Genomic DNA, 72,089 nt, shown 5'->3' with positions numbered 1-72,089 from the left:
GAGTAATAGGGATTAGATTCTGAGATCCCTTCTTCCCTAACAGGACATGATCCCTCCATCCCTGCCCTCACCCTTAGCACCTGGCATAGTGTCTGGGCCCCAGCAGGAGCTCCATGGATGTGTGGGAAGTAACTCATTGATGCCAAAAACCATCCCCAAAGTCCTGCCCACAAGGCCACTGTAGGGGAAGAGGCAGGAGCAGGAGGAAAAGAGGGCACAACAGGGTGCTGCCAATCTCTGTCTCTCTAGCTATTTTAGGAATCTGAGGGACAGGAAAATGGGACTTAGGGGAGCTAGAAGCAGCTTGAGTCACTTATTCCGTGAACACAGCCTGTTGTCTCTGATTTGCCTTCCTCCTCAGAAATCCTATCCCATCACCTGTGCCCAGGGTTTGCCGTACTCATCCAACTTGACCCAACTTTACCTCCTGCCATTCTGTTGACTATTCCCTCCTTGAAATACTGTCTTCCTTCAGTGTGTACAAGCCACCGCTCCTGGATTTCCCTCAATCCTATTCCCTGCTCCTCACCTACTCAGCCACCCCTCTTCCTCAAGTTGTTGTTTAATGATAGAAACTCCTCAGAGCTCTGCCCTTACATGTTTACACTGTTCCCTGAGTGAGCTTGTCATACTATTATAGTGTAGTGGCTTACAAGTCAGCTGCAATCCCTCCCTCTCTTCCCTGCACACATGCCTCTTTGCAATGTAACTGCCATTCCTCTTATCATAAGGTAGAATCCATTTCTCAGTCTTTAGAACTGGGCTTGCTTTGGTCAATGGGTAATTTTTAAAAGTGATGAAAACAAAGACTTGAAAAGCATTTGTACGTTGGTGATTGCCCTCTCTTGCTGTGCTTTTGGACGCTAAAACTGTCTTGTAAATGAGCCTAAGCTAGCCCATAGGAATGGTCATGTGGAGGATAGCCAAGATGCTCTAGCCAACAGCCTAACGAACTTATGAGTGAGGCTATTGCAGAGCATTCTCACCCAAGAGAGATCAGCAGATGAACCACCCAGCTAATCCCAGACGAAACTGCCAACTTACAGAATTGTGAGCTAGTAAATAACTGTTGTTTTGTGTCACTAAATTTTTGGGTAGTTTGTTATACACCAAAGGCTACTTGATACTCATGGCTTTAAATAATATCTTTATACCGAGAATTTCTAAAATTTGCATCTCTATTCCAGACTACTGCCTGAGCTCAAGATGTATACTATCTACTTACAACCATGTGAATATCTCATAGGCATTTCTAATTTAACATATCCAAAAGAGAGCTCTTGATCTTTTCTCAGAAGGAACCTGCCCTTCCTCTGGTTACTCTCATCTGTACATGGCACTTTAACCACATAGTTACTCAAACTGGGAACCTGGGAGTCATTCTTGACACCTCATTATTCTTCACCACCACCCCACATCTAGTTTGTCACTTAGTACTTTCAACCAACCCTACTTTGACAATTCTTCTTTAATTTGCCTTCCTGCCTATCTCCACTGTCACCATCTTGGTTCAAAGCAAGTGATGATTCTCTTGCCTGGACAACTCCAATAGCCTCCTAACTAATCACCCACTTCCATTCTTGCCCTTTGCAATCCACTCTCAGCCCAACAGCCAGCATGAACAGATCATGTCACCCCACCCCCAGCTCACTTGCACCTTCCAGTTTTTTCCCATTGCATGTAGGAGCAAGTTCAAACTCCTCTCCACATTCTCTGAGACCTGCAAGAGTGTGGTTCAACTCTGTGGACTCATCTCCCACTGTGTTCCCATTTGCTCACCCTTTCTTTTCAGCCATGTCAGACTTCTTTCATTTCTTTGAACTCTTCAAATTTTTCAAGACCTTCAGCCTGCCTATATGCTGTCCCTTTTCCTGAAATTCTTTCCCCTCCTTTCTCAGCCTGGCTAATTTTACTCTTGCTTTGGTTGTCATCTCAAATACTACTTCTTTAAAGAAGACATATATATTTTTCTGACTAGACTGTATGTTCCTTGAAGAGAAGGATCTTGTCTGTTATGTGCACTATGGAATACATAGCACCTAGCCCAGAGTCTGACACATAGTAGGCCCTCAATAAAATTTTTGTTGCATAAATATATGAATAAATAAGTAGTTGCTGAATGCCCTCATTCACTTATTTGCTTGATATATATTTCTTGAGTACCTGCTGGGGACCAAGCCCCATGCTAGCTTCCAGAAGTACACTGATGAGCATCAGCAGGAATATCCAACTTCATAAAGCTCACAGTTTACCAACGGAGGCAACCTGTGATCACATAATCCCCATGCAGAATGTATAATAGTGAAGGGAGAGATGCGGTCTGAAAAAAATAGTTATCTGGGAACCTAGAAGGAAGGAGCCACTCGAGACTGAGAAATCCTGAAAGGCTTTTTCTTAAGGAAGCTGTGCAGAGATCTGAAAGGTGAGTAGGAGTGGATGGTGGGGGAAGTATATAGTCCAAGGTGAGGGAGGGAGAATGTGCCCTGCAAGGAGCCAAAAGAAGGCCAGTGTGGAGGGATGCAGAGCATGGTGGAGGGAGGAAGAATTGAGGCTTGAAAGCTGGGGAACAGCGAAGGATGCCCTTTGTCCTAAAAGCCAAGTAAAGCCTTTGAAGGGTTTGAATCTGGGAGGGGTTGGGGATTTGACAGGATTATATTAGCAGTTTGAAAACATCACTCTGGGCCGGTTGTGGTGGCTCACACCTGCAATCCCAGCACTTTGGGAGGCCAAGGTGGGTGGATCACCTGAGGTCAGGAGTTTGAAACCAGCCTGACCAATATGGTGAAACCCCATCTCTACTAAAAATACAAAAATTAGCTGGGCATGGTGGCATGCAACTGTAATCCCAGCTACTTGGGAGGCTGAGACAGGTGAATTGCTTGAACCTGGGAGGTGGAGATTGCAGTGAGCCAAGATCATGCCACTGCACTTCAGCCTGGGAGACAAAGTGAGACTCCGTCTCAAAAGAAAAAAAAAAAGAAAATGTCATTCTGCCTACTGTGTGGAAGATGAATGGAAAGGGTCAGGAAGAGATGGAGGAGGCTCTTGTAGACCCTCCAGCCAGAGAGAATGGTACTGTGAGTTAGGGGCAACAGGAAGAATGGAGAGAAGTGGTGGGAAGGGGATAATGAGAAAGAGAAATGAATTATTTTTATGAAAATAGGTATGACTACCAGGGCCGGGTGCGGTGGCTCATGCCTGTAATCCGAGCACTTTGGGAGGCCGAGGCAGAAAGACCCCTTGAGGTCAGGAGTTTAAGACCAGCCTGGCAAACATGGTGAAACCCCATCTCTACTAAAAATACAAAAATTAGATGGGTGGGGTTGCAGGTACCTGTAATCCTGGGAACCTGTAAGCTACTCGGGAGGCTGAAGCAGGAGAATCATTTGAAGCTAGGAGGCAGAGGTTGCAGTGAGCCGAGATTGCACCACTGCACTCCAGCCTGGGTGACAGAGTGAGATTCCATCTCAAAAAAAGAAAATAGGTATGATTACTATGACCACTACCTCCTGCACACACACACACACACACACACACACACACATACACACACAGACATACACACACAGCCTCTGTATATCTTACTTGGAAACAGATGGAGGGTGAACTTATCAAGACCAAAGGATTCCTCAGAGGGCTGGAACCTTTCCTTTACTAAACTATTCAGTTCTTTACTGAGGCAGAAACTAAGAGTTGGAGTGACTCAAATGCCTGCTCATTAAAAAATGATGAGAAATTAAGGATTTGAAATGAACATGACAGAAATGCATACTGGGTCATCTGGTTTAATCTTTATCATTTTTACTGAACGGGAATCTAAAATGCCAGCATCTGGTTCAATACTGCATACTCTTCATCCGGACTCCTGGGCCCTCTTCCTTCCTCAGGAAACCTAGGTCATTGCCCATGGGCTCAGACACCCAGACCCTTTCCCTCTTCAACCCAAAGAGCTCTAAGCTCACAGTCTGGAGATTTCTTTCTCTCTCTGCCAGGTAACCAGCCTTCCTGCTGCTCTCACAGACCCCAACTCCTTTCTGCTTGTTGACTCTGAACACCCCTTTCTGATCCCACTCCCTCCCAACATGCAGCCTCCTATTTACCAGGCAAGGCTCTCCTCACACTCGTTGCATGAATTCCTAACTTTTCCTTTCCTCACATGGTCCTCCTTCTTGGCTCAGTGCTTCACCTTGCCATTTTATTTTCTTTGTCTGGCATCAAATTCAAAGGCCCCTCTGATCAGACTCCCCAGGCTGGAGGCTGTGAGTACGTGGGAGAGAAATGGGAAGGACTCTCTCAATTTCCCCAGCCCTGGAAGAGGAGCAGCAGACCCTCAACTCCCCACCTCATGCCCTGCCCCCTTTCCTCTCCACTTCTTCCTCAATTGCCAATCTCCCAGCAGAACCAGGATCCATTGTGCAGCCTGGGACAAGGAATGATGCCGTGGATATCTGAAGATGCTCTCCTGGTACTAGCATCCTGCAGCTTTTTGGCCTAACAGTGCAGAGCTTTGGCTTGGATGTGGAAAGGGCCTAGCAGAACTAGTTGCGAGTTCTGCTTCAAAGAGTGACAGGTATTCTCCCAGGCAGAGCCACCTTTCATCCCTACAGGGAGTTTCCTACTTTGTCACCCCCATTCACAGATTTGGTGGGCCACTGTGTGACAGCTCTCTTTATGGGGGTACTGAGATGATCAAAGAGAAATGAGGCCATGCTCAGCTGGAGTTCTGGAAGATGAGATAAAATGTAAAGAATACCCTTTATAAAGATAAGAGGGTCTTAGCTTCTTGGGGGTCATAATCCCTTATGACGGACAATGGGCTCTCTCACCAGAAAAATGTACATGTGCAAAATCACCCAAGGCTCTGCACACAGCAACAGGGCCCCACCCTCTCGAGGGCCAGGAGAGAGCAGTTGGCAGGTAGGCAGAGCACCAAGGCCCCCTTCCCCATGCAGAGAAGGTGAGGGAAACCTGGCCCCATCCTAGATTCAGTCTCCAGGTCCTGGTCGCAGGAAAAGAGCAGGCGAAGGAGCACATTTCTTTCTTTTCTTTTTGGAGGACAGCCTCATTAAACAGGGGCCCTTCATCCCTACTGTTATTTAAATTGGGGCTCCAGAGCTAGGATTTTCCTCCAGGTCCAGAGGTGAGTAAAATGCTCTTCACAGTGTTTCATAAGGGAACATCTACATAACTATCCCTATGGCCTTGGACCAAATCTGTTACTCCTGACTGGTGAGCCAGACCTGCGTGCCTTCCTAGGTTACTAGAGAGGAGAAGATCCCCTACACATACACACTGGTGCACAGACACATACGTGCACAGGCACATATGTATACACACACATACACACAAATGTATACACACAAAGAGCCAAGAGATGCATCTGCACAGTGAAAACTTCTCTGGACTCTAACCTTTACTGAAGCACTGGCCAGGGCAAAATAAACGAAGTCTCCATAGTTAAAACAACAACAAAAAACCCAAACGAAAACAAAAATCAATATCTTATAGGCAAATGAGAGCAAAGTCTGCAGGATCCCCCGTTTAGTCCATAACTTCTCTACTCATTTAAAGCATTTATAATGGACTCATCTACCTAACTTGGGGCACAAGAAGTAGGATGGTTTTCACTGTTAATTTGGAGCATTCTTCCCAAGTTTTTCTCTCAAGGTAATAAGAGAAAATAAAAGGGTCTTTTATATGTTTTGCATTTGTAATTCAATTAACAAACATTTACTGTGGGTAGACATGTGCTAGTATGTGCCAGGCGCCACAGCAAAGAATCGGACAGACACGTCTCAACACCTACCCCACATTACAGAAATAATTCCAGGTGCAGTGAGTCTTCCCACAGGTGCTTTGGGCTGTCTTCTCATCCAGGAGTCATGGAAGGGCCCCCCGAGGGGAAGTGACATCCAACACCTGCTGGAAGGTAAAAATAGCGCGTGGGTCTCCATCCTCCTGTGGGGTCTGTGTGCCCCAGACATGCCTTTTCAGTGCCTCTGACCTTCCTTCTCACTCTTGCCCTTCCTGGCAGCAGGTATGCATGTGCACTGGGACCTTGGTCCCTACAGTTATTAGCCTGTGGCACAACAGGGAGCTGTGCAAGGTTTTGGGAGTATCAGCTGTGGTAAATCTGGAGTGGCAGAATGGTCCCAGGCTGGCCTGGGGTCGGAGTCACAAGTGAGATAGGGCTGATGCTGCTGAAATGCTGGGGGAGAGCTTGTCTTTTGAGCAACTCCATTTTCCTATCTACTTCCCCCTCTGCACCTCCAGCTCTTCCCTGATACCTCCAGCCTTCCTCCTCACTATGAATGCAACTGCCTGAGGCCCAGAAGAATCCAGCAAATGCCCTGACATGTAAGGCACCATTAGGATAATTCCAAAACGCCACCCATGGCCTACATGGGTTATCCTGCCCCCATCTCCAGGCCCATCTCCCCCTGGCTTTCTCTGTCCAACATATCAGTTTCTCCTCAGTTCTCATTGTCACCACCATGTTCCCCACGTTGCTGGGGTCTCCATGTACACTATTCCCTCTGCCTACAAGGCTTCCTCCACTCTCATCCCCACCCAGACTTTTCCATTACTTCATGAGCTCCTGTTCACACACTAGGTCTCACCTCTAGCACCTACGTGTCAGAGCAGCCCTCATTGTCCTTTGGTTCTGTGTGCTCGTGGCCCACGCTCCTTTTCATACTGTGTGGTTATCCAATTATTACCCATTCCTCCTGCTAGGTTATGTGATCTGTGTGAGCCGGGACAGGCCTGCTGCTCACCACTGTGTCTGGCACCTGTCACAAAGTCTGCCACATAGTAGTAGACTGTCTGTAAAAGTATGAGTGTTTGGGTGGATACATGAATCATGGGATGTCTTGTATGGGGAAAGGTAGCCATGCCGAGCAGATCCCCAGCCATCACTTTGTGTGCTGGGCTGGCAGTGTTGGAGTCCAGGAAGTCCATGGTGTCTACCATGCCCATAGTCATCTTATCAGGAAAGTGACCTGAGCCACTTCATTCCTGGATCAGTGGTTTTGGCTTATGTCATGTGGTTCAAGTGGTAGCACCCCTGTAGCTCTGTCCATAATGGCCTAGATGAGGACTGATGTCCCTACCAAACTGTAAAAGGGCTGGGCGTGAGAGAAACCAATGCTTTTAAGGAGGCTTGGCATGACCTTCTAACCAATAGGGGTGCTTCGTTTTGGGTAATGGCAAACTTAGGAGTTTCTTTTGAGACAACTAACTACAAAGAACTCTGTAAAAGTTCAAAAAAGAGAAGAAGGGCCACTCTAGGGCTGGCTGGATCCCCAACTGCTGGACAACCCAGCCTCAGTAGACTGATACCATAAAGTATGTCTTTATGGTTAAGGAAACCATATTCCTTGTCACCTCAAACTCTCACGTGTCCTTGCAAAATGCCTCTTCTACCACTGCTAACTTGTGTTCACCCTTTCCTTTCCATTATAAGGAGGAAGAAGAAAACAAGTATAAGGATAAGGAATGAGTTTCTTTCGGTATGTTTGTCTTCATGTGTGCTGTGGAGAAAAGGACTTCATTAAGGCACTTTTTAAGGCTTCCTACTTAAGGGTGCCAAGAGTCTTTGAAGGTAGCAGCCAGGCCAGGCACAATGGCTCACGCCTGTAATCCCAGCAATTTGGGAGGTTGAGGTGGGAGGATCGCTCCAGCCTGGGAGGTTGAGGTTGCAGTGAGCTGTGATTGCGCCACCACACTCCAACCTGGGTGATGCAGCAAGACCCTGTCTCTCAAAAAAATTAAAATAAAATAAAGGTAGTAGCCACAAACTGCTCAGCATACCTGTGTCTAGTGTCAGTTTTCCTATGCAATTTAGCTACAGGGCATTAGCCTGCTGACTAAATTGTTTATCGCATCCTAGTAGTTCTAGAACTGTTGGGGTCTTCAAAGTGAAATATCACAGCTCAATGACGACATGACTTGCTTATGAATCATGGTAATCATCAGCACCCCAGGTGCTAAATCTTTCAAGAGTCAATGTAGATGTAGGTGTTTGGGTGTCTGGCTCCCTCGTTACTCCAATTTGTCTGTGGCTATGTCAATGTTACAAAGACAACAAGCAAGCCATGAGAATATCTGTTTCTCTGAGGCTGGTTGTAGGCCTCAAAAAATGAACTCCAGGAATTGATGATGAGATGAGTAGAAAGAGAGAAAAAAAATACAGTTTAAAAATTAGCTCAGCCAACGATGATCAGAAAAATAAAGAATGTGTTTTGGGATCGTGTTATTTAGGCAAACTAGAGATTAAGCGATTTATGTCTGCCTCCCTGACTTGATTTTATTCCCTGAGAGCAGAGCCTTTGCCTGTTTTTACTCTATAGGGCATTCCCCAGGGCTGGGCACATAACAAGCACTCAGCAAATGTTTGTTGAGTGAATAAATGAATCAAAAAGAGAGTTGTGATCATGATACTAGAGATCAGGACGGAGAACTGACTGAAGGAAGAGATAGGGAAAGAGGTTCACTGGGAGAGGTGCGTGTTCTTTTTTTTTTTTTTTTTTTTGAGACGGAGTCTTGCTCTGTCACCCAGGCTGGAATGCAGTGGCACCATCTCAGCTCACTGTAGGCTCAGCCTCCCGGGTTCACGCCATTCTCCTGCCTCAGCCTCCCGAGTTACTGGGACTACAGGAGCCCGCCACCACACCCGGCTAATTTTTTGTATTTTTAGTAGAGGCAGGGTTTCACCATGTTAGCCAGGATGGTCTCGATCTCCTGACCTCGTGATCCGACCCCCTCAGCCTCCGAAAGTGCTGGGATTACAGGCGTGAGCCACCGCGCCCGGCTGGTGCATATTCTTTTCCACTGATATCTTTGTCTTTGAATATCCTTATTTTTCATAAATAAATAGAGAAATGTATAGAATAATTTCTTACCTTATAGTTCCTAGTATATAATGGAAACTCATCTAGCAATCATAAGCAAGTAAAGTAAATATTTACTCTTATATGAGAACAGACTTCTTTCCAATGGTCCTAGAAGCCAGAAGCAGTCCCCAGATGGTTTTTGCTCTGATCTCAGAGACATTATAGCCAAGATCACTTTGGAGCTCAGAAGTCGTACAAATTCTCATTTCTGACAGAATGACCTGGCAGGGGGCTCCTTCTACTCCATCTGTGACACATTTGAAGCAGAGGACTTTGTTGACTTTCTACCCTCTTTTTAAAACGTTTGAAATTTAGTTTTCAGTACACAATGTAACAGTGCTCTATAAAAGCAGGTCTGTGGAGGCAACACAGATGAGATCAACATCCCTGGACTGCTTAGCATGGTCCCTCTCTTCAGTGGAAACCTTACACCACATGAGGTGGGTAGCTAGAGTTGACTTAGAAGAGCTTAACTGATTTGATTCAACACTTTAAATCACCTCTAACATGGCACATTAGTAATGCCACCATATTGTAAATGATACATCCACAGAAGCATTAGTCATTATACAAATAGAATGAATAGGTTTCACTACACTTCAAGATAAACATGTTGAAACACTAACTCCATTCACTTAGGGCCTTTTGAGCTTGCTCAGGGCCCTTACCTGGCTGTTAGAATAAATACAAAGTTTTATGGCTTACTTTCTCTGTATGACTTCACCATCCCCCAATACAAATTCAGGTTAGAAATTGCAGTTGTGCACATTGACACATTTATTTATTCATTCTTTTACTTAGTAACCTATTGTTTTCTCAGCTTGGTTTACAGAGTATTGTGGTTCCCTGACATTGATCACAGGATTCATAAGTACCATTTTTGTTAGAGTGCAAAAGTTTAGAGTGGCTCTGCATTTCAAAAAGAGTGAGTCAAGAGAGCAGGCAGTATCGTGTCATGGTTAGAGCAAGAGCTTGAGAGTTAGGTTCACTTGGATTTGAATTCTAGTTTCATCGCTATGTGTATAAACTCAGGAAGGGACTTCACTTTTCTGAACCTCCATTTTCTTATCTGTAAAATGGTTGTGAAACCCCTCACCTCTCTCCATTTCGACACTGTGCATCTCTTTTCCTTTTTATGCGCCTCCCAGAATGTCAAGCATCAATAAAAGATCCTTGAGGATCAGCCAGGTCATGAAGGAGGAGGAGAAATGTAAGGTGGCCTGGGAAGGAAAGGTAGCACTGGCTACAGGAAGGGACATCTCCTTTAGTGATTACTATAAAAGCAAAGGTGTGCTGATGGCAACGTGATGGCCAGGTGGGAGGTGGGAACTGTAGGGACAGCAAAAACACCAGTTTAATGACAAGGAAAAGGAAGGAGGTATAGGAGACACTAGGAGAGGTTGGAAGGGACTGAGCTGTAGAAAGCAGAGAATTCAAGATTTTACAGAATGTAACAAAGTAAGAAACGGGCTTCATGTACAAAATATTTCAAACAAATTCTCTTATATCCTTTAATGATTAATAAAGCATTTTGCAAATACCAGTTTCTAAAAAAAGGCAGCTTCTAAGGCAGGTTAAAAATACTTCTGAGAGTTGTAAACCCACACAAGCTATAGGAATATGTGCATTCACAACAGCTAGTTCTTTAATGGCTTGTGCCTTAGTTTCTTCCTTTATAAAAAGGAGAATGATAATGTTGGTAATCATGACTACGTTGTAGGTTATCGTGGCATTTCATCAAATAGAAAAGGCATGTCGCTCTATACTTTGTATAAAGTAAGTGCTTAATCAATATCAGTTATTTATGTGTGTGTGCATGTGTGTGTATGCGTGTGTGCATAAAGAGGTGTCTTGTAAGATGTTCCATCAATGTATTGACCATGGTCATTTCTGATTCATGGGATTTTAAGTAACTTTTACCTTTTTGGGCCTTTTTGCTATAATTTGAATTTTCCCAATAAACATGCATTATTTGTGTAAAAACTATAAAGCGATTTTTAAAAAATCCATACTTAGCAATGAAACATTTCAGATAATGTAGTTGAGTGGGATACAGCTTTGCTTGTAACAGCCTTTCCAATGATCAGACTGAATAGTTAACCCTTCAGTGCTAAAAACTCTATTTCAGAAAAAGGTCCTTGTTTTACATTTTCATAATTAAATGGTCTATTACAGGTGGGAGCTTTGTACAAAACAAGGAGTTCCTTAAAGGTAAGAAGAGTCTACTCCACTGAGAATACGTAGGCTTCCAGCTTTGAAAGGATAGATTTTTGATTTTTAGTCTGAGAGTCTTCCATCTAGCGTTTATGGATTTTGAAGACAGAACACAACCAAACATCCCCCAGAAGACTGTTAGTTTCACTAGCGCAGGGAAAGTATAATTCACCTTTGTATTCCCAGGGCTTGACACAGTGCCAGGCACAGAGTACGTGCTATATAAACATTTTTATGTTGAATGAATAATCGAATGAATGAATGGCAAGTTTAAGGGCTGAGTTTCTGCTTGGGAGATGGAGAGAGTCACAGCCTCTTACATACTAATATTTGAATAGGAAATTTAAAAAAACTAAATGGGAGCAAAGTGATTTTAACTAGGAGCACACATAAGACCAAAATTGAAGTAGAAAATTCAATGCCCCTTTATTGAAGGCCTACAGCACACCGGGCTCTGATCTACGTGTTGAGGACAGTTGTGAAGAGGAGCTTAATTACAGTGGGGAATACAGACTCTGATCAAGCCATGACATGTGGGAGGTGAGTCCCAGCAGGGAAAGAGCTGGATGCTTTGGCAGCATATGATGGGGGCACCCAGTCTAGGTAGAGTGCAGTGGGGAAAGCAGACACGGCCAGGGAAGGCCTTTATAAGAAATTGGCATTGAAGTTGAGACCCAAGGTTGATGAGAAGGAGCAAGAAAAGTCAAGAATGGCAGGCAAAACATTTCAGAAGCTTCCAAGGTGGAGAGATAGAACAAGCTAGGGGACCACACGTACAAAGATCCTAATCTGGGGAAGAGTTTGTGATATGTGAGGAACAGAAAGAAGGTCAGTGTGAGCAAGGCACCTGCGAGAAGTGGGCCATGGTAGGGATCATATCACTCAGGTCAGGGCCATGGGAGGAAGTTGGGATTTGATATGAAGCGCAATGGGAAGATCTTGAAGAGGTTTACTGTGACAGTAACCATAATCTTATTTATATTTTCAACACGGAATAGCTGTTGGGTGATCCAGGGGGTAGAGTGAGGCTGAGTGGAGGCAGAAGATAGTCCAGGCGAGAAATAAGGGTGACCCGGACTATGACCTGGGTCTGTCTGTAGACAGTAGACATGGAGAGAAGTGGATGGATTTGAGCTATGGTTTGAAGGTAAAACTGATAAGACTTGGCACTGGATTGAAAGTGGAAGGGCAACACTATTTAACTCTGGCTGCTCTGTCTAACAGCAGCCATCCTTTTTCATCCCAGCACTCTCTCCTCCAACCTCCATTCATGGTTTTATTTTTCTACCAGGTACTTGTTACCATGGGACATATTAAGTTTTATTTGTTTTCTCACTATTAATAATTATCTGTTTATTACAGCTTTAACTTTTGTCTGTTTTGTTTAATGTCTTATTCCTCATGCCCCAAACATTCTTGGCACATATTAGGTATTCAATAAATATTTATTGCCTTATTGAATAAGGGCATTAATTTAATAAATGAATAAGTAAATGAGGGTGAGAGACAAGGTAAGTGAAGAATGTTTTTAGCTGGCTATTCCTTCATAACAAACGAACCTAGAATCTCAGTGGTATACAACAACAGACATTACTTTTTCTCACTCTTGGGTCTGTGAATCAGCTTGGGTAGCTGTGCTTCAGGCTTGCAGGTCTGTTGAGCTAGGCTCTGGACTGTGGGTTGGGATCCACTCTGCTCCATGTGTATTTTCATCTTCCTTGGAGTCTGCTCTTCTAAATGGTAGATGGCAAAAGCACAAAAGACCAAATTCAATTTCAAAGGAGCAACGAAGAATATTTCACCTTCTCTAGTGGAACATACTGCAAGGCAAAGGGTATGAATGTATAATTCCACAACAGGGGGAGATTGAGGGTCAAAGACCTAGAATCCAATCTTCCAATAGGATAGCTAGGTATGGCTTGAACAACTACATGGATGGAACTGCCATTTGTTGATATGGGGAAGACTGGAGCAGGAACAGGTTGGGGAGAGAGGATAAAAATCAGGAGTTCAAATTTTGACCTGATAAATCCAGTGAGACTGCCAATGACAGGAATCACAAGTGGCAGAAATGTAACTGGCTTAAGCAAAAGCAGAATATACTGGTGAATGTAATTGGGAAGTCTAAGGAGGATCTTCAGAGCTTCAGGTACAGCTGGATCCAGGAACTCAAAAAATTTTGTCAGGGATTTGACTTAGCTTCTGTTTCTTTGATCTGTTTCTCTCTTTTGGCTTCATTTCCAAGCAAACTCCCTCCACATGGTGGTGAGATGGCTCCTGGCAGCCTCAGAGTCACCCTTAGCTTAGCAATGATAGTAAAAAGAAGGACTTTTCTCTCTCAACATCCATACATCAGTCTAAAAGATGATATTGTTATTTTGCTTAGGTCATATGTCCATTTATCAACCAATCACACTGGCCTGGGTAGCTGGGGCACTATGATAACCCTCCTTGGTCGTGTGCCCATCTCTGGGGTAAGGTGCCTGGTACTGTAGTTAATATAGTAAGGAAATGATATCACAAAGGAAGCAGGAAAAAGAGGATTGGAAGGTATTGGGTCAGACAAAATCGAAACTACTGCAGTCTGGTAGAGATGGTAAGAGGGTAGTTGAACTTATGGGTCTGGCGTTCATTAGCCAAGTTCAAGATGGGACCAGAAATTTGGGAATTGTCTATAACAGATGGTATTAGAGGCCTGGGAGTGAATGAGATTACCTATTGGAGTAAGAAGAGAAGAGGGTCTATTGTACTGTAAAATGAATACATATTTTATGTGACAAATAGATTTGCTAATTCGCTCTTAGAAATTGCTGGCATATTAGAAGAATACATGTGTTTTTAAAATAAACACCTGTATAGCACTTACTGTGTGTCAGGAACTGTTCTAAGAACTTTGCAAGTCTCTATGCATGTAATCCTCATAATTCTATTAAGTTGATACTACAGTTACCCCATTTTACAGATGAGGAACCTGAGGCAGAGATTGGGTTAAGAAACTTGTGCATAGTCATGCAAGTAGTGAGATAGTCTGTGTTCAAATGAAGAAGTCTGGCATCAGAGTTCTCATGATCAAGCCCATGTAGTTGAAGAGCTTCCTAGAGAACATGAAGTTTTCATCTCTTTCCCCTCTCCTCAATTCCATAACACTTCCAGATTTTCACCTGCTGCTCTGGATTTGTGGTGGGGTACACATGTGGTTTGGCTCATCTGAGACTATGTCTCTGAGGATGAAAACTGAGAAGGTAGAACCCCAGAGGTTATTCAAGTTAACTTGGGGGTTGTTCGCCATCAGGAGAAACAGATGCTGTTTAAGTTACGAAGAAATGAGTGTTCCCTCCAAGGCCTGCTTCAGAAAGCCTCTTTGTTTTATGACTCTGGGTGCAAGCAACCCTTTTAATTTTGTGTCTTGGATTCCAGCCATAGGAGGCCTTCTTTAATGTGGCAGATGGCTGGAGACAGGCAAGCCAGGTTTCTAGACTCTACATTAAGCTGCCTTCCCTAGAGAGGAGTCTCCTAATTATGTTGCTCTGAAAAAGAGAAGAAAAGATACCTTAAAATGGACACATTAAACTTTTACCATGTGTAAAGTAACCACTGTCTTAAGCATCTGCTAACATGTGGAGGTCAGGAAACCTTTGAGAATCTGATGAAAGCTATAGGCTTTTTCTGCAGAAAATTTGTATGTAGGTATATACACAAAAATGTGCACATTAATTCTCGGGGGTGGGGTCACGGATTCTCTGATAGCCATCCCTGAAGCTTCAAGGAGTCTGTGGCTGCCAGATTCCTGTGCTTTGAGTGGAGGCAGCTGTCATTCTTTTACTTTTTCGTTTTTCAATACATTATGATCTCAACTTCTGAGCTATGAAAATAAAGGGTCTGTGGATTATAAGGGAAGCATTTCACACCAGAACAAAATTTTACTGGAAAAACTCCTTTCAAATATTGGATAAAATTACTTTTGCATATTCTCTGGTCAGCATGGAAGGTTGGCTCATTCTGTTAAAGACTGACATGAAAGCTCTTCTGACAAACATGATGAACTTTTTCTTACTGGATTGTGGGGTGTGCCTCTGCACATCATTTCCTTGGAACCTCACTCATCTCAGAACTCCTCAGTTGAGTTCTGGCTTCTGCACTGTTTCCAGTATTAAGAATTGGGTGCAGTGGGCAGTCTGTCAATTAAAGAATAACACAGAATTCTCAGAATTTGGAAAGGAAGCTTTATTGTTTCCAAGGACTCTGCTGGAGGAGTCATACAAACTTCGCCATTTCTTCCTCTGATGTCTATGTGCCATGATTGTCTGAGGAAGGGAGAAAAAGTCTTTGAAGTGGCTACCAGGATCCTTTGCAGATCTCTGGGATGTCATTCACTCATGCTTCTATGCTGGGTGACTCCTACCACCATCACATTCTTCCAATTCTCCCAGTAGGGTATGCAGTAGTCATGTAGGCAGAGCCTTCTGAGCTACAGCAAACTACGAAATTAAGATATTTATTAATGATTTTCAAACCAAAAACAATTTGCCTCAATTACCAGACATTTTAAAATTAAAAAATACAGAAATATTTATAAATTATTCCAGTTCTTCATCTTCCATATATTGTCTCACCTTTCCCAAAAGTTGCCTCCTTCTTAGACCTGAAAAACTCAAGGTGGGAGTAGGTCATGGGCTAAACATGTAGGCTAATTCTCTACATCAAATTGATAATGTAAATGATTATTGAAAAAATTCAAAGGAAAGGATCATTTCTTCCGTAAACATCAACCCAACCCAAGAAAAACTATTTGGGACTTAAATCAGGGTTTCTCAACCACAGCACAACTGACATTTTGGGTTGACTAATTTTTGGTAGAAGGAGGCTGTCCTGTGCATTGTAGCATGTTCAGCAGTGTCTCTGGCCCCCACCGCCTAGATGCTAGTAGCACCGCCCTCCTAGTTGTGACAACCGACAATATCTTCAGACATTGCCAAATGTTTCCTGGGGGTGCAGTCATCCCTGGTTGAGAATTATAGGACTAAATTGTCCAGAAATAGGTTTCTCTACAAGTAAAGTAAAATTGAGTATTGGAGTTGCTTTTATCTGGTCTTCTTGATCAGGTGAATGGCTAAATGAAAAAAGCAGTTTGTCTATTTTGATGCCCCACTGACTACGTCTATCTGTTCAGATCATCCTGTTCTACATTTGTTCTTAGATCCTATTTGATTGCCAAAAACAGGGACTTCCTTACTTCATTCTTATGGTTCTGGGATGCCTGTTCATTTGCTATTTTATAATGTTTTTGACTGTATAGATATTTAGTGATCCCCCTGATTTTCTATAGCTGTTGAGGTCTAGGTAATTTCTTAGACCTTCGGAAGGCTGCTGGTGTGGAACTAAAATCTCCAGTCCTCTCTTCTATGTTATCTCTTCCAACTTTAGACCTAAACTGAGCTCAAACAGCAAGTTGGAGAGGTTGGAGTCTCTGGTTGATTTGATCAGTATGTGGACACATAACTTAGGAAGCAAAACTGTTGGCTATGAGATTACATATGTGATTATGAAAAGGAATCTTGTAATCACAAATTCTTCTGACATGTACAGTGACTGCAAAACAGCAAACAATTTGTTTTGGGAAGGATTTTATTGGCTGTTTGAAGTGAGGAATATCTCTACTATACAAAATATTTAAACCAAATTGTTATGTCCTATAATGTTCAACAAAGCACTCTGCAAACATCGGTTCTGGAAAAAAAAACGTATCCTCCAAGGCAGGATTTTATGCACTTCTGGGAGTTGTAAACCCATGCAGGCTCCAGAAATATTTGCCTTCCAAGGGCTGGAAACTTCTGAATTAACAACAAATAATCAGTGAGTGTGACAAAGAGTTAAAGTACACAGACTTTACTTTCTCAAAGTTTATGATGTAGTAAAGAAGTTTAAGATGGAGACCTGAAATTGCAAACTGGTGGCCAGTAGGCTAAATCAGGACCATGGATTTGTTTTGTTTGGCTTGCATGTAATTGGCCTCCAGAATGTCTAACAGAGTGAGAGGAAGAGAGCGGGGTGGGGGGTTGGGGGGGTGGGGTGGGAAGGAGACAGGCAAAGAGAGAGAAAAATAGAAAGAAGTTGCTAAACAGATATAATTGAGATTTTCGCATAAAAATCTAAATTTCCAGCTTTGCTTGAAAAATCAGAATATCTGCCAACACTGGGTCCTTATTCCCACATTTCCCTATGGTAGCAGTTGGCTGGAATGAAATAGCAGTGACCCCTTTGGTCACTGGAACTAGACACTCACTCTCTGGTCTCTTCTCCCACTTCCCCTTCACTCCTTTACTAGGCCTCTGTCACCATTTGAGATGGCCACTCCTAATGCAGAGACTTCTGGAACATTTATTTAGTTTCTTCTCCACAGAAATGAACTTCCAGAGCCTGGAGCAAAATAGCTGCTGCACCATTTGTGTGTCAGATGAGATGACCCTGGCTCAGGCCATGGAGATGGCAATTGAGGTGTGAGAAATGGTCAGATTTAGGATAAATTTTGAAGAAAGAGTTAGTAGAATTTCTGATGGATTGGATTAGGGTGTGAAAGAGCATTCCAAAATGACCCCGATTTTGATTTTTACTTATTTTAAAAAGAAAACCTATAACAGAACATTGGAGAGCCAGTATTGACTTTTTAAAATAAAAACAAAATTATTCAAAAGCTTTTGCTTACTAGTATTCTTCAAATCGGGTACCCAATGTGGTACCAATATTATATTCTGGGAAATACTGACAGTTTTGGAAATTTGGAGGAAAAAGCATTGAGAAGAGCTCCAATTACTAAGAAATGAGAGTCCAGGAGATGGGGTGGTGTATATAAGCCTATGGATGGCATCTCTGCACCTCAGTGGCCCCGCCTGTCTAGGGGCTGGGTCCCCACGGGATCTCCCTCCTCACAAGGAGGTGGAGAGAGTATGTGTCTTGAACAACTGGGGTTGCGATCCAGTGTATGGACAGTCCCACTCCTGGAACTCCAGGGTGGGCACTCGCTCCATTTCCACAGGCCCTCAAGGGTTCCTGGATTGCCCGGTGGGAGGGGTTTTAGTGCTGCATCCAGTAAGAAGCTGTAAGATGCTCAGAAACATGTTTTGAAGCTACTTTGCACAGAAAGAAGACTCTTCATTCAGATTTGTATTACAAATCAATAAAAGTAGCTAAGTCGTATCTGAAGATGTTTTTGTTTACACTTTGTATATGACAGAAAATCTCCAGTTGTCTGTGTCAAGGACAATTACTTAATTTTACAATGTATGCTGATTTGGTTAGTGGAAGCTACTAGCGCCTACTGTGGTGGTGGTGGGAGCGATCTGATTCCCATTCCCAGGCCTGGCCATCGACGCGAAGGGCTCCAGCTGATCGGAAGTCGGCGTTGGCCGGCGCGGAGCCCGGCGCGGAGGCTTCTTTCAGCCGCCGGGGCAAGACACCCCTCCCTCGGTCCCGCGGCGGTCACTCGGCCTCTGGCGCGCATGCGCCGACCCCAGCAGGCGTCCTCCCGGGCTCTCTCTCCCTCCCTCCGTCATCCGGGTCCTGGGCGAGCGGGCGCCGTGCGCGTGTCCCGTGGCCGAGCTGCTAATAAAGTTGCAGCGAGAAGAAGCGCAGCGACGGCGTCGGGAGAGCGCGCCCAGCAGGCCAGTGAGTGAGTGAGGGTCCCCGGCGCGCGCGGGCGAGGGGAACCGGGGGCTGCAGGCTCTGCCCCGGCGGACTCGGGCCGAGGCGGGGGCGTTCGGCTGCGGACGGAGCGGAAACGACCCGGGGCCTGTCGGGCGGGAGGTAGGCCGAGTCCTGGCCTGCCGGGGTCCCGGCTGGCGGACACGGTGCGGCCCAGCCGCTGCGGAGGCCTAGCCGGCTGCCCGGGGCGTCCTGAGGCGGGGCCGGGGCTGGCTCTCGTCCCAGCCCCGCCGTTACCGCCCAGACTTTGGAGGGAGGCGTCTGGGACGCCCTGGAGGGGACCCCCTGACCCCGCGCTGTCCTGGGGGGCGGTTTGCTTTCCTAACTCATCTGATGTACCATCCTGGATACACACCCATGATAGGACTGCGGTGCTCGGCCGGGCAGCCTGGGCTGCTGCACTGCGAAGCTGTCCAGTGGCTTGATAAATCCGTGCCGCCGTCGCTTTGTGTTTCAAAGATAAGGATCCGCGCTTATCGGTGGGAATTACACTCTGGGCAGTTGTGACCGGCTACTGCAATCAGCTGGTAGTTAGAGCTGGTTTCCGCCACTTGCCATGTCAGTTTTCACCACTGGAAGGATTTCTTATACTTCATGTAAACCTCTCTGTGCTGCAAAGAGAATGCCAAAGCAGCGTCTTTTTGCCTTCACCATATTCAGCCGCTGGCCAGGTCCTATACTTCAATATCAGGGCTCAAATTAATATTCCAGTCTCTTCCCCTCCCCTTTTCCCCTCTCCCCCTTTCAGCTGCTGTTACTACGTGGAGTTTGGAGCCTAAGCTTTGAAAACTCCCATGTGGCGCGCCCGTCTTAAGTCTGAGCATGCTCAGTAGCCAAAACAGATTTTGGTTGCAGAACTCGGGCGAGGATACTCGGGGTATTTGGACGTTTGCCGGCTTCCTAACAGAATGTTCCGATTCTGGTGGTGATGGCATTGGAGAATGGAGCTTAGGCCAGCCTGTAGGTGAGGAATGGCTGAACACCCTGAGCCAGATCTTTATCTTGATTGTAAAGACAATGTTTCCTGACCAGCTGGAGCTTTGGGGAGGGGGGGTGTTGCGGGGGGGAGGGAGCAATTTTGGCTGCTTGTGCATTTAAATGGGTGTGGCGCTAAGTATATCTTGTTTACCTTATCTTTCTGTGGAAAAGTTTTGATGTCTAGGTTTGTCACGTCATGCCTGTTGCCTAGCACTACCAAAAGGGCTCTTATCTAGTAGCAAAGATTGAATAGGTGGAGGTCGTGGCTTGGCCTCACAGAAGTTGAGAGGAAAGGGTACTTGGGTTGCGTTTTTTAAAATTCGTATTTAAAACTAGAGTACTTGAATTTCCTTAGAGTACCTGAATTGCCCAGAGTGAATTAGTTTTTAACTTTAATTTGAAAGACAAAAGGTTGAAAACCTTAGTCCCAGTAGGTTTAGTAACATTCCAAATAGCTTACAATTTCTGCTAGATGCCAATGCAGTAGTGTCCGTTGTGGGGAAAACAGTACCTACACTCAGTGTGACAGTTTCACATTTATTGATCCAAATATCATTGTGAAATTAGTGTTCCAAATTTAAGGAGCTATTTGCAGATGTATAACAAATTATTTTAGTCTTTTATTCCTTTGGTAACTATTAATATTTTTTTCTCTACGGTGAAAATTGTAAAAATACAAAACTTAGAAGAGACAATTTAACAAAACTTAACCTTCATAAAGGTTGTAGATATTATGTTTAGATTTATAAAGTTTAATTTTGATGATTATTTGTATGATTGTTCCTATACATCTTCCTTTCCTTCTTTCTCCACATTGCTGCTCCCTCAGTCTTTTTTACATTACTGCTGTTAATTTACCTATGTATCTTTGTTAAAAATACCTCATTCATCATTTTGTGCTTCCATTCCTTTCAGATCATAGCTGAAATGAGCAAGAAAAGTTAGATTAACCTTCTCAACTGACTTTACTCTCAGGTTTTAAAGGCATCCACATGATATGGTCTAGTTAAAAGGAGGAAGAGAGCAGCAAACTGGAAAAAAAGAATAAAATATTTTCGTAGGTTCTGTACAGATCTGGTAGTATTATCTGCGTGTCTGGTTCACTGTGGTAGGCGCCACAGAAATGGGTAGATTGATAATGTGTTGCATTTCTTTCCCCCTGGCAAAGTCAGCTATTAATTTCAGTGGGAGACAGTGGCAGAATGTTGTTACTAATGAGGTTTGAATCAGATTGTTGTTTACTGTTGGTTATGTAACATGTTGCTGGGAGTATTATTAAAAGTTGCATTCTGTAGCAAAGTAGAGGCAAGTAAATTCTGCTTACCCTCTTCACTGGGTTTTAATTCTTGGCTGAACCTGAAGGCACATTAGACTACAACCATAATTATACCTGGGCAGCCTGTCTGTTTCCTGTTTTCATCATGAACCCAAACATTATGATTTGCAGTGATGATCTTTTTTGTCCTTTGCATTGAACGGAGGCAGTGTGTTTTCTCCCTCTACTGAAAACAGATTTGTAACTTGGTCAAATTAAAGATTTTAGTGTTTTGAAAACTAGACAGTAAAATACCAGTTTTTCATTTCTTAATACAGTTACTTAAATTGAAATGCCGTCTAAAAAAATCTATTTCATATATATTCTTTGTCTTTATGTAAATTTTAATATTACTAGTACTTTGTAGAGTTAAGGAAACCCTTTTTGTTTATGACATATCAGTGTTTATTATTACCAGATGTATATGTTGGTCTAGGCAATGAGCCACACATCTGGGTGAATTTCAGAGCTGACTTGAGTACGCTTGAGGATATAGGTGTCTATTCTCTTGGTTTATCAGTCTTCCCTATTTTTATTTCTAGAGGGTCTATGTTCCTTGTATCTGTCTGTCTGTCTGTCTGTCTCTCTCTCTCTCTGTCTCTCTGTACACTAAGCACAAAGAAGGCAAATAGTTTATTTCTTCAAATGTTACAAGCAGCTTATAGCCTATGGTTTGCCAGTCTACTCATAAGGTCAAAGACATTGAGTAAGATTCCCTTTTATAAGGGATACTAGTAGCCTGAGGAATGATTCTTATCTCCACCAGTCTGGATATTCTAGAGAAAAGAATACCTGGGAAGGTAGGGCCCAAGGAAGCCGGGGTGCAATATAGGGTGCTTTCCCATCAAAACAGATGATGAAGGACCCTTGAAAGCTGACCCATGTCTTCCCCCCGCCAGTGGAGTCTAGCTCTGTCGCCCAGTCTGGAGTTCAGTGGCGCAATCTTGGCTCACTGCAACTTCTGCCTCCTGGGTTGAAGCAATTCTCCTGCCTCAGCCTCCCAAGTAGCTGGATTACAGGTATCCACCACCATGCCCGGCTAATTTTTGTATTTTTAGTAGAGACGGGGTTTCACCATGTTCGTCAGGCTGGTCTTGAGCTCCTAACATACCTTGTTTTTCCACTTCAGAAGTTAATAGAATAATAGTCATTGGAATTTGCAGTTCATTGGTGTTGTCACACACCCTTTACCTCTAACCAGAACTCTGAATCTGAGAAGTTTGTTTACTAAATGGGAGATAAAGATTTAGAACTCTTTTGTAAGAATTGTTAAAAACTAGATTGTTGTTAGGACTAATCTCATAGGCCACCTTAATATTCTAACAGCCTTTGTTGTTTTCCAACCTGGAAAGATGGGGTAATTACAGAGTTCTTAGGTTTTTCATAAATAATCAGCTAGTTGTGGGCTGTTTATTTGAGTGTCTCTCTCTGTCGCCCCGGCTGGGGTTCAGTGATGGGATCTTGACTCACTACAATTCTGCCTCCTGGGTTCAAGTGATTCTCCTGCCTCAGCCTCCCGAGTAGCTGGGATTACAGGCACCCACCACCACGTCCAGCTAATTTTTTGAATTTTTAGTAGAGATGGAGTTTCACCTTGTTGGCCAGGCTGGTCTCGAACTTCTGACCTCAAGTGATCTGCCCGCCATGGCCTCCCAAAGTGCTGGGATTACAGGTGTGAGCCACCGTGCCTGGCTGGGCTCTTTATTTAGTTTTGATTTTTTTTTGGCCTTGGGCAGCTAGGTGGGGAAGTTTTTGGCCCAATTCTAGTAGAGTGGTGTTTTCAGTGACTTTTCTTCCTCCTTTTACTGTATCCTAACTTGGTTGAGATGATATTTTGCAAGAAAGAGTTCTTTATTAAGTCAGTTCTGTATGTGCAGTACCATAATTGTAATTCACTTTTGGAAGCTAGTTATTAACATACATTTTGTAAATAGGTTTTGCTCTTGAATTTTTTGGGACCCCCCCCATCTCTTCCTATAGCGTATATGTAATTTATAGACTGGTACACTATAGAAGTTTGAAAATGATTTGACCTGTTAAGATTTTAGCAGGGTTTTTTTCTTTTGATATCCATATATGTTGTTATGTTGTTTTGTTATACCGAAAATAATAGAAAAAAAACAGTGTCCCATTCCCACCTTGTCTCTGAGCATAGCAACTGGAGTCTTGGGAGGAGGCTTACATTTTTCAAATTTAACTGTGATCTCAGAATATGACTGGGGCTTTCAAGGCAAGTTTTGCTTTGTTCAGGTTTGTTTTCATGATGTGTTAGGATCTGCCTAGTATCCTATCTGGTAGGCTGTACAGCTTGAGTTCTAGTTATTCTGGTTTGTGTGTTCCCAGCAAGAGGGGAGTCTGCAAGAATATTTAAAAGCCAGTCTTCTTCTGTTTTCTTCTTAGTCACATCTTCTGTCTACTTTACTCATTGACCATTTCTCATTCTTTGGAGTTGAAAGTGTAAATTAAGTGAATGATGACACTAGAGCTGAAAAGGTACCCAGAGCCATGTTTACTCCCTTTTCTTCTAAGCAGGGAACTTGAACTCTGGGTGCACATGAGCTCTCTGGAGAACATCTTCATAATGCACTGTAATATACGTCGTGTACACAGGTTAGCTCTTGTGCTCCAGAGACACATTTTACAGTCATGGTTTGGTATCTGCACTTGATGATTTTATAATTTAAAGGAATCACTACAAAGATTGACCAGCTCTGTGTCTGTTCCTGTGCCTACACGCCTGTACAAGCATACTCAAACACATCTGGTAGCAATGTAGGAAATCTTTCAGGCTCTGAGGGGGTGAGTGATACATTTAGATCAGGCTCTGTTTAATTAGGGGACTTAGAGGAGCAGGTGAAGCTTAAAGAGTGATTAAAAACTGGGAAACAAAAGTCTGGCTGTGGGAAATAATAAAGTAGAGAATTCTGTGGGCACAGAATAGGCGAGAAGATTATGCAGTGAGAAGTGTTGGGAATCATGAGTTCAGCTCTTGAAGGGCTTTGAAATCTGCTGTGAGAACTTCTGATGTCTTTGGAAATCGGGAGCCACAGTTGAGGAAAGTGGTGATTTAAATGTTTCTCTGTGAAAATAATTTTGGCACCCATGTAATTGTATCCTGTCTTTCTTGTAGATGTTCTTACAAAGAATAGGATTTCTGAATCTAGAAAAGCTGTGAGCAAACATGCTTTTGGTTTCCTTCTTCTCTCTGCATGCAGTTGTGAATGTGGTTTACAAGTTTTATAGCAGTTGTATACCTGGATCTAGGGATGGTTTGACAGTGGTGGTGGTTGTTGTCTACTTGCTGACACTTGGTGACTACTATTGATAATTAGAACCACAAGGGTAAGAGATTTTTAAAGCTTTACCCCCACATCCCCCCTGCCCCCAAAAGTTACCCTCAGGTTGTATGTATGCAAGTGTCTTTCTTCCATTGCAGGGGATCCTGAGCACTTTGGTTCCCAAGCCTCCTGCATGGTCCGAGATTCTTGTTAAAAATGTGGGTGGTAAGGCCCTTCTGCCAAGCTTAGTGAATCTGAAATTTGAGGGATGGTTCTAAGGAATTTGTTGATTTAAAAACCCCATGTCCAATTATTTTGTACAGGTTTGAATTAGAATACCATGGGTTGTGACCCATATGGGCATTTATTTTCATGGGATGATGTGCTCGGGAGATTTTGTTTTGGCCAATAGTGTTGAGGAAAATTTGGGGGATTGGTTTGCTTGCCTTTTTATTTCGGATTGCAGCAGTCATAGAGATGTTGGAGCAGAAAGTGAAAGAGTTGTTTCTGTGAATTTACTTTAGAAATCTGGCTATGAGCTCTGTGTGTGTGTGTGTGTGTGTGTGTCTGTGTGTCTTTATGTACGTGTGTCTGTATGTATGTGTGTCTCGGGGTGGGTATTGAAGTCAGTTTGTGTGTGTGTTTATTATGAAAGTTGGTCAGGATGTAGTACTTACCTAACCAGAGGTAAGAACAGGACCTTTGGGTTATTGATTTAACATGAATTCATTTGAAATAGAAGCCTTGTGAAGCTTAGCAACATTTTATTCATATGGTTAATGTGTATAAAACTTAACCTTGAATCTTCCTTTAGCTTTCTTATCTGCATTTTCCAAATCAGTTGATGTCAAACCCTATTCTTCCAATTGTCCAGGCTGATACCCTGGAATCATTGTGAACTCCTTTGTTCTCACACACCCCATGATGTCCTTCATCAGGAAGCTTACTGTCTTTCATATGTCTGCTGCTTACCACCCCACTGCTATCACCCTGTTGTAAGCCATTGTCATCTTTCCCCCCTCCCTTAGATTACTGCATCTCTGAACTGGTCTCCCTGCTTTTATCATTGCTGTCCACCCCTCCTCCCACTTATTCTCAACATACCAGCCGGGATTTATTTATTTATTTATTTATTTTGAGACAGAGTCTTGTGCTGTCACCCAGGCTGGAGTGCAGTGGCATGATCTTGGCTCACTGCTACCTTGACCTCTTGGGCTCAAGTGATCCTCCCACCTCAGCCTCCTAAGTAAGTGGGATCACAGGCATGTGCCACTGCACCTGGTTAATTTTTTAATTTTTTTTAAATTTTTTTTTTGTAGAGACAGAGTTTTAAAAACTATGTTGCCCAGGCTAGGCTTGAACTGCTGAGCTCAAGTGATCCTCCTGCCTTGGCCTTCCAAAGTACTGGGATTACAGGCATGAGCCACCACGCCTGGCCCAGGATAACTCTTTTTTTTTTTTGAGATGAAGTCTAGCTCTGTCGGCCAGGCTAGAGTACAGTGGCATGATCTTGGCTCACTGCAACCTCTGCCTCCTGGGCTCAAGCAATTCTCCTTCCTCAGCCTCCCAAGTAGCTGGGATTACAGGCGCATGCCACCACACCTGGCTAATTTTTGTATTTTTCGTAGAAACAGGGTTTCACCATGTTCGCCAGGCTGGTCTTGAACTCCTGACCTCAGGTAGTCTGCCCACCTCGGCCCAGGATAATTCTTTAATAGTGTAAGTCGAGAACTATCATGTCTGTGCTCAGAGCTCTCCACTGAGTTCACAGTTTCCTTAGAGTACTGTAAAAGCTAAAGCCTTTATATCCAGCATGGCCATTCTGGCTCTCTGGTATCTCTTTGACCCCACTCCTTACCTTTTCCCCCTTGTACACTATATTCTCAGGCTATACGGGTCTTCTGGCCAGTATATGCTCTTCATGCCAGGAGCATGCCAGACATGCTCCTACCTTAGGATCTTTGCATTGCCTGTTGCCTTTACCTGTAATGGTTTTCCCCCAGGTATATGCCTGTTGGCTCACTCTTTTATTTCCTTAAAATTCTGTCTTCCAGGACTTCTTGTCCACCTTCCCCTGTTTTAATTTTTCTCTATAGCACTTTTCACCTAACAAACATATCATTTACTATATCTCGTTGGCCTCCTCCTGCTGGAATATAAGCTAAATGAGGACAAGTGTTTTGGTCCCTTTTATTCACTTCTATATCCCCAGCTCCTAAAATGCTACCTTAAGAAATATTCTTTTGGATGAATGACTTAAATGAATTTGACAAGTTATTGTATGTTGTACTGTTTTTTAAAGATTATATTCTAGTGCCAGAGACAGAAATAAAGTAAATGAGCAAATTATTATTGAATCAGTTAATACAGTGAAGAAAATGAACATAGTACTGGATTAGAGATTAGGGAAAATCTACTTTATATAGGATTATGGGGTGATCAGGGAAGGTATCTGGGATGAGAGCTAAAGCTGAGACTTAAATAACGATAGAGCTAAAAATTAGTGGCCAGGGATTAAGAAAAGTGGTATAAGCAGAAAATGGCATTTGTAATATCTGAGGTTAAAAAGACATTCCAGTATAGGAAGATAAATGCTTTTGAAGAATGAATTCGTACTAATATTTATTGGGAGCAGGAATAATGCTTCTGGAGTTTTAGTTCATTGTTTTGAGGAGCAACAGCTCATTTGTAGTAAGAGGACACACTGTGAAAAGTGCTAGATACCTGGATTACATTCCCTTTCTCTGTCTCTCTGTGTTCCTGTAATAACTTGAGTGTTATCTCATTGTACTTACATATAGGGGTATAGTTTGGTGTCTGTCGTGCTACGTTATTTTGTGAAGGGAGATTCTGTCTCATTTGCATTTTTGCTATTCCCACTGTTCACTCATATAGTACCTCTGTATGGGACTTAGAAAAAGGCCTTCTCATTTATTCCTTCACCCTTGCCTAGTGCTGATAAACCCCTGCATGTCCTACAATGTCTGCTAGATAGTAGGTGCTCAATAAGTGTTTAATGATTCATGGCTGTTATAGCTGCTGAGTCAGTTAATGCACATGTACTTGAAGTAGGTGTACTTTATCATAATCATTTCTGTATTTCTGTTGATTTACCTAGAGTACTATAGTTATGGAAGTATTTGTACCTGGTTTCTGATTTGATTTTTCTTAGTTTCAACCTCCAAATTTGTATAACCCCAAGTATATTAGAGAGAATTGTTTTGAAGCAGGAATGACTCATGATAATGTAAATCCTCTCTTTAGTAAGGGTTCATAATATGGCTGAGGTATAGCTGCACTTTAGTTTTGAAACCTGTTTTTCCTCTGACTCTACAAGAAATATGTTTATTTTAAAAAATACAGAATTGGATGAAACACAAAGTGAAAAGTACACCTAACCCCACCCACCACCAGAGCTAATATCACATCCCCTTTCTTTCATTAAACAAATATTTATTGAGCATATGTATCACTAGGCTTACAGTGATGAGTGAAAACAGATACAGCTTTTCTCATGGAATTTACATTCTTGTGGAGACAGATTGGAAAAGTAAATGTAAAAACATAGGTGTGGCAAGTGCTACAAAGTAGGAGTATGCAATGCGGTAAGCATATAAGAGGGAGACTTCTCCTAGCCAGGACGGTTTGGGAAGACTTCCCCGAAGAAGGGATGCTTGAGCTGAAAGAGAGGTGAGGTGTGTGTGTGTTTTGTAATGTGGTGAATTCTTTTGTAATTCATGATATACCGTAATTTTATAAGGTTTTCATTTATGGCTGAGGTACCACTGCATCTCTTTTAATATACTAGTGACGTTCTGTGTTCAATCAGTGGTTGCAGTTTTTCAGAAGAATTAGGGAACCTCACATACACAGGAATTTCTAAATGTTATTATTACCTTGGTTTTCTTTCTAGCTTTGAGGTCATTTCTCTAAGAAATGACAAAATACATCAATAAAAGGGTATTATCAAGTCAAGTCTTCATAAACCAAAGGTATACTATGAAAGGCCAAGATAATAGCAGATAATGGGTTCATAGCTGTTAAGTCCCTCCAGTTTCTAGTGTAAGAAGGAATATACATTCCTGTCTGTTCAATTATTGGCTCTCTGTGCTTGGTGTACATTTTTTTAAACTCAATTTTAATGCCTTATTTCTGTTGGCTATCATATGGAAATACATCTAGGATAAAACTAAGTGATAGGCTAAATGGCATATGAAGCTCTTTATAGCACCTGTTCTTTTTTCCATTCTCTCTAAGATCTTAGAGATTACGGTTAGTGTTTTTTAAGCCTGAGTTCCTAGCATGGAGTATTTCTGACATACACTAGTGGGCACCTAGTAAATTTTGAATAAATCAAATATCTCCTCTGTCTAATATCACATCTCATCTCTCCAATTCATATGATCCTCAATATCTACATATTTATTCCTTTTCTCCTTGAGCTTTAATTTTACATCTTCCTGGATGCATGCCAGTATTTGCTTCCTTACGTCCCTCCACTGTCACCTTCTTGCCTTGTTTTGGCCATAACTAGAGTTTCCCTTTGGTAAGTGATGTTTTCATTATTCAGGGTTTAAACCTTAACTTTTCTAGTTAGGCTTCTGTTTATTTGTGACATCCCTTATTATCTTTTTTTTTTTTTTTTTTTTTTTTTTTTTTAATCACAGTGTGTGTGTGTTCCTCTCAGTTAGCTTACTACCATGGTTTTCATCTACCCTTTGTCCCCCTAGTTAGTCTCTTACTTGGTCCTGTGTTGTTGGAATTTTTGTCTTCTTGAAATACCTCTTTGAACATGTCTTTTGGCTTAGATAGAACTCTACACTGCACATAGAATTACTTCTAGCAGTCTGACTCCTTAGCCTTGTATTCACAGTCTTTCCCTGTTTGACCTTCATTCTGTGGTTGTGCCTTTCCCTTTTGCTTCACTTTTGCTTCACAGTCAGACTAGCTGATTGTCACCTCCTAGCCTCCCTTCCTCATTTGGCTGAGTGATTTGGTTTTCCTCGTCCTTTTACTTTCTTGCCAAGTGGACTGCGAATGATAGGTTGTTATATTTCTATCTCGTATTCAGTATTTTGGTAGTCACTCTCAAAATTTGTGCTCATATGACAAGCAGTTATTCTTGCCTCATCCTTAAGGTTCTATTCACTTAGGTGCAGTGTGTTTGAGTTTGCAGGGGAGGGGTAGAATCTGTCCAAACCAGGTGTTTTTTTGCACAGTTGCTAAACCCCCTCAACCAACTTCTTGTCTGTTACTGGCCATTTGCAACACAGTTAATTCCTTCTTAATCAGTCATATTCACCAGTATGTAACCTTTTCACTTTTTTCTTCTTCCACTTTCCAGTTATACTGTTCTTTCTGTTCCATGTATGTACTCTAAATACCTCATAAACCAGAGGTATACTATGAAAGGCCAAGATAATAGCAGATAATGGGTTCATTTATTTGAATCTGAAAGTGTTTGATCACTCAGCTTTAATTCCATTCATTCATACGGCAGTTTTAATGAAAATTGACTATCTCATCTAACACAAATTGTCCCGTATGTTTCCTAATGGGATTTTAGATTTAGATTTTGGGGGATTCTCTGGTTTTCAAGCTAGAAGTGGAAATTCCCTGAAAGGTTTCATGGACACTGTTCAGTTTAGTTTATGTTTTTCTTTTATGATGCTCATGGTTAGCCTGTTCTGAATTATTGTAACAAGACTTGGCTTTTAAAGAAAAGGCGTTTGACACTTAGCATTCTAAAAGTTTGGTTTAATACGGCCCTAGTAAGAGCAAAAAAGAGAAAGCAGAATTTGTCTTCTATCCCCGATTATGTTATTGAAATAAGATTAACATTTATAAACAACTGTTTTACAATAGGTTTCTATGGAGGTTTATTGCAAAAGAAAATAGCTTGACGATATAAGTTCCTTGAAGCCTATTGACTTTTTGGTTTTCTTAGGAACTAAATATATTACCTCTTAATATGTTCAGATATAAATATATCTTATTATATTGGTATATATTAATATATATTATTCCCACTGGTGTACTTTAGGATAGGCATGTTAGGTGGCTCAGGATGAGGATTACAGAGGTGCAAATAGAATCTGCTCAGAAGCCAGATTGTCTAGGGCATTATTTCACCTATGTGGACTGTCAAATGCATCTTCCCTTGACTTACTAGAGAACTCAGAAGTAAGCAAGCCCTGGAGCACCTGAAAGTACCAAGGATACAAATCATGTATTCCATGCTAATTGGGTTCTTTTTGAGACAGAAGGAAAGTTCATTTTCATTAGGTTGTTTATCAAGTTTCTCCAAAAGCAACACTGAGGAATATAGGAGAAGCTATGAGAAATGCAGAAAGAGAAAAGAAAAAAAAAAAAGAGTTAAAAGAATGAGAACAAAGGAGGGGGTAGAATGACAGATACTGGTGGCAAGTGATGGGGAACATCAGAAAGGACTTTGAGAGAGGAAAAAAGAAAAAGCTGCTATATTTCTTCTAAGATGTAATTTTTTTTCCACCTCATAATTTTATTAACTGTCTTACAGTTAATGGCATCTGAGTATTGCTTTTGGCCAGGTGGCAGTTTTGATCTAGTTGTCATTGTATAGGCATGGCTCTGACTTGCTGTTTCTGTTGCTGTCATTTCAGTCTCAGTGTGGACATTGTTTTAACTTCTCGTGTTGAGTAATTGCCATTTAAAATATTTTCTTAGCTGTTGTTTTCACACCTTCATTTACATCCTCTAGGAACACCAAACAGGCACCAGTATCAAAATTTGCAGGATGGTTGTCAGTGGCTTGAAGGACAGTCCTGGAGCAATGTCAGAACATTCTTCATACTTACATTCTTGATGGCAGAAGGATGATACTGTGAAGAAAAATTTTAAGTTTTAAGAAAGCATTATGCCATTTAATTTGCAGCTTTTTCTTCCTTCAGGGTTCATAAAATAATGCGGACTCTTAAAGTACATGACTGTATGTTTGTTGAAATAAAGGAGTCCAACCATTTATTTAAAATCCTCAGCCTGATAGCAACAACGTTCATGATTATCACCACAATAATAACTACAGTTGCCCTTTATTGAGTATGCACTGTGTACTAAGTGTTTCTCACTTAATTCTCAGAACCTTTTAGGGCCATGATATTCACGATACAAAATAGGAAAAAATGGAGATTTTGGGTGCAAGTGTTAGATCCAGAATTTTAACCCAAGTTTATTAGGCTTCAAATCTGGTGCTGCAGCTCCTCATCCTGTTATGTAAAGTATTACTTTGTGAAAGACATAGAAGCTTTTATGCTTAAGATAAAATTGTCTCCCTTCATCCTTCTCCCCAGAGGGTCATATCCTGACTTCTTTTAGCAACCTTTATATCTTTAGGGCAACTCCATTTTCCACTGTGTATCATAGATAGTTATGGGCACATTTCAGTTGTTGTATTAATTTGTAACTATTTAGAGTTAGTCTGGATCTGATTTATATTTCAACTCTTTATTATCTAGCTTAGTGCCTTGCCTTTTATAGGCACTCAGCAAATGTGTGTTATATGAATAAGGCTATAAGTGTGAGCTTAAGTTTAGCACTGGTTATTATGTATAATTGTGTCTCAGTAGACTCTGAAAGCATTTAGAGGAGTATAGAGGACCAAAATTTAGGAGTATAGAGGACCAAAATTTAGCTGTCCAGTTATCTGTAATGTGTAATGACTGTTGCAGTTGCTAAATAGTCTTTTGGGATTTTCTCTATTACTGGAATAAGTGTAGAGATGATGTAGAAGAGTATTATGGGGTGTTAGATACACAGCTGATTTAAATTGAAGATAGGTGTTCTCAGTGTTTCTAAATTCGTTTTATTTAGTGAAAGGCAAAGGGGGCATGAAAAATTGAATCAACTTTTCAGGAAAGAGACTCATAAAATTTTCAGAGGTATTGCAGGTTCACTTGTGGCTCGTGTAGCATATGCTAATATATGCAAATCAGAACGTATTTTATTTTTTGTATACATAATGAGAAATTTTTTCATAACCAAGTACTTATGTGAGGATACTAAAGTAAATCTATTGCTGTAACCCAAGCTCTTTGATCATTTTATTTCAAATTTTGGACCAAGGTGTTATTTTGAATATGGTATAGTCTGCAGAAAAGACTATAGGACAAAATGTATCCATTATATCGGTACTATAAAGAAGTTTTAATCTCAGTTTAACAATTTTACTTTTACTATAGGTGGTTTAGTTCCTTTAGAAACCTAGGTGTTAAATATTAAGAAAATAGATGAGTAAAATATGATTGCACCATTAAAAGCATTTAAAAAAATCTATATATTGGGGTGAGGGAAGAGCAAATGCTTGTGGTGTTAAATAGAAAATGCAGAATACCAAGTAGTATCATGGTATATCCTGTTATGGGCAGTTGTGGGCAAGACTATATATATGCAGAGGAAACAAATATAAGCATACCATATGTTAATGGTATGATTATAGGTGAGTATACTTAGGAAAAATATTTTTTAAGGAAAAATATTTTTTAAAAAGTGGTACATTGTCTCATCATTTCTGAGATCATTGTGTTCCAGTGATAAGTGTGCTAAAAATGTCCTAATGATAATTAGAAAGGCTTTGGAGTAAGACCACCATAAAAAAAATATATTTTTATGCAGTGGTAGTAAGCATATAGCTAAACCTTTCATTCCTGCTGATTGACCTAGCACAAATGTGAAAAGGCTGGGTTAAAGTTGATAGGTTGATGACATACATTAAGTGGTATAAAAATAAGTTTGAAAATGAGCAAATTAAGCTGGATTATTCTTGATCTCTTAAACTATACAATCTTATGATAATATTTAACAATTTGAATGTTTTGGAGAAGTCACAGGAATATGGAGAACAATTACAGACCTTTGAGGGAAGAAAATTCCTTGGCAGGAGGGTTTCTTTCTAGGAGGCAGTGTGTACAGTGGTTTGGAATATGGATTCTGCAGCTGGACTGCCAGGGTTCAATTCTCAGCTCTGTTTCTTGCTATCTGTATAATTAAGCAAGTTGCATTTAATTTCCCTTTGCCTGTTTTCTCATCTGTAAAATGAGAATAATAGAATTTACTTTATATGGCTGTTTTGAAATTTAATAATTTTTGGTTTCTAAATGTAAAGTCCTTAACAGTACTTGGCATAGTGAGTGGTCAATAAATGTTAGTGGTTTATTATTATTATTACCATTATCAAAGGAATATTATGATTCTTTTGCTTAAGCAATTGATTTTTTTTTTTTAGAAAGGAAGCTGTTGAAGTTACTGAAGTGCCTGTTGCTATATTCTAAGAAAGTAAAATGTCCAGAAATCTGCCTCTGTAAGTAACCTTTTAAGATCATTCATGCCCCTCTGTTTCTTTAGTCAGTAATAATGCAGCCCATTTTCTATGCCTTCTATAGAGAATTTCATTTAAAATGAAACCACTGAAAAATGTAGACCACCATTTTATACTAAATGGTGAGTTAAAAGGTCTGATTTTATCTTGAAGAATGAAACTAAAATTCTGGGAAAACATTAGCTTATAGTAACTGTAAACATGCATGAATTTTTATAATGAACAAATAATGGATCAAGTGTGAATGGATAAACAATTTTTCCCACAAAATAATTCAGTATCATGATATGACAGCCTTCAATTTGACATTTGTGGCATTAGCTTTAAGGTTTTTTTTTTGCAAAAATATTGATAAAAATATATATACATTTTTTCAAGGACCTCTGTTAATTCTTTGGTAGTCAAGTTATTTTTACTCTCCCCCCCAACAAAGAATGTCTTGCTTACTGATTACTATAAAAGTGGTAGATTCCCCAAGCTCAGTATTCCTCATCCATGCATCAAGACTACAAAAAAGCACAAACTAATACATATAAAACATGGAGAATCTTATAATACTGAAGGAAAGATTGCATGTTATTCCTTCTATACAACATTCACAAAAAGGCAAAACTATAAAATACATCACATTATCCCCATGGGTCTTGGTGACAAACAAAACCTCAAATACGTCGATGCTTATGCTGCTTGCTGTCCCCTGAGTAACAGAGTCTCTAACCCAGGAGTCTCATGTCCTTTGGCAACATCCAGAAGACAGTAACAGACTAACTTGTAAGTGGGGTAAAATCAAATCCTAGGTCCTACATTGTTTGCCATCATTTTTATAAACTTTGGAAATCTTGGAATTTTTGCAAAATCTGTAGTCTCACTCATGGTTCATAAGCCATTATGGTGAGGGAGACACTTGTGAATAGGGACTAATTTTATAAGTGATCAGTCACAAGTATGTTTTAAAAATATTTTTAAAAATTGAAATAATCATATAGTAAAGCACACAAATTTAAAGTGTATAGCTTAATGAACTTCTGCATATGTGTACATCCATGTCATCATCACCTGGATCAAAATATGGAAAATTTCTAGCTCCCTAGAAGGCTGTCTCATGACCCTTCTTAGTACTCTTCTGGCCTTGATGGCGTAGGTTAGTTTTGCCTGTTTTTGAATGTTGTATAGATGGAATAATGTGTAATCTTTCCCTCAGAATATATGAGAATTCTCCATGTTTTACATATACTAGTTCTTTCTGTAGCTGTGAAGTATTCCATTTTATGAATTTATTATCAGTATTTACCCACTCTACTGCTGATGAATATTTGGGTTCCAGTTTGGGACTATTATAAATAAAGTTGTTAGGAACATGTACTTGTCTTTTGGTGGACACAGCACTCATTTCTGTTGGATATATACCTAGGAATGGAATTGCTGGGTCATAGAGATCTATGTTTAGCGTTAGTGGATACTGTTAAACAGTTTTCTAAAGTGATTGGACTAATGTATATTCCTACTATCAATATATGAGAGTTCCAGTTAATCATGAAGAGTTAATCTTTTTTTTTTTTTTAAGTGTAGCCATTCTGGTAGGTACCGAGTGAGATTTGACTGTGGTAGTTTTTGTTTTCTTTTTGCATTCATGTGATAACTAATGATATTGAGCCCATTTTCTCATCCAGTGGCTATTTTAACGTCCTCTTTTGTGAAGGATCTGTTCAGATCTTTTGACTATTCACTAATTTTTATGATGAATTTTTCTTCCTTTTGTAACGTTGTAAGTTGAGATGTAGATAACAAGTACTCGGGTAGCTTGCACATACCACTTTACCAGTTTGGGAAGTATAGAAAACATTTTTAGAAATACTTTCATCAAAAGTGCTAAATTTTTTAGTCATTCCATATTTAAAGAGTTGAGTGTGAGATTTTCTCCTCTCCCTGTGCTAGTTTTACTAGTAAGAGTTCTAGGTTTTTAAAACTGACACCTGTTGTTCCTTTTGAAACTAATCTCTTGAAGTTTAGTGGCATACCCATTCACCAAAGTCACTGGCCTTTTCTTTGTTTACATTCTCTTTAAACTCTCCCATATGTTTAATCTTCTGCAGTACCATTGTATCTAGTTCTGTCTTTTTAATAGTGCATAATCAGTAACTCACTATCAGGAAACTCTTTCCTAACAGTGAATGTTTCCTAATATTTAGGTGTTTACTTACTGTTCTTTTCACTCTGTTGAAAACCTATTTTTTTGTTGTTGTTTTAGCTCTTTGTGCAAAATCTTAAATCTGTTTCTCATCTTTACCTGGCTAAACTTGTATCTCCAGTCATGACCTTTTCTCAGTGGAGTTTACCACCATCTGTACTGACAAAGCTACCTTCTGAATGTTTTTAATTTTGTGGGTAGAATTCTCATTTTATCATTATCTTAGACAACGTGAGTTTAAAATTTGAAATTATCTCTAATTTCAAGGTACAGTTAATAGAAAAATCAGTGACCATTCATTAAGTATCATAGTGTGTGATATGGCACATGGAATGGTCCAGGTGCTGAAGACTACTTCTTAGAAGGATTTTGTACTGTATTTGGGAAGTTACGATATTATTTATGTCTTATTAGTTAGTTTTTATTATAAATATTCAGTGACCATAGCCTCTGCAGCATTGGGTGATAAAGGAGGTCTTCACAAAAGGGGATAGATTGGAGCTCATCATTAAGAATGACTAAGATTTCTCTTGGAAGACACAGTTGGATAGAGGGGCAGGGATTTGGATTAGATCAGAAGGTGTGTATAGTGGAAGAATAGTGGGCAAGATTAGATTAGGACTAGATCTAGCCAGTCTCTTAAGTCTTGGTTCTTCTTCTTTCTGAATACTAATGATTATAATTCATGTTTGAATAGTACTGTTGAGTTTGTAAAGCTTGTGTTAGATAGACATTATTTATTACTTCAACATTTCTGTGACTTAGGAACCATCATCTCTATTTTACAGAAAAGCTAATAGGCTTTGAAAAAGTGATACTAGTAAAGAACAGAATCTGGTGGGCACAGTGGCTCAAGCCTATAATGTCATCAACTTGGGAGGCTGATTTTTATTCTTTGATATCATAGATATCCATAAATAACAATTTTTTTTGTTTTAAGTTTGATATAGACATCCTTAGAAAGGTATCTATATTTTTACAAATTGTTTTTCTTACTCATTTATTTGATAAATGGACACTATTCTAGGTTCAGGGCATCCAGTGGTTTTGAGGGCAGATGAGACTACCTGCATACTAACATTTCATTGGGGAAAACATAAAGTAAATAAACAAAGTTGATAATGTAATATCAGATTAGGGTAAATGCTATAAAAAATGAACAGGGTCAGGGGATAGAGAATGTTGTGAGAATGGGCTGTCATGCTATTTTCAATCAAGTGGTCAGGTAATTCCTCTTTCAGGAGGTGACCTTTGAACAACTGAATTAATTTGAGTGAGTATGCTGCGTTAAGTTACAGGAGAAGAGAATTTCAGGGGAGGGAACATCAGATGCAAAGGCCTCACGTAGAAATAGCCTTAGAATACTTGAGAAATGGAAAGAAGTCAAGTGTGGTCAAATGCAGTTAGGTAGGATAATGGTTAAGAAATGAGTAAGGAGAAGCCAAGGGCCTGATCATGTATGATATTGTATTCTGAATTCTGGTCTTGAAGCTCCTTTCTTTTTGCCTCCCTCTTCCTTAACTGTCTCTCTGTTGCTCATACACATACTCACACATATGTACACCACCCTATCTAGCCCCCCATTGTATTCTAGTGTTCATGAATAAGGTATCAGTCAGCCAGGCCTGTCTCTTATCTAGCCTAGGAAATGCTCTGTTCATGTCTGCCTATATATGTATTTTTTTGTTTGTGTCCCTTTGCCTTTGACATTTCCCATCTCATCTCAGACAACCAAACCATGGTTTTACTTCCTGACCCACATGGATTTTATCATACATCCTTGATGTAGATGCAACTGAGGTGAGCCCTTCTTACAGTTCATTTAGTACATGACACTTTATACTCTGTGACCTGTTAGTGGCAATGATGCCTTCATTCTCTTTGTTATATTTCTCTATTTTAATGTGGACAGTTTTGTTTGCCTAGCAAAAATCATCCTACATAGGGCTGGGCAGGACAAGGCACAAGGCATATCCATACATAAGGAGGATATCTTTACTTCCTGTACCCTTCCCCACCATGGTTCCACCATATTAGACTGGATAGCTGCCAGTAGTTGATCAGCATCCAGAACTGTTATCTGGTATTTTAGTAGGCTCTCAGTAAGTATATTTTGAATGAATCAATTTATTGACTGTTGAGATTAAACCCTGCTTGGCATAACTTTTTTTAAAAACCCCATCATGGCTATTCACAATACATGGGACGTAACAAAGAATCAATAATTATTTGTTGAGTGTATGTCAGTTTTACTTTACTCTGTGTTTACATTATCTTTATTTACTTTATGTTATTGTCTGGGCTTTAACTGAGCACGTACATTCTTTTCTGGGAAGATGCAACCCGGTCCAGAATAATATTGATGCTAGAATTTTTCAAAGACAAAGCTATAGCATTTGGCAATTGTAGGCACAAGAAAGGAAGCATCTTTTGTTACACCGTTTTTCCAAACGTTATTCTTGTTACTTCAGTAGGTATTTATTGTCTGTAGTTGGCTGTGTAGTGATCTGCAGGAAATCTTACACATTCTCTTTATTCTTTGTTTAGAAATGGGATCTCACTATGTTGCTCAGACTGGATGTGATTGAACTCCTGGGCTCAAGTGATTCTCCCGAGTAACTGGGATTACAGGTGTGTGCCACTGAGCCTGGTTTTTACCAGCTCTTATCAGTGGAGTGCCTGTCACTTCCTCCTGTCATCATCAGGAGCTTCTTAATGGTGCAGAACAGTGGTTTACCTGGAGCAGGCTCATTAACCAATATGCTTAAAATATCACTTAAAATAAGCCAATAGGAATTGTAAAATTAGAAACTGACCCTTTTAAAATGAATTTATTCTCTTTAAATTTATTCAACATACTTAGTTTTACAAATAGATACTTGCCATTTTACTGGCAGTTATAATGATTTATTTGAGGGTTTGGTACATCTTATACAACCATGAATACAATTTGCATCTAATAATGTGACTTCAGTCATACCATGGTTTTTGTCCAAACCTTCTCAGTCTGGGAAACATTTAAAGAAAATAATGACCTTAGAGAAGAGCTGGATTTCTTTTAAGACTTCTATTCAGATCAGGACATAATCATGTTCAAAACTGACATAGCATGTAACATGGATTTCAGTGAAGAAAAGTACTTCAGAATCAAATTTCAGAAGAGTGTTTTAGGGTTTAGTGGCCTAATCAAAGGGAGTCCAGAAGCTATTTTTGGATAATACATAGGAGGTAGAGCAAGCTGGTTTTGCTTCTGGTTATCATTTGACATTGCCAGTGTCTTACTTGTTCACATTATGGAGAAGGAATTGAGTGGTCACAGAACTTTTGGAGAAAATTTATCAATTTTTTGTTTACTTTGTAATGCTTTTCTGTTCTTATTTAATAATAATATACCTTTTGATTATATTAAATTTATATAAATTGAATTGATTTAAACTAGGATCCTTTCCCCCTTTCTCTTTCAGGACTTGGCCAAATGAAAGAAGCATATGGCACTTGTGAAGATAAATGTTACTCCTCCCTTTTTAATTGGAACTTCCACTTAGGACCTGTGTATGACGTTTCACCTGTGATCGGTTCTTTCAGTAGCCACTGACTTTGAGTTACAGGAAGGTTTCTGAAGATTTGTGTCAAATGACGTCAATGGCCAGCTTGTTTTCTTTTACTAGTCCAGCAGTAAAGCGATTGTTGGGATGGAAACAAGGTGATGAGGAGGAGAAATGGGCAGAAAAGGCAGTTGATGCTTTGGTGAAGAAGCTAAAAAAGAAAAAGGGTGCCATGGAGGAACTGGAGAAAGCCTTGAGCAGTCCAGGACAGCCAAGTAAATGTGTCACTATTCCCAGATCTTTAGATGGACGCCTGCAGGTTTCTCACAGAAAAGGCTTACCCCATGTTATATATTGTCGTGTTTGGCGCTGGCCGGATTTGCAGAGTCATCATGAGCTAAAGCCGTTGGATATTTGTGAATTTCCATTTGGATCTAAGCAAAAAGAAGTTTGTATCAACCCATACCACTATAAGAGAGTGGAAAGTCCAGGTAGGTCTTACTCCTGAGAAGAATTTGGAAAAACAAAAACAAAAAACCTCTCTTCCTGATATGCGTGTAACTAGATTTAGTAATGAAAAGGTTATATTAGCTTCGTGTTTCCATCTTAAATATTCTAACCTTGGAAGGACTATTGGATTTTGAGTTTAGCTTTTTATATGTAGGTGATACAATTCTCAGGTGGCTTACTCTAATTCATTATTCACTGTAAGCACCCATATATCTACTCTGCCTTTTCCTGTGGATGACCTGTCTCTGTTTTATTTAAAACCTAAGCTCCAAGTGTGTACTATATCCCATTCCTTTTTGTCAAATGAAGAACTTTGTTCCTACAGTTATCATCCTTCTCCCCAGCATTATATTTTCTCTTTCTACGAGAGTATTTCTGATAGCATACAAACATGCCATGATACTACCCATCCTAAAATAAAACTTAAAAAAAAAATTCTGCTTTTCACTTCATTCACATAACCCAACCCTAATCACTGCACTGATTCCACTAGTCCTTTTAGAGGATGCTCCATTTTTATTATCTTTATGTTTCATTTTTTTCTTGTGACTTCTCTAGTTAGTCTTTCTTTCCTACCATTTAACTTGTCAGGATCACTAGTGACTGCCTTTTTATAGGTCAAGGGGTCATTTTTCAGTCTTATCTTACTGTCCACTCAACTGCATTTGATACAGTTTATCTCCTTCCATCCTACTCAAAACTTTTTCTCTGTTTGGTCCCTAAGACAGTATGCTACCCTGGTTCTCCTACCTCACTGACTGTTCTTGTCCCTCTTTGCTGGCGTATTCTGCTGTTTTCACAGGAGTCAGTCCATGGACCTTTTGTCCATTTATACTATTTCTTTATGTGCTTTCATGCTGTCACATGTCTTAAGATTGTCTATAAGCTGATGCTCACATTTTGAACTCAAGTCAACTTCTCCCTTGAGTTTTAGACTTGTGTATCCAGTTGCCTACTTGACACTTCCACTTGAATATTTATTTATTAAACATACCAAATGTAATATGTCTAAGCGAAACTTCAGTTTTTTTCTCTGGTTTCCCCTATTGAAGTGAATGGCAACAGCATTCATGTAATTGCTAATGCCCTAAACTGCAAGGTCATCTTTTATTCTTCTTACTTAAGTCCTATATTTAAAATATGAGCAAATGCTGTTTGCTGCACCTTCAAAATATGTCTTAATAATGTCACCTCTCATCATTTGTGACAGCACTACTTTAGTACAGTACATCATCATCATCACTCACCTTAAGTAGTGTCCTAATTGGTCTTTCTGCGTCTCTTCTTCCCCTTAACCCATTGTGTTTTCCACACAACAGCCAGAATGATTTTTTAAAAACATACTAAATCACGTCAGTTCCTACTGAAAACACTTTCAAGGCTGTCACACTTAAGAGGTTTCTATAAGACTCTGTATGACCTATCCTCGGAGTTCTCTGTTCCTTGGACTTGCCATACTCCTGTTTCCAGGCTTTAACTCTTGCTGTTTACTTATTCTCCCCCAGGATCTTTCCATGGCACATTTTCTCATTCCATTCAGTCCTTGCTCAAATATCTGCATCACTAATTGACTCTATATTAGATATTTATTTTGTTTATTGACTGACATGAGCAGAGGCTTCCTCTATTTCATTCATTACTCTCTCCTTAGTGCCTAGAATAGTATATTGTTGTCTGGCACTTGGTAGGTGATACTCAGTAAACTTTTTTTTGTAATGAATGGTATAAGCTGAGCTGCTAGCTGAGTTCATTAGTCATCTATTGCTGCATGACAAATTGCCACAAACTTAGTGGCTTAGCACAATGCATGTTTATTACCTCACAGTTTCTTTGGGTAAGGAGTCCAGTCACATTTAGCTGGGTCCTTTGAAAGGCGCTGTAATCAAGGTGTTGGTTAGGGCCCAGGTCTTATCAGAAGCTCAATTAGGGAAGGATCTGCTTCCAAGCCCATGTGATTGTTGACAGATTCAGTTGCTTTCACATAGCCTTCTTTATAGGTAGTTCACATTCATGACAGCTTCTTCAAAGCCAATAAGGAAGAGAGGGTCTTCTGGCAAGAAGGGCATTATATTATTGTGGAATGTAATCATACACACCCTGTCACCTTTGCTATATTCTGTTGGTTAGAAGGAAGTGATAGGTCATACTCATACTCAAGCAGGGAGAATTACCCAATGGTTTGAATACCTGGAGATGGGAATCATAGTGGTTACCTTAGAGTCTGTCTGGGTTTCACATGGAGATGTGTGGTAAAAAGACTGAAAATAACATTGGATGTGGAGACTAGTAGAAAGGATAGCAGATAGCAGTGACTATGCTGTCTGCAAAAGTTCAACTTAAGAGCTTTAGAGTGTCTTTAGACAGTTGGTATGATATGATTCTCAATTTCTTACTGAGTCCAAGGAAAGCTGATACCTGAAGGAATTGATGAAGAAAGGAAGATAAGAGGATTTAATAGAGAAGTATAGGCTGAAAAACTCCCAAGCTTGCTATTTGCTAGGAGTAAGTCTAGGACTTTTATGTATTCCCCTATAGCCAAAGTGTGACTAGTAATCAGCCAGCCAATACAAGTGTCTTATTTTTTGTATACATTTTTCTCAGCTATGATTCATTCTATAGAAAAGACTGGGGCATAGCTCTGATACTTTTAAATGACTGAAAATTTTATGTCTTACTAGTTCAACTATTGGAAAGAGACTATAGAGACCTCATGTTTCACCCTGAGTCCAAACTCTCTGGGGAAGGGGCAGATTACCCAGCTAGATTAGCTTGCTGACCCCCCATGATTAAGCAGCCATGACGCAGAATGGATCACTTCATATTACCAGTATTAATAAAGTAGTAGAAGGTGGTGGTAGTGGTAGTAGTAACAGTGATAGCAATTAATATTTATTGAGCACTGATGGAATAGTGATTCCTTCATGTGGTTAGAAAAGGGTACTGACATTTTACAACCCTTTCAGTTTACTTATAGGTTTATAGATAAGGAAACAAAGACTTAAAAGGGAAGTAACTTAGGCACGCTCACACAGTTAGAATATAGTGGAGTAAGTTTTGCAAAAAGATAAAAAGATGGAGGATAGTTAGAGATAATGAACATAAGAAAAATAGAGGGCCAACCTAGGTGGTCGTAGTTGTTTAGTTGAATACAGTGTACCCTGAGCTTTTTGGCACCGGGGTCCAGTTTCATGGAAGACAGTTTTTTCATAGAATAGGTTGGGGGATGGTTTTGGGATGATTCAAGCACATTATATTTATTGTGCACTTTATTTCTATTATTACATTGTAATATGTAATGAAATAATTATACAGTTCACCATAATGTCAAATTAGTGGGAGCCCTGAGCTTGTTTACCTGCAGCTAGGTTATCTCATCCTGGCATGATGGGAGACAGTGACAGATCATCAGGCATTAGATTCTCATAAGGAGCGCACAACCTAGATCCCTCATATGTGCAGTTGGCGATAGGATTTGCTTTCCTATGAGAATCTCATGCTGCCACTGATCTGACAGGAGGCAGAGTTCAGGTGGTAATGAGAGCAATGGCTAGTGGCTGGAAATACAGATGAAGCTTCACTCACTTTCTCTCACCATCACCTCCTGCTGTATGGCCTGGTTTGTAAGAGGTCATGAACTGGGGGGGGTTAGGGACCCCTGATCTAATAGACAGTATTGTCTAGTGATTAAGACTGTGGGTTCTGGAGCCAGGCTTTCTGGATTTGAATCCTGGTTTTACCAAATACTACCCCAGGCCTTAACCTTTCTGAGATTTAGTTTCCTCATCGTAAAATGGGAATAATACTACCTACCTAATAGGTTGTTATGAGCATTAGATGAGTTGGTGCATTAAAAAGTACTTGTTAAAACATTAAGTGACCTGGAATCAGTTTCAAATTAAATATCAATTCTAGTAGAATAATATATTCTGGAAATAGAGCATTGAGGAAGATGGCAGAGAGAAAATTTTCCAAGAAATAATATCAAACAGTTCCCCTAACTGAAAATTGAAAGGGCTCAGTGACCAAGTAATCAGAACAAAGGATTAAAAAAGCCCCACATGAAATTTTTGTATATCATAGATTAAAAAAAAGATTCTGAGAACTTGCAGAAAAGACAGGAAACATATAAAGGACTAGAAATCAGAATACTGGATTTCTCAATGCAGTTCTGAATTCTAGAAGAAAGTAAAGTAGTGCCCTCAAAATTCAGAAGGAAATGTTATCTGCTTGCAGACAAGCAAAAAAAATAAATTTTTATACATGCAGGAAGTCAAGAAAATTTAACTTTTTACTTTCTCTTAGGACACTAATAGAGGATGAGGTCTAGGAAATGTGATCCAGCAGTAGAGAAGGGAAGTCCAAGGACTTCAGACTTGTAGGAGACTTGAGCAGTAACCAATATAGGTTGGAACAAAAAGATGGAAGAACTGGGCCTGGCACGGTGGCTCACGCCTGTAATCCCAGCACTTTGAGAGGCCGAGGCGGGCGGATCACGAGGTCAGGAGATCGACACAATCCTGGCTAATACAGTGAAACCCCATCTCTACTAAAAATACAAAAAATTAGCCGGGTGTGGTGGCGGGCGCCTGTAGTCCCAGCTACTCAGGAGGCTGAGGCAGGAGAATGGCGTGAACCCCGGAGGCAGAGCTTGCAGTGAGCCGAGATCATGCCACTGCACTCCAGCCTGGGCGACAGAGCGAGACTCCATCTCAAAAAAAAAAAAAAAAAAAAAAGATGGAAGATCCAAGGGAAAACATGGAGTGAATAAATTATTTGATTATTTGTTGTATCCAAGAAATAGTAATGATAGGTGTTTAACAGATCTGTTGGAATTCTGGAAATATTAGTGGAATGTACTTAAAATTAAAGAAATGAAGAAACAAGGCAATGGTTAACTTCAGTAAAAACACAGTTCAAGAAAAAGTAGACTCATAGTACACTTGATTCAGCAATGAATTACATATATATATATATCAATACTGGATGTTGATTTAAGCAAAATGTTATATTTAACTCTATTTTGGGGATGGGAGTGGGATAGAATAATAAAAGAAAGCTGCCTCATTTGCCCTAAGAGCAAGTCTACAAATAATATCTTGACTAATAATAGCAATATAAGCATATTATTTAGCAGTACACAAAGTAAATGTTATAAGAGATGGCTAAGAGTTTAAATTTGTTTTCTATAGAAACAGTATATGGGAGGGGGCTAGCAATTGCAGTTTTTGTCATAATCTCTAATAGCATGTCTTTTTTTAAACTGTCCACATATTAACATTATTTTGGATGATATAAAATAATTTTTTAAAAATCATGTGCATAGATAATATACAAGTGAAAGAGAAGCCAGTGATTTTAGCATACCTCTAAAGAAACAAAAAAGCAAAGAAATTCTTACTGAACTGAATTCCTGAGTAGTTATTTCACTAAGTCTCTCAGATTGCTAGCCTGCTAAATGTAGAAATTCTTGCTGCCTAATGCCCTTCTCTCCAATGGCAGCTGCCTCATTGTTCTGTAAGGGGAATAGCAGTTGTTAACACACAGTAGAACAAAACAATTGTAGTCAGATGTTAACCACATATTTAGTATACTAATGCAGTAGAACGAAATGAAACAATAGACAAAAATAGCACAAATACTGACTTAACAGAAACACTGGATCGTTGTGTACATCCCTACTTTAGGGAGGTGAAGTGTGACTTAGGTAGCTTAAAAACAAACTCATTTTGTTGATGCTGAATGATATCAGAATCAAGTTGAGATTTTTCTAAGTGAAATTACATTGACAGATACAGGACAATTGTTAATGAGATGAGGTGTAAATGTTTGAAGAATCAGGTTTGTTTCAGTTTCCTGTAGGGAAAGGTAATCAGAGATTTGAATGTGATTGGTCACTTGGGTCTTTAGAGAAAGCGAATATTTGAATAAAGTTTATCTCTTAAAAATTTATCTGTTAAAAATGTTTAGACTTTGTTGTATATATTTTCATTATGGTCATATTTAGAAGACTGATTTTGATTGGAAGGCTTTTACCTAGAGAATATTACCATTTTCAGTATGGAAAACTGTACTGAACAACGTAAAACATGAGATCTTTCAAACTAAGAAAGATCTAAGTGTTCATAATTGGAAATTTGGAAGTTTTTAGGGCATTCACATAACAGGTTCCAACTTCACTCTGTAGTCTTAACTCCTTGTTCAGTGCGTAGGCCAACTGACTTTCTCATCTCCTCTGCCACCTTCCCCTTCTACTTCTTCCCAGTCCTAGTACTCCCATGTGAAATCCTCCTGTATCTTTAAGGTTCAGTCAGGTATGTTTTTTTCTTACAGTATTTTGTTTGATTCTCTTCTAGCTGGGAGCACTCACCTCTGTTTAACTCCTATTGTGTTAAATTCTCTGTTTTATGGTTGTTTTTTAATATCCTTTATCTCATAGAATAGGAGTGGTATCTTTCTCTGGATTTTCTGTCTTCTAGGGTACCTTATGCAGGCTAAATGCTTACAGAGTTTTGGATTGTTATTATGTAAATAGAGATTCAGGGCTCTATAAAACAGCCCTTTCTAAAAGTAAATTGTTTTAATAGGTTTACAGTCTTACATGAATCCTTTCTACCAACCCCTTAGTGTGGATGGGGCATTTGTTTAGTCATTCCTGACAAATGACTTTTGATTTTTGTTTTTCAGTCTTACCTCCAGTATTAGTGCCTCGTCATAATGAATTCAATCCACAACACAGTCTTCTGGTTCAGTTTAGGAACCTGAGCCACAATGAACCACACATGCCACAAAATGCCACGTTTCCAGATTCTTTCCACCAGCCCAACAACACTCCTTTTCCCTTATCTCCAAACAGCCCTTATCCCCCTTCTCCTGCTAGCAGCACATACCCCAACTCCCCAGCAAGTTCTGGACCAGGAAGTCCATTTCAGCTCCCAGGTAAGACTTTATTTTGTTGATACCAAAAAAAAAAAAAAATCCTAAGAATCACAATTGTTGTTACTGTGGGCCCTCTGGGTGAACTGTTACATGCCAAGGTATAGCTGTTTCTGACTCTTTATTCTTTAGGTAATTGTTTGATTTCCAGAAGAGTTTAGATTTTATTTTGCCAAGTACCATGTGTTTAAAAAATGGAAGTAGCCCTATTTGACTTAAATATTTTCTTATATTTTATGACAGTACCATTTATTGTCTTCTATATAACTGATACTGTGACAAAAGCTATGGCATTAAATTTAATCTTCAGAATGACTATGTGAGATAGATATTCCTGTTTTACAGATGGAAAAATAAATTCTAAAGTAAATTTTAAACTTTTAAGTACCTTACGTAGGGTAGGGCTAAGAACTAGAGGTTCAGACCCAGGTTTGTCTAACTCTAAAGTCTGTGTTCTTTCAACTTTACTGTGTGGCTTTTCAAATTATTTAAGACTTTAGAAGTTAAAATGAATCCTGGTTATCTTTAGTTAGATAACTGATGAACTGATTTCACTGCAGAAAGATAAGTAGATTTTGTAAAGTTCCTAAATTTTGTAATTGGCATGTCATGTATGGACATATCATTATGTCACTGTCAAGAAATATTTGAACACCTGCTGTTGTCAGGCAGAGTCATATGTAAGTACAGTAAGTCCTCACTTAATGTCATTGATAACTTCTTGGAAACTATGACTTTAACTGAAACAGCATATTACAAAGCCAGTTTTATCATAGGCTAGTTGATATAAACAAGAGTTAAGTTCTTGTGGTGTATTTCTGGTCACAAAAATATCATAAATTTATACATAAAGACCCAAAAGTCTTCTAATACTAAACATTGAAATAAATATGAGCTGTGCGTATATTTAAGGAAGAGCAATAAAAACAAGTAAGACTGTTATTTACTTAATTATTCTAATTCACGATCATGGATAGCCAGAGCCCATTCCAGCAACTCAGGGCACAAGGTGGAAACCAATCCTGAATGAGACGTAATTAAATCACAGAGTGCACTCACACCCCTGCACTCACACTGGGACCGTTTAGACATGCGTGCCAGTTCATCGAATGTGCACATCTTTGGGAAGTGAGAGCAAACTCGGGTAACCAGAGAAAACTCAAACAAACATGGGGAGAATGTTCAGACTCACACAGACGTGGCCCTGGCTGGGAATGGATTTTTTTTCTCATCAGCGTCATAACAAAATGATGCTGAACAAAACATTATTCGAGGACCTATAGTATATTCTTTGTGATTTCTCTACTGCAGCAAAATATCAATTGGTATAGTTTTTTCTTTTGAAGAGAAATTAAGTGCCAGCTGTTTAACTTGCTATTAGGAATTTGCTCAAAAACAAATTTTCATAGTTTGTCTTAGATTCAGTGCTGATTGTAGTTCTGTCTCAAAATACATCCTATACAAAACATTGGGATGAAAGACAAATTCGGTTCTTATTTATAGTTACTGAGACAAAAAAGTATAGCTGTAGCTTTTGCAAAATTTTCAACTATGAGTGTTGAAACTCAAAAGATTTTCTAGTTAACATTTAGTTTCCTAAGTGAATTACCTAACCATTTAATAGGACGCAACAGCCATGTTTAGATGTTGCACAAGCGTTAGACAATTGCTGTTAGTGTTGATGGCAAATTTTGAAGGGACATAGTTTTACTTTCCAGTTTTAAATGACAGTATACAGTATGTGCTGATCTTAATAATTTGTCTCTGTAGTATATATATACCCAAATGAGGATAATCTGTCCTTCAGATTGATATATAATAGCTGCAGTTTCTCTGAACACATAAAAATAAAGGCAAAATTCTCAACCTTGAATTCTGTTTTAGTGAATTTTAGGACTGATCCTTGTATCCTGGATTACCAGGGATCTGGGCTAAATAAACGTGGATTTGTAGTTGGTTTTCAATTGCTATTAGGTGTGCTGTCTGTTCTCCTTTTCCCTTGCCCTAGGATAGTATCCTACATTTTTTTGTGTGTGATGTTCAGTAATGAAGCTTGCCGGTAATCTTAAGAATTTTCTAAAGCTTTTAGAGTAATAATTTTGAGCAGAATGAAGATTTTAACTATTATTTTTTTCCTCTTAGCTGATACGCCTCCTCCTGCCTATATGCCACCTGATGATCAGATGGTTCAAGATAATTCCCAGCCTATGGATACAAGCAATAATATGATTCCTCAGATTATGCCCAGTATATCCAGCAGAGGTAAGAGAAGTACCCACTTCATTTATTTTGTAGTAGTAGTTGTTTTTAACTTATTGGCTACTTTATTGAGGTATAATTTATATGCTATAAAGTTTTTTTGTTTTAAGTGTATGATTCAAAGATTTTGGTAAATACACCAAGTTTTGCACCACAGTCTAGGTTTAGAACATTTCCATAACTCTTTAAAAAGGTTTCTCTGCATATTTGCAGTCTGTCCTCACTCCTATCCTCAGCTCCACATCCCCTCTAATCTGTTTTCTGTACCTGTAGATTTTATCTTTTCTGAACATTTTATATAACTGGAATCATGTAATAATGTAGTCTTCTTTCACTTAGCATGTTTTCAAGGTTCATCCATGTTGTAGCATGTATCAATAGTTTGTTGCTTTTTATTGCTTAACAGTACTCCTTTATATGAATATATCACATTTATTCACCAGTCAGTGGGCATTTGAATTGTTTCCGTATTTTGATTATTATAAACATTTGCGGCTGGGCACAGTGGCTCACGCCTGTAATCCTAGCACTTTGGGAGGCCAAGGCGGGTGGATCACTTGAGATCCGGAGTTCAAAACCAGCCTGGCCAATATGGTGAAACCCCGTCTGTACTAAAAATACAATAAAAATTAAAAATTAGCTGGGTGTGGTGGCGGATGCCTGTCATCCCAGCTACTCGAAAGGCTGAGACAGGAGAATCACTTGAACCCAGGAGGCGAGGTTGCAGTAAGCCGAGAATGGAGTGCCACTGCACTCCAGTCTGAGCAGTAGAGCGAGGCTCCGTCTCAAAAAAACAAACAAAAAATATCGCATGTAAGTCTTTTTGTGGATATTGTTTTATTTCTCTTGGATAGATATCTAGGAGTGCAATTGCTGAATAACATGGTAAGTTTAACTACTTAAGAAAACTATAAAACTTCTCTGAAGTGGCAGTACCATTTTACATTCTCACCAGCAAAGTATGAGGGTTCTATTTTCTCTACATCCTCCTAACACCTGTTATTGTCTGGCTTTTTAATTATAGCCATTCTAGTGGGTGTAAAGTGCTTATTGTGGTTTTAATTTCCATTTCTCTAATGAGTAATGATGAGCATTTTTTAAATGTACTTGTTGGCCATTTATGTATCTTCTTTGATGTGTTTATTTTAAATCTTTTGCCCATTGGGTTGTCTTATTGAGTTGTAAGAATTTTTTGTATATCCTGGATATGAATCCTTTATCAGATATATGATTTGCAAATATTTTTTCTCAGTCTGTGGATTTCTTTTCATTTTCTTAATGATGTCTTTTTGAGGGTAATAGCTTTAAATTTTGATTAAATCCATTTTGTCAGTTCTTTCATTTCTAGATTATGCTTTTGGTGTTGGATTCAAGAAATTTTTGTCTATCCCAAGGTCATGAAAATATTATTTTATGTTTTATTTTAGAAGTTCTATAGTTTTAGCTCTTACATTAGGTCAGTGGTTCCTTCTGAGTTAAGTTTGTATGTGGTATATGGTAAATGTCTACATTAAGTTTTTTGCACATAGAAATCCAGTTGGCTTTACCATTTGTTGAAAAGAGTATCATTTCTTTGTTGAATTACCATCTTTGTCAGAAATCAATTGACTGTAAATGCCAGGGTTTATTTCAGGACTCTGTTGACTTACATATCTATACCTCATAGTCTTGATTACTAAAGCTTTCCTATAAAGGTTTTTCCCCCTATTTTTTTGTTGTTTTGTTTTATTTTTAATTTTTAAATTATTTATTTATTTTAGAGACAGAGTCTTGCTCTGTCATGTCCAGACTGGAGTGCAGTGGCGTGATCATAGCTCGCTGGAGCCTCAGATTCCTGGGCTGAAGTGCTTTAGCATCCTTAGTAGCTGGGACTACAGGCATGCATCACCATGCTTGGCCAATTTTTTGTTGTTGCTGAGATGGAGTCTTACCGTGTTGCCCAGGCTGGCCCTGTTTTTTTTTTTTTTTTTTTTTTTTTTTTATTATGGCAAACTATATATAACATAAGGTTTGCCATCTTAACTATTTTTAAGTGTACAGTTCAGTGGCATTAAATGCATTTATAATGTGTGACCATCACCACCATCCATTTCTATAGCTCTTTTCGCCTTGTAATATTGAAACTATACCTATTAAATAAAAATTTCCTATTCTCCCTTTCCCCCCAGCCCTTGGCAACCACCACTCTGCTTTCTAATCTCTACGATTTTGACCACTCTAAGTACTTCATATAAATGGAATCATACAATATTTGTTTTTTTGTGTGTGTGTGACTGGCTTATTTTTTGTCAGGGCTCATCCATATTGTAGCAATGTCAGAATTTCATTTCTTTTTAAAGTTGAGTAATATTCCATTGTATGTATGTACCAAATTTTGTTTATCTATTCATCCATTGATAGACACTTGGATTGCTTTCACTTTTTGGCTATTGTGAATAATACTGCTGTGGACATGGGCATACACATATCTCTTCGAGATCCTGCTTTTATTTCTTTTGAGTATATACCAGAAGTACAATTATTGGATTACATGGTAATTATATTTATACTTTTTTGAGGAACAGCCATACTGTTTTCCACAGTGGATGTACCATTTTATATTCTCAGCAACAGTGCACACGGATTCCATATTCTTCACATCCTCACCAGCACTTGTTTTCTATTTTTTAGATATTGACCATTTTAATGGGTATGAAGAGATATCTCATTGTGGGTTGTTCTGTATTTTTTTTGTCTATCTTTTTTTTTTTGATAATTGACAAATGAAAAATTGTATATCTTTATGGTGTCATTGTGGTTTAATGCCACTTTGGTTTGAGACCTTAACCTCCTTAGTTTGTCGCAAGTTTAGAAATGTGTACTGCTATTTTATACGTTTCTTAAAACAATGTGTTTTTTTGTGTTTTCTATGTTTGTGATAATACTGAATGTGTGTTATATTGAGTGCTCTGTATTCCTAAGAGCAATTAAATTTCCAGACCCCTAATAGTTTTGTTAATGTTTGTATAATGTCTAGAATTTATCAAGAAATCTCATTATATTAATTTGCCTATAATTCATAAAATCTACCTTCATTTACCATAAAAATGGAACATGAATTTCTGGATTTGAATTCCTGTTTCTCTACTTACTTGCTTTGCCATATAGGTAGTTTTTAAATCTCTAAGCCTGAGGTTCCCCATTTACAAAATAAATAGGGAAGATATGCTGGAATTATTAATATGTTGATTAAATTAGACAATACATGTAATGATCTTAGCACACAACATTAGGCCATATACAATAAATAGTATTATTATTCTCCTTTTGAAAATATGGACTGTATTTACTCCACTTCATTCTCCTTTTGAAAATACGGACTGTATTTACTCCACTTAACCTTCTCCTTTTCTTTTCTCCTGATTTTCCAGAGGTCATAGTGCCATTTAATAGTGTTATGTGTTAGATGTCCATTGGAATGTAATTTGTCTCAGCCAAACAACTGAGCCCCTTTAGAGGAACTTGATACATTTTCTCACCCTTGTAGATACCTTTTTCACTAGAATTTCTTCTCATTTCAGTCAGATTATGTGTATTTTCTCCTTTCTTTTTGACAAAGAAGTGACAAAAAGAAAATCAAAGTTAAACGGCAATGTCTGGAACCACCTGTTAGCAACAATGTCTTCTGCCTTGAGCAGAGGCAGTGCTTTTCTGGTTCTTCTTTTCCTTTTAACCAAAATTGCCTTTTTAGTTTTGCCTAGCATTTTTTTTTTTTCTGTAAGCTTCTGCTTGTTCTTAGCTCTAATCTTCCTGATGCTATTCTTATAACTTCATGTGACTCATTTGTACCTGTCTTTGGTTGTGGGCCTCTACATGTATAAACTTTGTATAAACTTTAAAATCTGAGCTCTTAAGACTTCTTTGGGCTTACATTGGTTTATTTTCCTCTCTTCCTTCTCATCTGCATTCTTTGCCATTGAATACTCAGAATTGATTTATTTTCCTCTCTTTCTTCTCATCTGAATTCTTTGCCATATAAAACTCAGAACTGAGTTTTAAAACTTAAACTATTCTGTTAAAAAAGTTGGCTGGGCACAGTGGCTCACTCCTGTAATTCAGCACTTTGGGAGGCCGAGGCAGGCAGATCACCTGAGGCTCAGGAGTTCGAGACCAGCCTGGCCAACATAGTGAAATCCCATCTCTACTAAAATATAAAAATTAGCCAGGCATGCTGGTGGGTGCTTGTAATCCCACCTGCTCGGGATGCTGAGGCTGGAGAATCACTTGAACCTGGGAGGTGGAGGTTGCAGTGAGCCGAGATCATGCCACTGTGCTCAATCATGGATGACAAAGCGAGATTCCATCTCAAAAAAAAAAAAGTTAACCAATTATTTTAAATTGCCTACATAGACCATGTGATTACTCTTACGTTTTCCTTGGTGTTATTTTATTCCTGCCCTTTTTTTTTTTGAGATGGAATCTCACTCTGCCACCCAGGGTTGAATGCAGCAGCACAATCTCGGCTCACAATTCTCCTGCCTCAGCCTCCGAATAGCTGGGATTATCATATGCATGCGCCACCACACCCGGCTAATTTTTGTATTTTTAATAGAGACGGGGTTGCACCATGTTGGCCAGGTTGGTCTCGAACTCCTGATCTCAGATGATCTGCCCACCTTGGCCTCCCAAAGTGCTGGGATTACAGGTGTGAGCCACCGCAACCGGCCATATTCCTGCCTTTTTTGAAAGAGAATTGAGGGTCCATGATTTCTTTGCTTGATTTCAGCTCCAGGAAAGGTGCTGGGATGTAGAGCTTTCACGTATCTCTTCTATGCTTTGTGTCAATTATGAGTTACTGACTTTTATATTAATGAGTTTGGCCAGTATTTTATATTGCATATAAACCTTTTTCTGTAGGCAGTTCTGGCATGTAAAATTTAAACATATACCTCTATTTACCCAAAGATAATGTTCATTTAGTTGTTTTTTTGTTTTTCTTTATAAATAGAGTTTATTTTTTAGTTCAGTTTTTGGTTCACAGCAAAATTAAGTGGAAGGTACAGAAAGTTCTCACATACTCTCTTCTCCCACACAGGCATAGCCTCCTCCGTTATCAGCATCTCTCACCAGAGTGGTACATTTGTTATAGTCAGTGAGCTTCCATTGACACATGATATTATCCAGTGGGGTTCATTCTTGGTTTTGTATGTTCTGTGGGGTTTTAACACATGTATCCACCCTTATGATATGATACAGAATCATTTTTTACCTCTTAAAAATTCTCTGCGCTCTGCCTGTTCACCTTTCCTTCCCCACAACCCCTTGCAACCACTGATCTTTTTACTGTCATAGTTTTGCCTTTTGCAAAGTGTTGTAGTTAGAATCATACAGTATGTAGCTTTTTCAGACTGGCTTCCTTCACTTAGTAATATGCATTTAAGTTTCTCCTTGTCTTCTTATGGCTTGATAGCTCATTTCTTTTTAGCATCTCTATTAGGGTTCTCTAGAGGGACAGAACTAATAGGATGTATGTAATATATATGAAAGGGAGTTTATTAAGGAGAATTGACTCATATGATCACAAATTAAAGTCCCACGATAGGCCATCTGCAAGTTGAGGAACAAGGAAGCCAGGAGTGGATCAGTCCAAGCCCAAAACCTCAAAAGTAGGGAAGCCGACAGTGCAGCCTTCAGTCTGTGGCCAAAGGCTCAAGAGACCCTGGCAAACCACTGGTGTAAGTCCAGGAGTCCAGAAGCTGAAGAATTTGAGTCTGATGTTTGAGGACAGGAAGCATCCAGCACAGGAGAAAGATGAAGGCCGGAAGACTCAGCAAGTCTGCTCTTCCATCTTCTGCCTGCCTGCTTTATTCTAGCCACGCTGGCAGCTGATTAGATGGTGCCTACCAAGATTGAGGGTGGGCCTGCCTCTCCCAGTCCACTGACTCAAATGTTAATCTCCTTTGGCAACACACCCACAGACACACCCAAGAAACAATACTTTGCATCCTTCAGTCCAGTCAGTTTGACACTCAATACTAACCATCACAGCACCAAATACTATTTCATTGTCTTGGTTGTACCAGTTTGTTTATCTGTTCACCTGCTGAAGAACCTTTTGGTTGCTTCTAAGTTTGAGCAATTATGAGTAAAGCTGGTATAAACATTCATGTGAAGATTTTTTATGTGGATATAGTTTTCATCTCATTTGAATAACAAGAAGCATGATTGCTAAATTTTATGGTAAGAGTATGTTTAAGTTTGTAAGAAACGGCCAAAGTGCCTTCTAAAATGGCTGTATCATTTTGCATTCCCAACTATGAATGAGAATTCCTCATGCTCCTCATTCTTACCAATACTTGATGTTGTCATTGTTTTGGATTTTGGCCATTCTAATAGGTGTGTAGTAGTATCTCATTGTTGTTTTAATTTGCAATTCCTTAATGACATAACATGTTGAATATTTTTTCACATGCTTACTTGACCAATCTGTAAGTCTGTGGTGGGCTCCCTATTCATATCTTTTGCCATACTTTAATCAGATTGTTTTTGAGTTCTTTGTATATTTTGAATTATAGTCTTTTATCGGATAGAACTTTTTCAGATTTTTTTTTTCCTAATCTGTGGCTTGTCTCCTCATTCTCTAGACAGTGTCTTTTTTAGAGCAAAAGTTTTAAATTTTAATGAAGGCCAGCTTATCAATTATTTCTTTCATGAATTGTACCTAAAAAAAGGCATCATCATACCAAAAGTCATCTAGATTTTCTCCTATATTATTTTCTAGGAGTTTTATAGTTTTGCATTTTACATTTAGGTCTGTAATCCATCTTGGGTCAATTTTGTGAAGAGTGTAAGGTCTAGTCTAGATTTACTTTTTTGATGTAGCTGTCCAGTTGTTTCCTGTATCATTTTTTGAAAAGATTATTTTTTTTTTCTTCCATTGTATTGTCTTTGCTCCTTTGTCAAAGACCAGTTGACTGTATTTACTTGGGTCTATTTCTAAACTCTGTTCTGCTCCTTTGATCTGTTTGTCTGTTCTTTTATTTTATCATGATCTTGATTACTGTATCTTTATAGTAAGTCTTAAAGTCAAGTGGTGTCTATCCTCTGACTTTGTTCTTCTCCTTTGATATTGTGTTGGCTATTTTGAGTCTTTTACCTCTCCATATAAAGTACAGAATCATTTTGTCTATATCCAAAAAATAGCTTGCAGGGATTTTGATTGGTATTATTACTCTATAGATTAAGCTGGGAAGCACTGCTATCTTGACGATATTGAGTCTTATTCTTGAATGTGCAGTATTTCTCCATTTATTTAGTTCTTTGATTTCTTTCATCAGAGTTTTGTAGTCTTCCTCATAGAGCATGTTCCTATTTTTTTATATTTATGCCTAAGTATTTAATTTTGGGGGATGCTAATGTAAATTATAATTTTTTAATTTTAAATTTCGTTTGTTTATTGTTGCTGTATAGGAGAGCAATCAACTTTTGCATATTAACCTTGTATCCTGCAACCTTGCTATAATGCTTACTAGTTCCAGGAATTTTTTGGTCTGCTCTTTCTTATTTTTACATAGACAATCATGTAATTTGCAAACAAAGACAATTTCCTCCTTTCCTATCTGTGTACCTTTTATTTATTTATGGCATTAGCAAGGACTTCCAGTATGATGTTGAAAAGTGGGAGAGGAGGCATCTTTGCTTTGTTTTTGATCTTAGCAGAAAACCTTCTAGTTTCCTACCATGAAGTATGATGTTAGCTGTAGATGTTCTGTATCAAGCTGAGGAAGTTCCCCTCTATTCCTAATTTGCTGAGTCTCACTTAGTTTTTTAGTTTAACTTTTTTGTTTAAAATAATTTTACAGATACTGATTATAGTTAAATCCTTCAGGTCTCTGAAAAAGAATTTTTTGTCTCAAATTTAAACCTGAATTAGTTTATGTTAGAAAAACAATTAAAAATGTGTTGTTGCTGCTATGTTCTGAATTGTGTCCTCCCAAAATTCATGTATTGAACCAAGGCCTGGGCACCCTCTCACTCCACCCAGAGGGTTGGGAGGGTAGAACATCAAACCAAAGAGGTTTATTCTCCAGCCTTAAGGCCTAATGGAATTTGCTTTGCTAAGTTTTCAACTTCCTTGACCCATCATCACTCCCTTATTTTTTGTTTTTCCATTTTTGAATGGGAACGTCTATCCTGTGTCTGTCCCACCATAAGCACATAACTTACCTGGTTTCATAGGTTTGCAGCTGGAGAGGAATTTTGCCTCAAGTCTCATATATCATATGTAGATGATATTTGGATGATACTGGGCTTACAACATTAGAGTTGATGCGGAAATGAGTTAAGACTTCGGGGGCTGTTGGGATAGAATATATGTGTGTATTTTACATGTAAGAAGGATGTGAATTTTGGGTTGCTGGGGTGGAATGCTAATGGACCATATTGAATCTCCCTAAAATTCATATGTTGAAGTCCTAACTACCGGTGTGATGGTATTTGAAAATGGAAATAATTAGGCTTGAGAGTGGGATTGTCATAATGAGATTAGTTCCCTTAAAGAAGAGGAAAAGAAACATCTTTCTCCAAGAGCATGCACTGAGGAGGGGCCATATGAGCACACAGTGAGAAAGCAGCTGTCTGCAAGCCAGGAAGCAGGTCCTCACTAGTTACCAAATCTTCTGGCACCTTGATCTTGGACTTCCCAGCCCCCAGACCTGTGAGAAATAAATTTATGTTGTTTAAGCCACTCAGCCTTATGGTATTTTATAGCCTGAGCAAGCTACGACTATTGCTGATCCTGGTATTTCTATAATTTTTTAAATTGTCATATTCAAGTCGATTTGTAGTGCCTGTTTTCGGATATAGATTCACAGCTAGGAAGGACAGTGAGACTTGTGAAATATCTGAAAATTTTCTTTTTCATATAATACTTGGGTTGGGTTAAAAGATAAACACATGGACAATCTGAGTTTCTGATATTTATTAAACTCTCTTTCTGGTTTGTTCACAGATGTTCAGCCTGTTGCCTATGAAGAGCCTAAACATTGGTGTTCAATAGTCTACTATGAATTAAACAATCGTGTTGGAGAAGCTTTTCACGCATCTTCTACTAGTGTGTTAGTAGATGGATTCACAGATCCTTCAAATAACAAAAGTAGATTCTGCTTGGGTTTGTTGTCAAATGTTAATCGTAATTCGACAATTGAAAACACTAGGCGACACATTGGAAAAGGTAATCTTGTCATTTTCCTACATTTAATCGAATTCAATCATTTGTTGTACTTGCCATGAACCATGCATTGTGAAAGGTGCTAGAAACTTACAAAGAAGTTTGACACATGCCCTCTGCCTTAAGTTGCCGATATTGAAGAATGTATTAATCAAATAAAGACATGATCTTTCCTCATTTTTTTGTCCTGCTTAGTGTTTCTTCCCAGTGCTAAGGACCTGAAATCATACTACCACTTTGTTTTTTTGTTTTTGAGTGTTACCCTGACTGGAACATAAGCTGTACAGGAACTTGCTTTGTTCACAACAGTATCCCCAGTAGCTAGAAGAGTGCCTCATTATAAATATATGACACATATTTATGGGATATTGTGTATGAATGCTGGTGAAGGGTTAGAATTTTATAATTAAGGTATTTGTGGAGTATTTTGGGTTGAGATGACTTGTAAGTGTTACCATGATGTGAGAGGAGCGGAATTAGAAATGGGAAATCTAGTGTGAATGATGTTCCAGTGGCTTCACCACCACTGCTCCCATCTTTTAAATTTAGGCAATAAGGTTTTATTAATAATTCATCCTGCAAGATAGTTGCCATAACAAACCGGGCCCTTTTCATACTGCAATAAAATGTCAAAGTCTCATGCATCAAGTGGTCAGGAAGGAAACCCATCCCAGGTAAAGTGTATTGCCTGTTTCTTGAGACGTTTTGTTTTTACCCCTTGCTGCGTTTTGCTTCTTTAACTTGACGGCATCTTGGTCCAAAATAGGAATAAAAGGTAAATAAATATAATTGTGATAGGATTTCTTATAGAAGTGATTCAAAAAAATCCTGTGGTCAAAAATAAGTTGCGAAACAAAGTTTTCATTGTCTTTTGAGTTTACTGCCAACTTGCCTTAGTTTTTTCAGTGAAGTGCCTCACTTCTAGGCATTGATTTTTTTTTCTTCCATCACAGTAGAAGTAATTTAAGGGAAATCTATTTTGTGAGTTTCGAAATTCTAGAATCAGTTTTTTCTTTTTCCCCAGCATATAGTTCTAGGACCTTTTCTTTCATGGGTTAGTTTTGGGGTGGTGGAGAGATATGTTGAGAAAATACTAGGTGACTAGCTTTAGTTATATAATTTGAATATTTAATGTTAAAACTATTTCCACATATTTATATGTTTTTAAAGTATTTCTTTTCTTTGCCCTCACATCTTGCAAAGGAACATACATATTTTTAAACACAAAAAAATTTTAAGTAAGATAAATCTGCCATTTCAAAGCTCTTCTTGTGGCCTGAAATTATATATGTAACTTTGGTTTTTTTTTAGTGTTGCTCTCCTCTTTGTTAGCACAAAGAGTGCAAAAGTCTGTCAAATGACTGTTTATGATAGTTGATAGCACTGAGCATTTATTTGAAAAGACTCATCAAAAGATGATTTGGGTTTTTTTTTTAGCCCTCTCTTTCTCTCATAGAGATGATAAATGATTGTTGGAAAAGGAAAAAGAGAACAACCTAAAAATGGATAACTTAATATGCTGCCCACTTGAGGCTTCACTCTTGTAGATGCAGGCAGACATTAACCTCTTGATTATCTTTGGCAGCAGAAGGCCATCTAGTGGTAACTTCTGTCTAAAGACTGTTGGAAGTTTGCTGTGGATTAATGGGTACTTTTGTTGCACCATACAGTCTATTTGATTTCATTATAATGACTCTTTAAGCTGACTCTTGTGATGTTTGTCTTTTTAAGGTGTTCATCTGTACTATGTTGGTGGGGAGGTGTATGCGGAATGCCTCAGTGACAGCAGCATATTTGTACAGAGTAGGAACTGCAACTTTCATCATGGCTTTCATCCCACTACTGTGTGTAAGATTCCCAGCAGCTGCAGCCTCAAAATTTTTAACAATCAGGAGTTTGCTCAGCTTCTGGCTCAGTCTGTCAACCATGGGTTTGAGGCAGTATATGAGCTCACCAAAATGTGTACCATTCGGATGAGTTTTGTCAAGGTGAGTTGTGACCTCTAACATAATTTGAGTCACTATAAATATGTATATTATGACTTTAGGTTATAATTTTTAAAAATTATTTGTTAAATGAAAGTTGATAATTGCTTTTGGCCTGATTTAACAGGTTTTTAAATAAAATTATTGAATTTGTAATTTTAACTACATAATAGATCTAAGATTTCATTTTGTAATCTAGACATTATAAAATACATGATTGATATTGATTTTGATATTGAATAGGGGCTGAGATTACAAGGAATTTTAGTTAAAAGACTAAATTTCTAGAAAGCATTTGTATTAGTCCATTTTCATGCTGCTAATAGACATACTCAAGACTGGGTAATTTATGAAGAAAAAGAGGTTTAATGAACTCACAGTTCCACGTGGCTGGGGAAGCCTCACAATCATGGCGGAAGGCGAAGGAGGAGCAAAGTCGTGTCTTACATGGCGGCAGGCAAGAGAATGAGAGCCAAATGAAAGGGGAAACCTCTTATAAAATTATCAGATCTTATGAGACTTTATTCACTACTATGAGAACAGTATGGGGGAAACTGCCCCCATGATTCAGTTATCTCCCACTGGGTCCTTCCCACAACATGTGGGAATTATGGGAGCTACAATTTAAGATGAGATTTGGGTGAGGACACAGCCAAACCATATCAGCATTTAATATTAAAATTGCTATTTGAGTCTCTTAGCTTCAACAGTTTTGATTATTATTACTAGATTTCATTAGGGTGACTTGGCAGAATTCTTTAGAATACTAAAATTATTTCATTTCTAGCTAAGTATTGTTATTAAAAGTAATGGCAAAAGCCACAATTACTTTTCCACCAACCTTAATATTAAGGATTTGCAAAGTTCAAAGGAACTTTTCAAGTTTTTCATCTACTCTCTTCACCTGACTGTATTGACATTCCAAAGATTTGTGCTTAAAATTTGAAAAGAATTTTAGTCATGTATTTAAGCAATCTGTACTATATCTACATGATTCTTAAGAATTTAGCACAAGAAGAGCACCTGTCACACGCTGTGCATGGGTTTTTTTCTTTTTGATATTCAGCCCCAGTCCAGTGTTTTCATGATACTTTGCTGTAGATCTATTGTATACATTAGTTTACTGGTTACCCTGAAGGCATTTCTCCCTTCTTGTACAGTAATGTGACTTTTGCATATTTATTTTAATCTCCACTCTCCAATCTTCTTCACTCCCCTGACCGCCCTCCCTCCCCCACCCAGTTTTCCTGGGCCAGGACTACCATAAGCAGTAAACCAGAGAACTTGATAAATCCAGGAAAATAAAAGTGAAAAATTTCTATTTTAATTTTTATCTGGAGTTTTAGGCTAAAGGTTTCAGCTCAGTTCATCCCAGTAATTTCCCACATTAAAGGATAATCACTATGTGACTGCCACATTAAATTGTACATGCATGTATTGATCAATATCTACGATGCCTTATCTGATAAACAACTTGAAAATAAAAAAATTTTGGTTAAAAAAAAAAAAACCTGGGCCGGGTGCGGTGGCTCACACCTGTAATCCCAGCACTTTGGGAGGCCAAGGCAGGCGGATCACCTGAGATCAGGAGTTTGAGACCAGCCTGGCCAACATGGTGAAACCCTGTCCCTACTAAAAAATACAAAAATTAGCCAGGCGTGGTGGTGGGTGCCTGTAATCCCAGCTACTTGCGAGGCTGAGACAGGAGAATCGTTTGAACCTGGGAGGCGGAGGTTGCAGTTAGCTGAGATTGCACCATTGCACTCCAGCCTGGGCAACAAGAGAGAAACTCTGTCTCAAAAAAAAAAAAAAAAAAAAAAAGAAACCCTGACATGATCATACATGAGGCTATTTGTGATTTTTATTTTTTATATATGATTCCTTTATTAGCATTTAAGTAACATCTCTTTACATTTTTTAGTGGTTTCTCCAGGAATTACCACGTTATCTTTAACATACCCCAATCTACCTAGAGTTAATATTGTACTGTTTTTCAAATGTAAAATACGAAAACCTTGCTGTTGAAGAGTTTTAATTACCTTCTTTTATTCTTTGTGCTATTCATAAATTTTACATCTGCACATTATATATCTTATAATACTGTTAAAATTTTTCCTTTAAATATTCATTAAGTCTTACAAAGAAATTAAGAGAAAATGGTATTTATAAATATTTGGAGGCAGATTCTTTGGGGCTATGTAAATACACTGTTTCTCCTTTATATTTTACCCACATTTTTTGCATTCTTCAATATATTTTGTCTACAGTAATTATTACTGTGGTGTCCTAGTGGTGACTTTCTATTTTGCATTTATCCCATTAAGGGAGAATGTATCTCAGATCAGAAATATTTGTTTTAATTATGAGATACTGTACTGTGTTACCTTTCTAAGATTAAAAAAAATGAACTATAACTGGCTCCAAGGGTTTCTTTTAAGGGAATTATATATTACTTTAGAATTCATGAATCTTTAAATAATGTAGCTGTTGTCTTGCATTTAATTTCATGGTGAATACTAAGACTGGTTTTGTGATAGTTATTCTCTTTACGTAAATTCTACATATCTCTACTGTTAAAAGCTATCTTTTTGTTATGGTAAAATTGGTTTAGAGTGGTTGACAGTTTAAAGAGGGATTTGTGATGATATCTGTTCATTTTCATAGGGTTGGGGAGCCGAATATCACCGGCAGGATGTAACCAGCACCCCATGTTGGATTGAGATTCATCTTCATGGGCCTCTTCAGTGGCTGGATAAAGTCCTTACTCAGATGGGCTCCCCTCTGAACCCCATATCTTCTGTTTCATAATGCAGAAGTATTCTTTTCAATTATATTGTTAGTGGACTTCTTTTAATTTTAGAGAAACTTTGAGTACAGATACTGTGAGCTTACATTGAAAACAGATATTACAGCTTATTTTTTTCTACATAATTGTGACCAATACATTTGTATTTTGTGATGAATCTACATTTGTTTGTATTCATGTTCATGTGATTAACTCTCAGAAGTGTTGTAAAAGATGCAGAGTAAGTATTATGCCCCAGTTCAGAAATTTGGCATTGATCTTAAACTGGAACATGCTTTTACTTTATTGCCCTAACAATTTTTTATTAAATTTATTTGAAAATGCATCACATGATGAAAAGTTATAGTAGCTTATAAGAGGGTATATACAGTGAAGAGTAAGTTTTCCCTCTTACTCTCGATCTTCCAGAAGCTGTACTTTTATCAGTTTCTTTGTCCCACCAACTTAAAAAAAAAAAAAAGTACAATTCATTGTTTTGCAAAAGTGTGTGGTAGGGGCTTAAAAGAAACTATAAAATTTTATTTGAAGGAACACTATGCACTGCTGTAACTGGTAGTGTTCAGTAAAAGCAAAATGATAGTTTCCTAGATGACATAAAATTTACATTTAATACAGATAAGTGTTCTTCAGTGTAATGTGACTTCATGCTATATATCTTTTGTAAAGCATTTCCTTTTTTAAAAAAATTATTGCGAATAACTGATCTCAAGTATACGTCATTTACTCAATCTGTCATAAGCATTACTTTATAGCTAGTGACAGTGCATGCACAGCCTTGTTCAACTATGTTTGCTGCTTATGGACAATGTTGCAAGAACTCTATTTTTGACATGCATTAATCTTTTATTTTGCACTTTTATGGGTGACAGTTTTTAGCATAACCTTTGATAAAATACACTCAAGTGACTTGGACTTAAATGCTTATCCTTACGTCCTTGGTACCTTTTTTGTATTAAAAAACACTGCTATTTATAGATTACATTTGTAGGAAGTTATGCTTTTTTCTGGCTTTTGTTTTACTTTCAACCTAGGTTATAAGACTGTTATTCTATAGCTCCAACTTAAGGTGCCTTTTTAATTCCCTACAGTTTTATGGATGTTATCAGTGCTGGAGAATCATGTAGTTAATCCCATTGCTCTTAGTTGCATCAGCCTCCCTATGCAAGGACCTATGCACTGGAGCCGTAGGAGGCTCTTCAGTTGGGCCCCAAGGATGAGGCTACTGATTTGATACTAAATGAATCAGCAGTGGATGTCGGGATAGCTGATTTTAAAACACTTGGCTGGGCACAGTGGCTCACGCCTGTAATCCCAGCACTTTGGGAGGCTGAGATAGGCAGATCACGATGTCAGGAGTTCGAGACCAGCCTGGCCAATATGGTGAAACCCTGTGTCTACTAAAAATACAAAAATTAGCCAGGCATGGTGGTGCGTGCCTGTAGTCCCAGCTACTCGGGAGGCTGAGGCAGAAGAATCACTTGAACCTGCGAGGCAGAGGTTGTGGTGAGCTGAGATCGCACCACTGCACTCCAGCCTGGGCGACAGAGCAAGACTCCATCTCAAAAAACAAAACGAAACACCCATCAACGAATATAGACTCTTCTCTCATTTATCGATGATGCTCTTTTTCCATTTTTTAAGTACTTATGTGGAAGCTAGTCTCCCAAAACACAATCTTTAGAAAGAAAAGACATGAACGAAAACTCTAAAATATCCATTTAATCAATTATGTTTTTGGCTTTGGATAAAGGACTTTGAACCAGTTTTTTTCTCGGGAGCTGTCAAATGGACACTTAGTTACGACATGAGAATGAAGAAATTATTTTGGAAAAAAAAAATGACCTAATTTACCTGTCAGTGAAAGCTTTATTTTCTGGTGCCTTTTGAAAGTATATGGAGTCATATCATTCTTCTGTTTAAAATGTTAGTTTGGTTTGACTTTCCACTTTGTCCTTTCTGCTCTTGTGAAGAAAAAAAAAAGCATTTTTGAGGAAAGAATTATGCAATTTCTTTTGTTTTCTGTGTCATTATTTATTGCTTTTTCAATGTGCAGCCAGTGGATGGTTTTAGTTCTTTCAGATGAACTGCCATTTGTGTTTCAGCTCACAGTTCTTTGCTGGGTAAAAGAAATACTTTCTGACAGTCACCTGAGCCTTAAATGTAAGTATTACGTGACATGCATTCTGTTTCTTCCAGAGTTCTGTCGGCCACACGAAAGAGAATATTTGCTTACTTGATAGAACTTTGGCATTTTCATCATTCTTTTACTTACCAGGCTTATGGCATGATCTCTGGAACAAATTTGTAGAAAAAAATTACTCCAATTGAATGACGGATGTATGTAATCAACTTCATTGGGCTGCAGTAAACTAGTGGAAATTAGAGAGTTGTTTTATTGGTGTTTTCTACTGTGAGTTAATTAAAAATTGTTTTTATTTGGGGTCATTATGTCACAGTCTTAACAAGATCTTACGTGATTGGCCTTTTCTTTGTTTTCTCTTAGGAGTTGTGTCTCATGAATGACAGTACTAAAGCTATTAACAACTAAGAGTTTGACAGAGAACTATAAGCCTGTTGTATCTCCTAAAAGTTGTCAACTCCACACCCTTGGACTTTAAATGAAAACTTTATTCAGTCCAGCTATTCTTACAGTCCCTAAGGATTTTCGTATATCTATGTATAGGAAATAAAATTTGCTAGTAAGATTTTTAAAAACTGGCTAGTGAAAGTACCTCTGAAAGAAACTATTTTAGCAAATTACGGTTATGTGTTTTAATTTAATCTACAGAATGTTTTATAGTAAAATTCTAGCACCACTAGAATAATCACATAGCATGTACAATATATTTATGCTGGCTGAAAAGACAGAATCTGGGAATAATAAAATTGCAACCAGTTTGGTAATGCAAAAAGCAGAATAGAATGAAATCTCAGTAATGAATTAAAGCAACAAAAAGATATTGATTGACAAAAAGCAAGATATAAGAGATGCATTTGTTTAACATCTCTACATCATCTTTATGGTCTGGTCAGTATTGGTCTGGTCAGTATTGTCTGGCTGACATGAAATGTAAACTAGTAGGCACGTTATTGATCTGCTAAAACTAACCCTTTTTTTAAGAGGAAATTTAAGGAAGACGTCAATCAAAATGTCAAATACGTGTGTCAGAATATAAATAATTTTTCACATTGTATTGTTGCTATATAAAAAAAAAATAGAATTGGTTGGGTTTCTGAGGTGAAATCCAGAGTAAGAGTACTAGACAGTTCAACAAGCCACATCTAATGGCACAGATAGAGGATGTAGCTATTTTATACCTTTCATAACATTTGAGAGTAAGATATCCTTCAGGATGTGAAGTGATCATTAAGTACTCATACCTGAAATCTGTTGTCAAGATTAGAACTGGAGTTCATGTTAAAAACCTTCCATATTACCTGAGGGTACCTTTGGGGAACAGTTCCTTCCCCTGTGTGGTAGTATTTTGTTGGAAGAGAAAGTTTATACGAAAAATGAAATTCTTCCAACAGCAGAGAAACGCTAAAAAGTTTGATAGTACCTATCAAAGTGCTGTACTTCTGTGATAGAGAACATCTGATGTACCAATTTAGATCTATTTCTTTATACTTTTTCTAGTCAGTTGCTTAATAGTACTTTGGATCATTATCACCTTTGCCACTTAAAATGTATAAATATCCTTTTTACTTCATGAAGAAGGAAGAATTTTTTGATAATTACTGAGTTCAGCCTTTTGTGATGACTTATATTTTGGACTTATATTTTAACTTTAAAGAATGTCAGATCCCTTCTTCGTCTTACTAGTTAAATCCTCACCTAATCTCTTGGGTATGAATATAAATGTGTGTCATCGTTATATTGTTCAGCTAGATGAGCAAGTATCTTAGGGTAGTAGGTAGCCTGGTGGTTTTAGAAGTGTTTGGTGATTTTTATGGAGAGAGTTTTCCTAAGTGGTGGTTTATAGGTGGTATCAGATATTATTAGGGCAGATTTTTGGGGAGTAATCTCAGGTCTCCCAGAGCAGCAGCATTTTTCTCATTGATATAAGTAAGATTCTTAGGAGCTTTTCTTCTCACACAAGATGCATAAATCGAATGTGAGAATTGAAGGCATTTCTTCTGCGTAAACAAAGAATTCTACCTGCTGGACAGAAACCTGGAAAGTTCTTTGGAATTAGCTGAATTGCAGTTTAGTATGTCCTGATTACAGAGTGACAATATTTATCAAGGCTTTGTTATATTAGATTATCTTATCTCCTAAAATACAACTGTATTATAATTGAAATGACAGCCCAAAATTGGATGGTTTACCAAAACCAATGAAAGGGATTTCACACGTCAATTTTTATTTCTGTTTTAAAGAGCACATGCTATATAATAATTACTAGTAGCAATTGCAGCAAAACAGGCGATAAGTTATTTTCTCTGAAAAGATCCAGTCCTAGAGCAGGATTCTTCGATCATTCATGGCAGAGTGAAAAAGGTTTGTATGGTTCTTGTCCAAATAACTCAGTTCTTAAAATTCTTAAAATGATCATAAACCATTATTCTTTAAAGGTTTATTTGAAGATGCTGTTAAAGTACAGAATTTTGTGTACAGGTAGATTTTTCCGCCCCTCATTAGTGGTGCCTTCTTAATTAATACAGACTGGTGTTAGCTATAACAAAACTCCAGAAAGGCCAAAGAATCCCAAGTTCTTTGTGGGGAAAAAAAAAAAAAAAAAATCTTTTAGGGTCAGATTTTCCCATCTAATATCATTGAAGATGATGTTGCATTGATTTATTCATAAAGTATTTTAACTATAGGAACTCTAGAAGATAATGGTCAGGCAAGTGATTTTTTTTTAACGTGGTTGGCGTAAGTTGTATTTTGAAATTCACTTATTTTAAAATTGAAGAGGATTGTAATCATGGAAATAGAATGTTTGTATCTACCTGCCCACATTTTCTTAAAAAGATATTTCATATGCAGATAATGAAGACCAAGCTGATGGCTGCACTGTAGGTCTGCTGCTTATTTGTATTTGTTTTGCTTCTGTTTATGTTGTAGAAGCTGAAATTCTAGCAACATGCTTCAATTCTGTTATTTTCATACTTATAAAAATGTATTAGGTTTTACTATATTGTGCTTTTCAAAGCCATAACTCTTAAGAACTTTGTTTTTGCATATTGTTTGCTAATTCTTTATTTTAATAAACCTCAAAACCTGCTTAATGTGTCTTTTTTTGTTTTGTTTTGTTTTGTTTTGGCTCTGGAGTTGGCCTGCCTGCGTTTGAGTCATGGGCCTCATAGCTTAGACAAGTTGCTTAACCACTCTATGCCTCACTTTCCTGACCTGTAAAGGAAAAGTCTACTTCATAGGAAGGATTTGAGGGAAGATTAATTGAAGGGTAATACAAATACAGTATTTAGAACAGTACTTAGAACATAAGAACTCAAATCTTAAAATCGTTACTATCTTTTACATTTCCACTAGTTTTTTGATTCAGAGTAATTCTTATGTTGCCTGACCTCGGTGTATCAATCTTTGATTATCCACTTTGTGAATTTACAATTTTTTATTTTCTTTTGTCTTCTTCTTTTTTGAAAAAATTTTAAATCACAGACTGACTTTGCATCATTGTCACTGTGGTGCACACTTTTACCAACCTCTGAATTACATATACAAGACATGCAAACTCATTCTAATTAGAAACGAATGGTGAGCGAGGCACAGTGGCTCATGCCTGTAATCCCACATTTTGGTAGGCTGAGGCAGGTGGATCACCTAAGGTCAGGAGTTCAAGACAAGCCTGGCCGACATGGTGAAACCCTGTCTCTACTAAAAATACAAAAATTAGCCGGGTGTGGTGGCGTGTGCCTGTAATCCCAGCTACTTGGGAGGCTGAAGATAGGAGAATCGCTCAAACCCAGGAGGCGGAGGTTGCACTGAGCCAAGATCATGCCATTGTACTGCAGCCTGGGCAACGAGCGATACTGCGTCTCAAAAAAAAAAAAAAAAAAAAAGAATGGTGAAAAATCATGTGCCCTTGCCAGAAATGTAGAAAAACTCAAAACTACATATTAACCCTAAAGGATAAATGTTAAGAGCACTTGTTTTTTTTTTTTTTTTTTTTTTTTTAAGGAAAAAAAAGACTCTATTCAAGCTTGTCCAGCCGGCACCCGTGGGCTGCATGTGGTCCAGGACAGCTTTGAATACGGCCCAACCCAAATTGGTAAATTTTCTTAAAACATCATGGGATTGTTTTGCGAGTTGGTTTTTTTTCTTTCTTTCTTTTTTTTTTTTTTTTTTTTTTTTTTTTTTAGCTCATCAGCTATCGTTAGTGTTAGTGTATTTTATGTGTGGCCCAAGATAATTATACTTCCCTGTGGCCTAGGGAAGCCGAAAGATTGGACATTCCTACCAATTTCTGAGAATCAGTTCCTTCCTATATCTTTTTACTTAAAAGGCATTTTGTAAGGTATTTTGTAGCAACATCACTGGTTGTTTTAGAAGTGTATTTTTTAAAAAAGCACACTTGTCCTGGCAGAAGAAGGTTCAGTGAGCACTAAGAGGATGTTGGCTTCTCTTGGGTTTAAGATAATTAGTTTTCAGGTTGCCGTAGCCAAAACAGTTCAGGTGATGAGGGGGTGGGACAATGGCTAATACTATTTTGTATTACAGCAGTTTTGATGCAGGTATCGTTTTATAAACATTTTTAAGATTGTCAGTAGACTGCAGCAATGCTTATAAGGAAGATTTATTTAGAGCTCTGTAGTATTTATGATTGAAAGAAGGAAGCATTTTTAAAACACCCCTCCCATTTAACATTTTAAATATTACTGATTTTTGTCATTGAATTTGTAAGTCTGTAATAAACTTTGCAAAAACAAAAATAACCTGTTCTTTCTATCTAAATCAGTTTTTCTGTTTAGAAAATAAAGGTAATGGGGCTATAGGGAAAATTCAAAGAAGAGCTATGGGCAGCTTGCTTAACCATCTCCATGTTAAAGTATGTTGGATGGGAGGTGGGAAGAGAGATTTAGACTGGTGGTTAAGATTTATTATCCATGTTGTATCAAATGGGTGTGTGTATAATTCCTAGTGAGAGATTTTCTGAGGCAGTTTATTGATGTTTAGAGATGGATTTTGAAAAGATCCTTATACTTTGTCTTGATCACTTACCCCTTCCCCATCTAATAAACCTCCTCCATTATTTCGTTTTAAATAATACTTTCATTTGAGATAAATGCTGAGAATTTTAACAGTGAGAAAAGTAAAAACAGAAACCCCCAAACCAGTAGCAAAGGTTTATGAGTGTGCCCTTCTAACCTGTTCTGGTAGTCACTGTACATTGATCCTTGGCTTTCTTTGACAGATACTTTGCTGATTATAGATGGAGCTCTAGCTCCTTTTTTGAAAGGGTTCTCAGTGAAATTGGTTTCATTCCAAAGTGTTTCTTGAGTTCTTTGTACCTAAGAAAGCTTTTCATTCTGCATAGCGTTTATCACCATCCAACTTATTATATATTTCTTTACCCTGTTTATTGACTGTCTTACCTCATGGGAATGTAAGATCTGTGAGGACAGACCTGTGTTGACACTGCTAGAACAGTTCTTGATATAAGTAAGCATGCCAATATTTGTTGAATGAATGAGAGTACTGAAGCAAGATATGAATTTTTTAAGTATTAGAATTTACTTCTAAATAATGTAATATTTACTTCTTAGTTGAATTGCTTCTAGCTCAATGTTTTATTAGCTCTCTTTATGCCTGAGAAGTGGTTTGATGTGGGGTGGGGTATTGAGGGGGCTGGCTAAAGTATAATTGAGAAGAAGGGGAAATTTAGCTAAGAAAGCACTCATATCCTTTCTCTTTGGACTTTTGGACTTTTGCTCCAGTTATCAAATTCTTGGAATTTTTGCTTGTAGAACCTGCAAAATTAATAGTCAAGTTAGAGCTTTAACCTGTTAACATTTAATATTTTCCCAGAGAAAGTTGGAAAGGCATAGTTTCCTTGATACACTTGACAAGAGAAAATAACCCCAAAAAGTGTACTTTTAATTTCAGAGCTTACAGAAGCTGGGGTGTGAAAAATTTTGTAGTGTGATTTTAGTGCCCTGGTTTAGACCCCATAATATCCTTCCCTAACTGTTGTACACAAGGGGCAAGCCTTTCATTGCACTTAGGTGGGAGTGGGAACAAGGAATACCTTTGAGAGAGAGAATGTATGATAAATACATGAACCATATTTGTGCTTCAGAATAAAAGATTAATTTTGCTGAAGAGTGTGTGTGGGTGATGTAGGGGGAGAAGTTCAGGAAGAAGAAACAACAAAGGGTCTGGAGGGCTTTTTAGATTTTGTCCACTTTATAGTTTTGCCAACATTAGTTCAGAAGTGTAATTAACAGTAAACGTTCCCTAATTGCCTTTTGTTTACATAAAATTCTGTGAAATGTGGTTTTCATTAACTTAGAATTGTTCAGACCAAGTTAGTGAATTCAGTGAAGGTGAAGAATGCAGGCACAAACTAGTAATATGTAAATAGTAAGGCTGGAGAGATAATGTTCATATGAAAAGAAGGTCCTTTCCTTTTATTGTCTGTTTAATAAACTGCTATAAGCTTACCAATTCCTATTTGCCCCTTCATTGCAGAACACCTGTGTCCAGCTGGATACCACATTACCTAGCTTTTTTTCAGCTAGGTATGGTCATGTGACTAAGCTTGGCCAGTAGGATATTAGCAGAAGTGATAGGCACCAGTTCTGCATTATATCTGGAAGAGGAATGCACCCCTTGCTCTTTTCCCCTTCTCAGTTGCTGGAATGCAGATATGAAGGCAGGATATAGAATTGGGTTAATCAGTTTTGGAGGGTGGAGAAGCAGGACCCACAAATGAGGGAGATTTGAAACTATAGACTCTACTCC

The 72,089-nt window shown here is 38.6% G+C and overlaps 1 protein-coding gene and 1 long non-coding RNA gene across 5 annotated transcripts; one reads left to right on the top strand and one right to left on the bottom strand.

Moving 5' to 3' along the window:
- Positions 1 to 15,317: 15,317 nt before the first annotated feature.
- On the bottom strand, positions 15,318 to 20,703 carry LOC100607480. Its single transcript, XR_001115287.2, has 2 exons — positions 19,162 to 20,703; positions 15,318 to 15,586 (listed from the first exon to the last, which is right to left on the bottom strand). It is a non-coding gene; the product is annotated as an uncharacterized LOC100607480 (long non-coding RNA).
- Positions 18,657 to 68,390, top strand: SMAD5 (SMAD family member 5). 4 transcript variants are annotated; one of them, XM_030828801.1, is made up of 8 exons: positions 18,657 to 18,774; positions 33,637 to 33,711; positions 39,382 to 39,953; positions 46,657 to 46,908; positions 49,048 to 49,167; positions 58,154 to 58,375; positions 60,104 to 60,360; positions 63,022 to 68,390. In XM_030828801.1, the coding sequence occupies exons 3-8, from the start codon at positions 39,551 to 39,553 to the stop codon at positions 63,163 to 63,165; spliced, it is 1,398 nt and encodes a 465-aa protein (XP_030684661.1). In that variant the 5' UTR covers positions 18,657 to 18,774; positions 33,637 to 33,711; positions 39,382 to 39,550; the 3' UTR covers positions 63,166 to 68,390. The 4 variants fall into 4 exon arrangements, with proteins under 4 accessions (XP_030684661.1, XP_030684666.1, XP_030684673.1 ...); XM_030828813.1 differs by having other exon boundaries at positions 18,684 to 18,770; positions 63,022 to 63,802; XM_030828806.1 differs by lacking the exon at positions 33,637 to 33,711 and having other exon boundaries at positions 63,022 to 67,886.
- Positions 68,391 to 72,089: the final 3,699 nt, after the last annotated feature.

Source organism: Nomascus leucogenys, chromosome 2, assembly GCF_006542625.1.
Source record: "Nomascus leucogenys isolate Asia chromosome 2, Asia_NLE_v1, whole genome shotgun sequence".
Lineage (NCBI taxonomy): Eukaryota > Metazoa > Chordata > Mammalia > Primates > Hylobatidae > Nomascus > Nomascus leucogenys.
This window is presented reverse-complemented; position numbering and strand designations above follow the sequence as displayed.

Excerpts from the sequence above, each read along its gene's own strand:
- SMAD5 (XM_030828801.1), top strand. The coding sequence starts at position 39,551 with ATGACGTCAATGGCCAGCTTGTTTTCTTTTACTAGTCCAGCAGTAAAG. Across the intron at positions 39,954-46,656 it reads TAAGAGAGTGGAAAGTCCAG|TCTTACCTCCAGTATTAGTG; the intron begins GTAGGTCTTACT and ends TTTGTTTTTCAG. Across the intron at positions 49,168-58,153 it reads GCCCAGTATATCCAGCAGAG|ATGTTCAGCCTGTTGCCTAT; the intron begins GTAAGAGAAGTA and ends GTTTGTTCACAG.